This window comes from Marasmius oreades, chromosome 3 (assembly GCF_018924745.1).
Source record: "Marasmius oreades isolate 03SP1 chromosome 3, whole genome shotgun sequence".
Classification (NCBI taxonomy): Eukaryota; Fungi; Basidiomycota; class Agaricomycetes; order Agaricales; family Marasmiaceae; genus Marasmius; species Marasmius oreades.
Genome location: NC_057325.1, coordinates 4593193 through 4664417, shown reverse-complemented (window position 1 = coordinate 4664417; position 71225 = coordinate 4593193). Strand labels below are relative to the sequence as shown.

Genomic DNA, 71225 nt, shown 5'->3' with positions numbered 1-71225 from the left:
TGGTATTCAGGGCTTTAGCATTCCTGCCTCTTATCGGATCTCGAGCGGACCCATTCAATTCTTCGAACCGCGCACGCGGCGACTTTTATCGTTTACCTTTCTTCAGCCTAACTGATACTGAACTGTTCACTATTTATCGAGCCACTTTCATATATTTTCGGCAAGGGCAACACTCTCTGCTAGGACCGGGTTCCTTCACATTTACACCAAAGTCGACTTCCGTCCTTCAACTCAATCTTTCCTTCGAATTTTTTCAAAATTCCATTTTCCAGCAACTTCGCTCGACAGTCCCTCGCGGTATGCCCTTCTTTGCTACAGAACCAACACTGAAGATCATCCAGCCAGTTGGACTTCGCCGACAGTCTCGTTATTAGATTGCGCGCCGATCTGGTCGATCGCTAGGTCGCTGGTACTGGTTTCCACTACTTTGGTTACCGTTATTTTGCACCCAACTTTTCACTAACTTCATGACTTGCGAGAAGTAACGCGATTGGTATTTTCGGTTGCTTTACTCTGCTCGGAAAACTTGGTGTCCAAGTTCGCGAAGTTTCACATTGTAGGTATCCATTGATACTGATACTTTGTGTTCCCATTCATCTTTTATCTTTCTATCCTGTGGTTCTGGCATCGGAGGACGAACGTACTGATCCGGCAGTCTGTTTTCACACCATGAAGTCTATTTAGGCCTTCCGGGGAGACACTGAATAAGTATCTCTACTCAAACCTCCAAGTCCTGGTGCATAAACACTTTGAACCATGGTAGCTGACATTGTAATTGCAGCTTCCTGGACTTTCATCGATTGTCCAAGGCGTCCTGACGCTTCTTGAGCTTTTCGTAATGTCAGTGTCCCTTCAAGATTTCAGACATTAGCTTTCGCTACTAAATGCTTTCTAATCTCGGTCCCAAATTCTTTGGTTCCAACGATTCAAATAATACGAGACTAAGTCAATATTTCGTAATCAGCGGGGCATAGTATTCTATCAACTTTTTAAGCTTCTAAGTTGAATTCTTCTATTAAATGCCGCTAATCTTCGACGTATGACTGAACGTGGATGCTACTTTGCTCGTTCACAGACAGCAAGAAGACGCTCCCTTGAGCCGATTCTTCCTATCCTGCGCTTCAGGAAATTCCTGAAGCAACTCATCCTGAAAAGCTCCCAGTCGTAACCTCTTGCAGAGGCAATAACATCTTCGAGCAACTCTCGGGTGTTCAGATCCATCTGGTTGTCATTACGCAATGTTGATCTTCGCTCATCATTCTCGATATTATTCCATCGAAAATAATCTTCTAGCGCAGTCAACCAAGCTTCAAGCGTTTCGGACGGTCTTTACTAAAGACCTGTAATCTCATCTTATGTTTGTCTTTTCAAGACCTCCCTAGCTTCCGCCAGAGTCCATCCATGACTGTTTCACTGGTCGAACCACATTTTCCTGTGGTTCTGGTCCTTCTGTATTTACTGAGTTTGCCATATTAGCTCTACTCAATAATTCAATATTAAAATCTAAGTCTCTCTCTCAAAAGATTGGGTCCGAAATATCTTCCGGTTCTGAAACTAGTAGCTGGAGGTACCGTGGTTCGTGTTCTTCTAACTTGTGACGAAGAGTTTTCTGGATCTTCGGTTTTCAAAGTTCCTTATTCTTTCAAAAATAGATACAGCCAAAGTAGTTGCTAAGGCTCTATCCCTAATGAGGCAAGTCTGAGACTTTAATCTCTTGTTGCAATTGTATATTTTCCTTTAGAGAGCAACTTGCTTTTCTAATTTTTCCTGATTGGAATTCGATGTTCGGTTAATTCTAAATTTCCTGCACGCCGAGTCTGCATTGATCTCGCTCGCAGTGCTAACTGCTTTTCCCTTATCTATTTTCTTAGATCTGGGTGCAATTTTGACAAGTACTTCGGGTTTGATCTCAACCAAATGAACAATTGTATTCTTAGAAGCTAACTTCAAGTGTAACGGTTTCAAGAATTCTTTCTTTCCTAGTAATACCACCCCCGCGTGGTCACCAGATAATAACCGTGTAACACCACTAAATATGGCTAGTAAACACACCTCAAGCACGAAGTGCATGAAACCAAAACCACACCAAGAAGAGTATACACAAGTAAAGGGTGGAGGTCGATTCTTAAGGCTTTAGTTTTCACTAAGAGGCACCAAGAAAGATAGAATATGTGGGGTCTTCGGTTTTATAGTTGTTTCAATTCAAGGTCCTGAAAAGGTCCCTCCAACATACTTCATGCGCTGAACTATCCGATTTACATTCTGAAAATGTTCCCATACAAATCTTCTTATTCCTTTATTTTCTTGGATGGTTTCAAATGAACCATCTGAAGTTTCATATCTTGTGGCTGGTCCTCTGATAGGAACATCATCGATATATGGTCTTGTTACATGAGGTATTTCATCTCTAAAGATATATGAAACATCTTCATGAAAGATAGGTACAGAATTAGTCCAACCCATTGGCAATTTAACCAATCGATAGGGACCAAAAGGAGTCTGGAATGTAGTATAGTCCCTAGACTTCTCATCTATTAACCTTTCATCATATCCAACCCAAATATCCAACATGCCTAAACATGCCCTTCCTGAAAAGCTAGAAGCAATTTCTGCAGTTCCAGGCGGAATACCTGAGTGTTGAATTGTAACTCGGTTCAAAGCCTCCAGACTATGAACTAAGCGAAGGCTTTTTCCATCTTTCTTTAAAACCATAAACCATCTGGACCGATAAGAGGAAGTAGTGGGTTCGTAAACACCAGCTGCTATCTTATCTTTCAAAATGTTACACACTTCTTCATAAATGCCAGGAGGTATAGGAATATTCCTTTCTACCCAAGGAGTATGAGGCAATACTGGAAACTTTACAGGAGGGAAGAAATCAGTTCTGAAATTTCCTCCTTCTTCTGCTGTCCAAGCAAAACCCTTCTCTTGAGTGAGCATAAAATGATGCAACAATTTTCTTTCTTCTGGCCACAAGAAATCTTCTGAATGATTCTTGTCTATGCCATCTTTTCTTTCCTTTGTATATCTTTCGCCTGGTGAATATTCAGGTGGATGTTTCGACAATTCAGGTAATTCCGCAAGCGGATCGCCTGTAATATTCCTTTGAACCCGAAATTCTTCTGGCATTGATGCAAGTTGAGGTCTAACCTTCAAATGCACTGGTTTATACTTTCCATAGACTGAGACTTTTCCAAATTTAAATTAGGGACCGTTTTATCAACGCCTTTTTCTTTAACTTCAAGTTCGCTGAAGTCTTCGGAACTGTGAGAATCTAGATTTCCACAGTCAAAGTCTATGTTATCTCGCCATACACTAAATACGGCATATCCTTTTTCTTCCTTTGATCTCTGAAAATCCTGGACTTTCTGAGATGCAATCTGATCTTCGAAATTAGCTGCATTAGCCAATACGAAAGCTTCCGCCAACTCTTCTTCTCCGAAGTGGTGAGAGTCTGGCAATTTATATCCTTCTATTTTTATGTTTTTATCCTCGGAAAATATAAAACTAACAGCAACCTCTCCTTGATCATCTAGCAATTCCTCAAGGCTAACTGAAAATTTAATGTTTCCGACTTTTCGTCATTTTCGTATTCTTTTCTGGACTTCGCGGAAACCGCATCTTCGGATTTCAGTGCCGGTTCCCTTACTTTCGGACAGATTCGTTTTCCACCACCTCTCGGGTAAGTAGGGATTGTACATTTCACGCCAGTATTAGGACAAGTGGCAATAATATGTTGATCTCCATCCGGGAAATTCTGAATACTCGAATTGGTCAAGGCATCAAACGGTCTACCCAATAATACTTGATACGGCGCTTCCTCAACAACGTGAAGTTGGAGATAGACCGTAATTTCTCCGAACCAGAAGGGCACATTTCTAGCTAACCCTTTAGTTCTTTGAAGTTGGCCATTAGCTGATTGCATCAAAATATTGGATTCTGGATCCCATGTCAGACCAAGTCCAACAGCCACAACCATATCAATCGCAACTATCTGTGATCCACCGTCAGTGATGGCTTCAACCTCTTCCTTAGAACCATTTATCTCAGGGAAAATGCATCGGAGGTATCCATAACCCTTGCGACGATTATCACTTTCTTTCTATCTTCCGGAGGTAGGTCGCTGATATATTGTTCTACCGCGTCTTTGTGTACCACCGAGCCTTCTTCAAGATGGCCTCGGGGCTCCTCCAAAATTTCGAAAGTCTGTGCGACTTCAACGTCTTCGATATCGACAAATTCGGTATCTTCGCTGAAGCCTGACAAAATGTCTCGTCCGAGCTTTTCTTCTGTTCCGGCTTCTTTAAAGAACACATTCGCATTTCTTCTAGGAAGCCTTCGGTTCCTAATCTTCCACATCAAAGCTTTTTGTAATTCCGGAGAGGCTTTAATAGCATGCTCTGCCGAAATTTCAACTTCTTTCCGCAAAATCTTTTCTGCAATACTATCGACTGCTTTCTGTTTTACCGACTTCCAATCCGTGTCGGATAATGATTCCTTCGGCCTTACAGCCTTTCTGATCTCTTCAGCACGAGTATAAACTACCCTTTCCTTAGAAGAACTATTTTCTTTAAGTTCTTCTTTCCTTGGGCGAGCATAGTCTCTTGGCTGAAATATTCTTTCGACCGGTTTTACACGATCAAACGGTCTTTCCTGAGGAACATCTTCTTCCTCGATTTCTTCAATTCGCGCATTATCTGGGGACTTCACTGAAGTCTCCGTTTTCTCTCCATTTTCTTCTTCCTCCTCTCTCATCTGAGGAATTATATATCTGGATCTATCGAAATTCTTAGGTGTATTTATTACAACCTGCGGTATCAATTTTCTAGGTTCCTCTAGGGTCTTTTTGGTATTCAGGGCTTTAGCATTCCTGCCCTCTCTATCCTGCCCTTTCATCGGATCTCCTAGTTTTTTGACCCATTCAATTTCTTCATAAGAACCGCTAACGCGTGCGACTCATCGCTTCCAATTTCTTTCAATGTTTCTTCTAACGCATACTGAAAACTGTTCACTACGGTCGGTTCTTCTTCTACTTCATACAACATACTTTGAGCTGCTGCAGAGCTTGCGGCCAGCCATCCTCTTTCTTTGGCAATTGCCAACACTCTCTCTGCATGAGTAGGACCAGGTTCCTTCACATTTACAACTGGAAGTCGACTTCCGTCCTTCAACTCAATCTTTCCTTCGGAATTTCTTTTCAAAATTCCATTTTCCAGCAACTTCGCTTGCTCTGGACAGTCCCTCGCGGTATGCCCTTCTTTGCTACAGAACCAACACTGAAGATCATCCAGCCAGTTGGACTTCGCCGAAGTCTCGTTATTATTGCGCGGCCGATCTGGTCGATCGCTAGGTCGCTGGTACTGGTTTCCACTACTTTGGTTACCGTTATTTGCACCAACTTTCACTAACTTCATGACTTCGAGAAGTAACCGATTGGTATTTTCGGTTGCTTTACTCTGCTCGGAAACTTGGTGTCCAAGTTCGCGAAGTTTCACATTGTAGGTATCCATTGATACTGATACTTTGTGTTCCCATTCATCTTTTATCTTTCTATCCTGTGTCTCTGGCATCGGAGGACGAACGTACTGATCCGCAGTCTGTTTTACACCATGAAGTCTATTTAGGCCTTCCGGGGAGACACCTGAATAAGTATCTCTACTCGAAACTCCAAGTCCTGGTGCATAAACACTTTGAACCATGGTAGCTGACATTGTAATTGCAGCTTCCTGGACTTCATCGATTGTCCAAGGGTCCTGACGCTTCTTGAGCTTTTCTCGAATGTCAGTGTCCCTTCGCATTTCAGACATAGCTTTCGCTACTAAATGCTTTCTAATCTCGTCCGCAAATCTTGGTTCCAACGTATTCAAATAATACGAGACTAAGTCAATATTCGTAATCAGCGGGGGCATAGTATTCTTCAACTTTTTAGCTTCTAAGTTGAATTCTCTATTAAATGCCGCTAACTTCGACGTATGACTGAACGGAATGTACTTTGCTCGTTCACAGACAGCAAGAAGACGCTCCCTTGAGCCGATCTTCCTATCCTGCGCTTCAGGAAATTCCTGAAGCAACTCATCCTTGAAAAGCTCCCAGTCGTAACCTCTTGCAGAGGCAATAACATCTTCGAGCAACTCTCGGGTGGTCAGATCCATCTGTGTCATTGCAATGTTGATCTTCGCCTCATCATTCTCGATATTATTCCATCGAAAATAATCTTCTAGCGCAGTCAACCAAGCTTCAAACGTTTCCGGACGGTCTTTACTAAAGACCTGTAATCTCATCTTATGTTTGTCTCCTTTCAAGACCTCCCTAGCTTCCGCTGTGAGGTCCATCCATGACTGTTTCACTGGTCGAACCACATTTTCCTGTGGTTCTGGTCCTTCTGTATTTACTGAGTTTGCCATATTAGCTCTACTCAATAATTGAATATTAAAATCTAAGTCTCTCTCAAAAGATTGAAAAGGGTCCGAAATATCTTCCGGTTCTGAAACTGGAGTATTCGCTGGAGGTACCGGTGGTTCCGGTGTTCCTTCTCTAACTTGTGACGAAGAGTTTTCTGGATTTTCGGTTTCTTCGCCGAAGTTCCTTATTCTTTCAAAAATAGATACAGCCAAAGTAGTTGCTAAGGCTCTATCCCTTAATGAGGCAAGTCTGAGACTATTAATCTCTTGTTGCAATTGTATATTTTCCTTTAGAAGAGCAACTTGCTTTTCTAATTCTTTTTCCTGTTGGATCTTAGAAATTCGATGTTCGGTTAATTCTAAATTTCCTGCAGCGCTCGAAGTCTGCATTGATCTCGTTCGCAAAGTGCTAACTGCTTTTCCCTTATCTATTTTCTTAGATCTGGGTGCAATTTTGACAAGTACTTCGGTTTGATCTCAACCAAATGAACAATTGTACTCCTTAGAAGCTAACTTCTGCGAAGTGTACGGTTTCAAGAATTCTTTCTTTCCTAGTAATACCACCCCCTGCGGTGGTCACCAGATAATAACACTGTGTAACACCACTAAATATGGCTAGTAAACACACCTCAAGCACGAAGTGCGCAAACCAAAACCACACCAAGAAGAGTATACACAAGTGTAAAGGGTGGAGGTCGGAATTCTTAAGGCTTTAGTTTTCACTAAGAGGCACCAAGAAAGATAGAATATGAGGGGTCTTCGGTTTTATAGTTGTTTCAATCAAGGTTCTTTCACTACAAGAGTGACAATATGATTCACAAATCCCAAAATTCGATATCTGACTTTTCAACAAAGCTTTTACAAGTCTTCGCCGAAGTTCGGTTTCAAGTTCAATATCCAAACTAGACAATAGCAATCCAAATTCAATATAAGTCCAAATTGACTTCAATATCCAGAGTTCAATTCCAAGACAATATGCCAATACCAAATTCAATTGCAATAATCTAATCTATCCTTCCAAACACAGAACACCAACTTCAGTGAAGACTGGGGCAAAGGTCAAATCTCGAGCGAATCCTAGTAGGTGAACTGCGTCTCCTCTCGTAGGTTGCTGGGGAAAATCCCTCTTTCCTGCCCTCCTTATATACGGTTTCTCTAATAAATAATAGTAAAAGTCCAAAATGTGTGTGAAACTAGTAAATAATAATGAAATCCCTTTCAGTCAAACAGAAACTCGCTTAATCAGGTATAATCCAAGAGTTTTATGTGCTGAAGTGCCCAATCGAATATTAAACTGAATATCTATTCCTTGTTTCCTGGTTGCGATGTAGGGACTTGACTTCGCCGAAGTACCCGACATATCCACATTCTCCTGTTTTTCCTAGGGAACGAGTCCCTGTTTCAGGCGTATCCATTCTTCCTGTTCCTGTTCTATTCCTTTTTGGAGAAGATCTAGCCTCAATCCTAGGCCCTGTCCCCAAGGTTTCCCTCTTGCAATCAAATAACACGTGCACTTCGCTGAAGTCCGTGTTTCCTTGGTTTTCCGAGAAATTCCTATTCTTTCCATTTTCCGTTCGTGAGAATCGGATGTTCCTTCCTTTATCCTTGTTTGGATTTCTATATCCGAGAATTCCAATATCCGAGCAGTCCAACCAGACTTCATTGAAGTTTCAATAAATTGTATAATAAAATCCCTATGTTTGCTATGAGCATTCCAGGAGTAAGAGGAGGCCTTCCAATACAAGAACGAAGGTTTTTAAACGGCTGCTTCCTGAAGTTCATACAGTTTTCTGAACTTCAGTGAAGTCTCTCATCTTTCCTAATTTTGTACATTTCGTACGGATAAAGTCTCTTGTAGAGGCTCATGCTTTAACTAGAAGTGCGGGCTCACTCTAGTCCTATTAAGCCCATAATTTATAACTCATAAGTGTTAAAATTGTATAAATATGCATCTTTAAGGTCTTTTCCGATTTATATCGCGATATCTCCCCCTAACAAAAGAAAGGACTGTCCCCAGTCCGTCTTAGCTGCATTGAAGTCAATCCGCAATCTTTCTGCCTTAATCCGCAATGTTCCTTCTGGTTGGTATGCAATTCTATGAAGTTCACGCATATTTTGCGGGTACTGGACCCTTTAATCTATCCTTTTTCTTATCTATCACATCTTATCAAGATGGTCTGTTCCTGCTATTGATTTGACATCTAAGCCATCAAGGGTCCGATGTATTAAACAGCAAGAAGTCTTCCTTTTTGGGAAATTCCCACTCCACTTGGTTCCGCGAGAGGGAACTCGCACTTTTTCTAAGTCATCCAGCGTATGCCGAACCCCCTTTTTATGTATGTCCCCCTTTTCGCAAGTTTTGTTTAACTTCCTTCCTTACTTTTTCCTTCCCTTCTAACGCGTCGTCTCTTTCTTAGCCATGTCTCTGCTTCCCGGGCTTACGGAGTTCAATAATCACGGTATCGAAGTGTTCAACAACGATCTCTACCGCGTCCACCGCTGCTTTCAAGATGCAGTAACGCGTCCTGTCAAGAACGAAGACGAGCGCAAGGCTCTTATCAAGGCAGCCTTCCAGTTTGAAGAACGCGGCCTCGTAAGTCAATCTTCTTCCATCCTTTTAATCTATCTGATGTTTCTTCTATAGAATCGCATTGCGGATGAGTTCCGCGCAAAACATACACATCGACTATTCCCTACCGCTGTCGGCAGTCTTTGCGCTGCGGTTTCCCGCCTTGCACCTCCGGAGATCCAACCTGATGCTTGGATTCTATCCGCAGATGAGCTTGCTCTCTGGGATAGTTACAATTTGGTGCATATATAATCCATTCTTTTCCTTTTCCTTTCTAACCAACTTCTCAGCCGGCCTGCAATCTTCGTCTTTCTCCCAACCAAAACTACTTAAGTGAAGTAGCCCCTCTTGCGGTATTCAGTCCTCCAGCTTGGACTCCCGAATATCGACGTTCCTTGGATCTCGCCCAACGGCGTTCACTTTCCGCAAAGAAAGCTCGGCCTCCACCTTCTGAAAGTTCCGAAGTCGAAATCGAAGCGGTTCCGCCAATCAAGAAGCCTCGACTTTCTTCTTCCGCGAAGAGGGTAAGTTTCCTTCTTTCTTTCTTTTATCTTTCCTTATATCTTATTTCAATCTTCCCTTTGTTTCAGACATCGACAACTGAGCCAGAAACGGCTTCCGAAGACGGTGTTGACAATGCCGCTGAAGATGATGAAGAAGAGGACGATTCCGGCGAATCCGAAGTGGATGAGCTAAGGTCGTCTCCCCCTGTCGCACGTATCCTTTTCCATATGTTCTCCTAATCTTGATGCTAACCTTTTCGGTAGCCCATGACTAGGCCAACGCGAGGACGGGCTCGAGGATCCGGGCAGGGCAGAGGCAGAGGCAGGGTAGAGGTGATCATTCTGAACTGGCCTCACCCAAAACCTCTTCCAAAACCTGCTCCTTCTCGTCGATCCACTGTAAGTCCTTCCTCTATCTATTCGTTCCTTTCCTTATTCTATTTTACAGACCATCCGCGAAGACGATGAAAGGCCATCTCCTTCAGTTCCTCTGACCGTCGAAGGTCGTCCGACCACGCGCAGTACCACGGTAAGTCATCCTTTAGTCTGTTTAAATCCTTTCTTCAGTCTAAATTTCTTTCTTAGGCTGGCTCGTCCAAGGCTCCTCCCGCTTCATCCAAGAATACTGTCAGCGAGAAGGGAAAAGGCCGGGCGGTTTCAATAAGCCCTCCGCCTGCCAAAAAGAACATCCAACGTCGGCGTATGGACATGGTAAGTCCTTGCCTATTCCTTTTTTTTTTTTATTCTTTCCTACTTAACCAACTTTCTTAGGAGTCGCATGATGTCAAGCATCTGTTAGCGCAGTCCTCCGTTGGTAAGTTTTATTTATCCTATCTCGTTTCTGAATTTCTAATTTAATTTTTTTTTTTTTATTTTTATTTTTTTTAGAAGTTCCTTATCGCTTCGATGTTCCTCGCGGGGAAGCCTTCTCCCTCCGTGATATTTTGGAGTCTGGGCGATCTATGAAAGCGGTAAGCTTCCTTTTGTGTTCCTTTATTCCTTTGTTAACTTATTCTTTTCCTAGGAGATGTGGATTTCATGCTTGACTTGCATTATTGCCCGCGTGGAGTGCAATTATGTAGGCCGGTCCGACAAATGTGCCCGATGCAAAACTTATCGGTACCTTTGCGACTGGATCCTCCCTCAAGACGAGGCCTTTTCTCAGATGGATCAGGTTCGAGCTTGGGGTGCACCCACTCCTGGTCGTAAGTCTTTAATCTTTCTTTCCTTATTCCTTCTAAGTTTTGTTTCTTTCTAGACTTCCACGAGCGCATGGTCGAGTTGACCCGGCTTCTCAAGACTCAAGACCGACTCTCTGTGACTATCTGTTCTCTTGCCGACACCCTTTCCCTTACTCGAAAGAGTATTATAACTTCGCCGAAGTCTCCAGGCGAGGTTACCATGATCAAATCCTTTCTTTACACTATCTTTCCTTCTATCATGAGGTTGGCTATTGAACAATTATACGCCATGCTAGCTCATTGTGAGTTTTCTTATCTTATATCCAAGATTTCACTAACTTCGCTGAAGACGCATATCCTGCCAATTTTATTCCTCCAATTGGGGGTCCTTATTTCCAGGATGACAATCGCATTGTGCTACGGATTCCTCTTTCTACTGAGCGAGAAGCTGAGTTGGCTATACAACTTCAGTTCTTAGTAGCTATCCGCCACAACGGACCATACCTCCAATTTATCCTTTTATTCGATCCTGCTCAAGGCCGTATCTATCACGGTCCACTCAATAATCATCGATTCCATCCGACTTCACGCAAGGTGTTTAATCGACTTGGCAACGCGATGGCTAGAGTTGGATTCCTTAAGCTCAAAGTTGCTTCTATCCCCGGAGCCATTGAAGCTTGGGCGTATGAAGTTAACTTCTTTCTTCCTTTAGTCCCCGATTCCGCTCTCTATTTACCTGAACATGGGTACTATGGGTTCTATTCCTTCGAGCCTAACACTGCTAGGTACTCTTTTCCAGGAAGTATAAATTATACTCCCGAAGAGGTGAGTTTTCCAAGACTTCTCTGAAGTCTCCGAAAATTTACTCTGATCTTTCCGTAGGGGATGATAGACGGATTTCAATGTAATATTTCCAATTACCAGCTCGCTCTAGAACTGTAGACCCTATCTATCATATCCCAATTCCTTTGTTAAAGTGTAGCAAGTGTCTGAAATTTGAAAATGCGTAAAGCAACCAACATTCCATTCCTGTTCCCTACACAGTATTTCCATTACATTCTTAGGTCGCTGAGGCAACTTCCCTAATGTCAGCGTAGTTCCATTCCATTCTTAGGTTGTTGAGGCAACTTCACGAATTTATCCGCATTCAAAATTTAAAATTTCACGGAAAAATCGGAGTCCTCTCCCCCTAACAAAAGAAATGTCAACCCCTGTTGACTCCAAGAACGTATAAAAGGTTCCTCAAATTCTGGACATTCTTATCAAACAATCTTTCCTTCTTTCCATCGTTTAACATGTCAAACAAGATTCCAAACTGGAGTGGACGCGCGGAGTTCCTTCACGACCAGCCAGGGTTCCTCAAACAAATGGAGGACCTTCTCAATAGCAAGAGTCACTTCCTGGCCGAAGCCGGAGCTCACTCTATCGCCAGCTGCTTGGTATGTTCTCGACCTTTCCATTTCCCGCGATAATCGCTAACTTCGCTGCAGTCTACTTCCATGTCGCACCATCACATTGGCAAGGATCCCGAAGCATTAGAGTTCGTTCAGAAGTGCTTTGCCTTACTCGAGAAACTTCAGGCTGTGCCTGGAGTTCCGACTATTCCATCTTATGCTGCTCATGAAGCTTTTATCGCCGAAGCCATTGTTTCTCACGACCAGCACGAAGAGAAACTCCGCCAGAAGGCTGAGGAGAAACTCCACAACAAGGCGAAGCCCACCAAATGTCCCGTGGTAAGTCTTTTATGGACTTCACTGCAGACTATGTTATTCCTTTCTCTTAGAAGTCCAATGCTTTCGTCGAGTCCGACGACAACATGGAGATCATTGTCGATGCTCCTGTCCGTGCCAAAGTACGTTCTTTAATCTTTCATTATATTCCCTTTCTTATTGACAAGTCCAAGTCCAAAGGCGTCAGCGCCTCTATCCATGCACCACCCAAGGCCAAGCAAGCGAAGGTGTCTGGCAAATACAAGCCCCTTCAGCAAATGACTATCACCAAGAGCAAGAAAGTAAGTATCGACTTCGTGACATTCTTTTATTAATTTCTGCTATAGTCTGGGCCTAATGGAATTTCCGTCCCACCGGTCTCTAACCACAAGAGGGCTCGTTTGCTCACTCCCATTGTTGACACGACCGAGGAAACCCCTGGTACGCCACTAATCTTGTCAAGTTTTCTTTTCCATCTTTCTAACTTCAGCGAAGAACAACTTCGCGTCCGCGAGGAGGGTCATGCTCGAGTCCTTCACGTTGCAGGGTTGTTGCCCTTCGCCAACATGTCCAAATACGATCCTGAACAGCTCCTTTCCGTCGCCAACTTCTTGAGGACTGAGATCATCACCCTTCAGCACACCATTTTGCATGCTCATAGCCAGTACAAGTCTAGCCTTGCTCAGCTCGAAGAGATCAACAATCATCGTCTTGGGAAGTTAGGTATTGACGATTCTATGGATACTGAGTCCATTGTAGAGGACCTCACCAACAAAGGCAAGGCTAAAGAGTCTGTAGCTTCCACTTCCAAGGGAGGATATGTTTCTGCCTAGATCTCTTCACAATATTCCTTTCTTTTCCTTATAAAATACAAAACTTCCATACATTTAGTCGGACACTTTTGTACTCGTGTTAGTAGCGCTTGATGCGCCCATAAATCCGATCCTTTTGTCGATCCAACTAAAACCGTTTGATTTCTCAGACTTCAGCGAAGTCTAATTGTTCTTCGTTTATTCGTAAGTTGGGGACTCTTTCAAAGATATAATCCTTATCAGGTCCATAATCGACTTCATCTTCTTCTTCTACCAGCTGATCCAACTTGTCTTTCGACATATGAATAAGTCTGTCTATATTTTCTGGTAATTCAATGGGTTGATAGCGTGTAACATGTGGGAGCACTCTGAAAGCGCCATATTTTCCCCTCATGAGTGTACCATCCATCTCAGCCAAGATATATGATCCTCCCTTGGTTCTTCTTATGACTATGCATGGTCCAAAGTACCTTGGGAACATCTTTCTATCTAAGTTCTTTTCTATTTGAGTATTTCGAACTTGTACAAGCGTACCCGGTTTAAAATCATATGGCTTAATGGTATGCATATAATCTCGTTCGAATTTCCTCAAGTTCTTCCTTTTATTTTCTGTTATCCTTTCTACCATTTCTTGAACATGAGTACGGTGCTTAGCGAGCGCTTGCGCACGATACCCAATGAGTTCTTCTCTGGTCCACACTCTTTCCGGCGTTTTTACAAGCCAGGTAGCTTCTACAATATCAAGCGGCAATATAGGTTCCGCCCCCAATACAAAGAAGTATGGTGAACATCCTAACGTTTTTCTAGTAGTTATTCTATCTGCCCACAAAATGTGCTTCAAGAAGTAATACCAATGGTTCAAATTTCCGCTTGTTGCTTTCGCTAAAGCCTGTCTCAGGTCAAAGTGTGCTCTTTCAATCTTTCCATTGGCTTGTGAGTTGTAAGGCGAAATTCGAATTCCACGAACACCATACTTATCACGCAACCAGTTGGTTAGGGCAATCATCTGAGGAGCGTTATCGGTAACGATTTCCTCCGGTGTTCCCCATCTGCATAAGATATCATCAAAGAACCATTCCGCAAGTTGTCTTGTATTCTCGCTAGCAATGGCCCTTGCTTCTGACCAATTTGATAAGGCGCAACGTCCGTGGACGATGTTTTTGCAACCTCTACTAGCTGGTGTCATTTTAATGACATCAATATGAATCTTCTGGAATAGTGAAGGGGTGTGAGTGAGGACAGGAGGGATCCTTAAGAGGTCCAATCTTCTATCCTGACAAGGCTGACATGATTTTATGAACCAATCAACATCTTCTTCGAAGTGTGGCCACCAAAAGCGTTTTTCGATAAGCGCTTTAGTAGCAAACATTCCTTTATGTCCAAGGTTATCATGAGCTGCTATCAACATCCACATTCTCTTTTCCTTTGGTACAAACAACCGATGGTTACTTGAATCATCTAAGGGCTTATGGTATAATCTGCCTTCATCATCTAAAAAGAACTTTAAAGCTCTTCTTATAAAATTTGTCTTTTCTGAGCTACTCATTTGTGATGTTACATCTGAGTTAGAGTCTCTCAACCAATGAATAATCTTTGGTATTTCTTCATCCTGTTTCAATCCTTCTGAACTTCGGTGAAGTTCATCATATGGGTGGTCTCTTGACCAATCCGCATCAATATCCGGTGGAATAACTAACACTTCGTTAAGCGAAAAGCTATTCACTACTTTTCCTTTCTTGAAGAGCGCAGACTCAAAATAATATTTCCATAGTCTGTCTTCATCACGAACTTCTTGAAGCTCTTCTTCAAAATCCTCTACATCCTTTGCTAATCCAGAGGTATTAACAACCTCAGTCAAATATCCTGATCTAGGATCAATAGCATCTCTGAAAATTTCAAAGTCCAAAGGAGACTCAGTCTGTCCTTCTCCCATTCGAAATTTAACAGGTTTTCCATCATCCTCTACTAAGAAGTCTTCCCAGCCTTCTGGTCTCTCAGTAGATCCACCACCCGGAGGCGGTCTTGACAATCCATCTGGTCCATGAACCAGACCTTTAATATGTACTAAGGTAAATTTCCAAAGTCTTATTTCTTCTATCCAACGGTTGATACTAGCATTTGGGCCACTGCTGGGATTGTCCAACATTCCCTTAATGTAACTAGCATCAGTTTCAACCGTTAAATTCCTGCAACCAAAGGTCTGATATTTGGTAGCTCTAAGTGCCATCATCAAACCATACAGTTCTCTCTTTGGTTGGGAAAACCTAGCTTCCCTCTCATTGAGAGTAATTGAACCGAAATAATTGAAGAACTTCCTCTTAGGATTTTCTTCATCTACTTGATACAAATAAAATCCCACAGCATGCCATGAAGTATCCACTGCTAGTGTGATTCCACTTGGGTTCAGATGGTCAATTGGTCTAAGAGCAGGAGCGTTCTTAATACCTTCTTGTATTTTGCGAACTGCAACAATCTGTTCTTCACCAATGACAAATGGTACATTCGCCGCTGTCAATCTAGTCAACGGCCTAGTGATCTTTGCATAGTCTTTAATGAACATCCGCATCTGTCCAGCAGTGCCCAAGAAAGACTTGATATGCGTTTTATTCTCAAAGTTAGCTGGGTCCCAAGACAGGATCACTTCCGCTAACTTTTCTACTGGTTTTTCTCCTTCATAGGACACTCTGTGTTCTACTACTAAACCCTCTGATACACATAAGTACGCTTTTGGTCCTGAAAAGGTCCCTCCAACATACTTCATGCGCTGAACTATCCGATTTACATTCTGAAAATGTTCCCATACAAATCTTCTTATTCCTTTATTTTCTTGGATGGTTTCAAATGAACCATCTGAAGTTTCATATCTTGTGGCTGGTCCTCTGATAGGAACATCATCGATATATGGTCTTGTTACATGAGGTATTTCATCTCTAAAGATATATGAAACATCTTCATGAAAGATAGGTACAGAATTAGTCCAACCCATTGGCAATTTAACCAATCGATAGGGACCAAAAGGAGTCTGGAATGTAGTATAGTCCCTAGACTTCTCATCTATTAACCTTTCATCATATCCAACCCAAATATCCAACATGCCTAAACATGCCCTTCCTGAAAAGCTAGAAGCAATTTCTGCAGTTCCAGGCGGAATACCTGAGTGTTGAATTGTAACTCGGTTCAAAGCCTCCAGACTATGAACTAAGCGAAGGCTTTTTCCATCTTTCTTTAAAACCATAAACCATCTGGACCGATAAGAGGAAGTAGTGGGTTCGTAAACACCAGCTGCTATCTTATCTTTCAAAATGTTACACACTTCTTCATAAATGCCAGGAGGTATAGGAATATTCCTTTCTACCCAAGGAGTATGAGGCAATACTGGAAACTTTACAGGAGGGAAGAAATCAGTTCTGAAATTTCCTCCTTCTTCTGCTGTCCAAGCAAAACCCTTCTCTTGAGTGAGCATAAAATGATGCAACAATTTTCTTTCTTCTGGCCACAAGAAATCTTCTGAATGATTCTTGTCTATGCCATCTTTTCTTTCCTTTGTATATCTTTCGCCTGGTGAATATTCAGGTGGATGTTTCGACAATTCAGGTAATTCCGCAAGCGGATCGCCTGTAATATTCCTTTGAACCCGAAATTCTTCTGGCATTGATGCAAGTTGAGGTCTAACCTTCAAATGCACTGGTTTATACTTTCCATAGACTGAGACCTTTTCCAAATTTAAATTAGGGACCGTTTTATCAACGCCTTTTTCTTTAACTTCAAGTTCGCTGAAGTCTTCGGAACTGTGAGAATCTAGATTTCCACAGTCAAAGTCTATGTTATCTCGCCATACACTAAATACGGCATATCCTTTTTCTTCCTTTGATCTCTGAAAATCCTGGACTTTCTGAGATGCAATCTGATCTTCGAAATTAGCTGCATTAGCCAATACGAAAGCTTCCGCCAACTCTTCTTCTCCGAAGTGGTGAGAGTCTGGCAATTTATATCCTTCTATTTTTATGTTTTTATCCTCGGAAAATATAAAACTAACAGCAACCTCTCCTTGATCATCTAGCAATTCCTCAAGGCTAACTGAAAATTTAATGTTTCCGACTTTTCGTCATTTTCGTATTCTTTTCTGGACTTCGCGGAAACCGCATCTTCGGATTTCAGTGCCGGTTCCCTTACTTTCGGACAGATTCGTTTTCCACCACCTCTCGGGTAAGTAGGGATTGTACATTTCACGCCAGTATTAGGACAAGTGGCAATAATATGTTGATCTCCATCCGGGAAATTCTGAATACTCGAATTGGTCAAGGCATCAAACGGTCTACCCAATAATACTTGATACGGCGCTTCCTCAACAACGTGAAGTTGGAGATAGACCGTAATTTCTCCGAACCAGAAGGGCACATTTCTAGCTAACCCTTTAGTTCTTTGAAGTTGGCCATTAGCTGATTGCATCAAAATATTGGATTCTGGATCCCATGTCAGACCAAGTCCAACAGCCACAACCATATCAATCGCAACTATCTGTGATCCACCGTCAGTGATGGCTTCAACCTCTTCCTTAGAACCATTTATCTCAGGGAAAATGCATCGGAGGGTATCCATAACCCTTGCGACGATTATCACTTTCTTTCTATCTTCCGGAGGTAGGTCGCTGATATATTGTTCTACCGCGTCTTTGTGTACCACCGAGCCTTCTTCAAGATGGCCTCGGGGCTCCTCCAAAATTTCGAAAGTCTGTGCGACTTCAACGTCTTCGATATCGACAAATTCGGTATCTTCGCTGAAGCCTGACAAAATGTCTCGTCCGAGCTTTTCTTCTGTTCCGGCTTCTTTAAAGAACACATTCGCATTTCTTCTAGGAAGCCTTCGGTTCCTAATCTTCCACATCAAAGCTTTTTGTAATTCCGGAGAGGCTTTAATAGCATGCTCTGCCGAAATTTCAACTTCTTTCCGCAAAATCTTTTCTGCAATACTATCGACTGCTTTCTGTTTTACCGACTTCCAATCCGTGTCGGATAATGATTCCTTCGGCCTTACAGCCTTTCTGATCTCTTCAGCACGAGTATAAACTACCCTTTCCTTAGAAGAACTATTTTCTTTAAGTTCTTCTTTCCTTGGGCGAGCATAGTCTCTTGGCTGAAATATTCTTTCGACCGGTTTTACACGATCAAACGGTCTTTCCTGAGGAACATCTTCTTCCTCGATTTCTTCAATTCGCGCATTATCTGGGGACTTCACTGAAGTCTCCGTTTTCTCTCCATTTTCTTCTTCCTCCTCTCTCATCTGAGGAATTATATATCTGGATCTATCGAAATTCTTAGGTGTATTTATTACAACCTGCGGTATCAATTTTCTAGGTTCCTCTAGGGTCTTTTTGGTATTCAGGGCTTTAGCATTCCTGCCCTCTCTATCCTGCCCTTTCATCGGATCTCCTAGTTTTTTGACCCATTCAATTTCTTCATAAGAACCGCTAACGCGTGCGACTCATCGCTTCCAATTTCTTTCAATGTTTCTTCTAACGCATACTGAAAACTGTTCACTACGGTCGGTTCTTCTTCTACTTCATACAACATACTTTGAGCTGCTGCAGAGCTTGCGGCCAGCCATCCTCTTTCTTTGGCAATTGCCAACACTCTCTCTGCATGAGTAGGACCAGGTTCCTTCACATTTACAACTGGAAGTCGACTTCCGTCCTTCAACTCAATCTTTCCTTCGGAATTTCTTTTCAAAATTCCATTTTCCAGCAACTTCGCTTGCTCTGGACAGTCCCTCGCGGTATGCCCTTCTTTGCTACAGAACCAACACTGAAGATCATCCAGCCAGTTGGACTTCGCCGAAGTCTCGTTATTATTGCGCGGCCGATCTGGTCGATCGCTAGGTCGCTGGTACTGGTTTCCACTACTTTGGTTACCGTTATTTGCACCAACTTTCACTAACTTCATGACTTCGAGAAGTAACCGATTGGTATTTTCGGTTGCTTTACTCTGCTCGGAAACTTGGTGTCCAAGTTCGCGAAGTTTCACATTGTAGGTATCCATTGATACTGATACTTTGTGTTCCCATTCATCTTTTATCTTTCTATCCTGTGTCTCTGGCATCGGAGGACGAACGTACTGATCCGCAGTCTGTTTTACACCATGAAGTCTATTTAGGCCTTCCGGGGAGACACCTGAATAAGTATCTCTACTCGAAACTCCAAGTCCTGGTGCATAAACACTTTGAACCATGGTAGCTGACATTGTAATTGCAGCTTCCTGGACTTCATCGATTGTCCAAGGGTCCTGACGCTTCTTGAGCTTTTCTCGAATGTCAGTGTCCCTTCGCATTTCAGACATAGCTTTCGCTACTAAATGCTTTCTAATCTCGTCCGCAAATCTTGGTTCCAACGTATTCAAATAATACGAGACTAAGTCAATATTCGTAATCAGCGGGGGCATAGTATTCTTCAACTTTTTAGCTTCTAAGTTGAATTCTCTATTAAATGCCGCTAACTTCGACGTATGACTGAACGGAATGTACTTTGCTCGTTCACAGACAGCAAGAAGACGCTCCCTTGAGCCGATCTTCCTATCCTGCGCTTCAGGAAATTCCTGAAGCAACTCATCCTTGAAAAGCTCCCAGTCGTAACCTCTTGCAGAGGCAATAACATCTTCGAGCAACTCTCGGGTGGTCAGATCCATCTGTGTCATTGCAATGTTGATCTTCGCCTCATCATTCTCGATATTATTCCATCGAAAATAATCTTCTAGCGCAGTCAACCAAGCTTCAAACGTTTCCGGACGGTCTTTACTAAAGACCTGTAATCTCATCTTATGTTTGTCTCCTTTCAAGACCTCCCTAGCTTCCGCTGTGAGGTCCATCCATGACTGTTTCACTGGTCGAACCACATTTTCCTGTGGTTCTGGTCCTTCTGTATTTACTGAGTTTGCCATATTAGCTCTACTCAATAATTGAATATTAAAATCTAAGTCTCTCTCAAAAGATTGAAAAGGGTCCGAAATATCTTCCGGTTCTGAAACTGGAGTATTCGCTGGAGGTACCGGTGGTTCCGGTGTTCCTTCTCTAACTTGTGACGAAGAGTTTTCTGGATTTTCGGTTTCTTCGCCGAAGTTCCTTATTCTTTCAAAAATAGATACAGCCAAAGTAGTTGCTAAGGCTCTATCCCTTAATGAGGCAAGTCTGAGACTATTAATCTCTTGTTGCAATTGTATATTTTCCTTTAGAAGAGCAACTTGCTTTTCTAATTCTTTTTCCTGTTGGATCTTAGAAATTCGATGTTCGGTTAATTCTAAATTTCCTGCAGCGCTCGAAGTCTGCATTGATCTCGTTCGCAAAGTGCTAACTGCTTTTCCCTTATCTATTTTCTTAGATCTGGGTGCAATTTTGACAAGTACTTCGGTTTGATCTCAACCAAATGAACAATTGTACTCCTTAGAAGCTAACTTCTGCGAAGTGTACGGTTTCAAGAATTCTTTCTTTCCTAGTAATACCACCCCCTGCGGTGGTCACCAGATAATAACACTGTGTAACACCACTAAATATGGCTAGTAAACACACCTCAAGCACGAAGTGCGCAAACCAAAACCACACCAAGAAGAGTATACACAAGTGTAAAGGGTGGAGGTCAGTATTCTTAAGGCTTTAGTTTTCACTAAGAGGCACCAAGAAAGATAGAATATGAGGGGTCTTCGGTTTTATAGTTGTTTCAATCAAGGTTCTTTCACTACAAGAGTGACAATATGATTCACAAATCCCAAAATTCGATATCTGACTTTTCAACAAAGCTTTTACAAGTCTTCGCCGAAGTTCGGTTTCAAGTTCAATATCCAAACTAGACAATAGCAATCCAAATTCAATATAAGTCCAAATTGACTTCAATATCCAGAGTTCAATTCCAAGACAATATGCCAATACCAAATTCAATTGCAATAATCTAATCTATCCTTCCAAACACAGAACACCAACTTCAGTGAAGACTGGGGCAAAGGTCAAATCTCGAGCGAATCCTAGTAGGTGAACTGCGTCTCCTCTCGTAGGTTGCTGGGGAAAATCCCTCTTTCCTGCCCTCCTTATATACGGTTTCTCTAATAAATAATAGTAAAAGTCCAAAATGTGTGTGAAACTAGTAAATAATAATGAAATCCCTTTCAGTCAAACAGAAACTCGCTTAATCAGGTATAATCCAAGAGTTTTATGTGCTGAAGTGCCCAATCGAATATTAAACTGAATATCTATTCCTTGTTTCCTGGTTGCGATGTAGGGACTTGACTTCGCCGAAGTACCCGACATATCCACATTCTCCTGTTTTTCCTAGGGAACGAGTCCCTGTTTCAGGCGTATCCATTCTTCCTGTTCCTGTTCTATTCCTTTTTGGAGAAGATCTAGCCTCAATCCTAGGCCCTGTCCCCAAGGTTTCCCTCTTGCAATCAAATAACACGTGCACTTCGCTGAAGTCCGTGTTTCCTTGGTTTTCCGAGAAATTCCTATTCTTTCCATTTTCCGTTCGTGAGAATCGGATGTTCCTTCCTTTATCCTTGTTTGGATTTCTATATCCGAGAATTCCAATATCCGAGCAGTCCAACCAGACTTCATTGAAGTTTCAATAAATTGTATAATAAAATCCCTATGTTTGCTATGAGCATTCCAGGAGTAAGAGGAGGCCTTCCAATACAAGAACGAAGGTTTTTAAACGGCTGCTTCCTGAAGTTCATACAGTTTTCTGAACTTCAGTGAAGTCTCTCATCTTTCCTAATTTTGTACATTTCGTACGGATAAAGTCTCTTGTAGAGGCTCATGCTTTAACTAGAAGTGCGGGCTCACTCTAGTCCTATTAAGCCCATAATTTATAACTCATAAGTGTTAAAATTGTATAAATATGCATCTTTAAGGTCTTTTCCGATTTATATCGCGATAACGCGAATGAAGTCTCCGGGCACCGAACAGATAACACCTAACACCTCGGTGATCGGTGATACCGGATAACACCTTATCTTTAATTAAGATAATTATCCTTATCTGTTATCTTTTATCTTATCCACTGGACTGGTTTGAGTCCAGGCGACGAAATCTGCCTGCCACGGCACAACAAGTACCATGACTCGTGTGGGAAACAAGTCATGCAACCCTTCTTCCCCAACCTCCATCATCAAGGTTCGCGTTGGTGAATTTATAGTAAGTGTTCATTTGTTTTCATTTGTTTCTCGTATAGTACATAGAGTAGACAGTATTATAAATGAAATTAACTCTTCTGAATGAGAGAGAGTAAAGAGCAGGAGCAAAAAAGCCCCATAATAAACATTTTTTTGAGTCAAAAAAAAACAAAACTGAATGAACAGTGCTGACAGTCAATTTTACAGGGCAAGCTATCGCTTTTTGCAGTCGTAGATTGACAGACCTCGACGGCCGCTATCCTTCGTTTGTATCTATTGTATTGTGAGCATTCCTTCCGTGTTCTTGGATTCAAAACTAATCGTTTCTAATGTAGAACTAATGCTTAATTGTGCAGATTGCGGAAAGCGCTATAATACAGAACATGCGCTGAGGATACACCAATCACTTTGCAAAGAGAAGGATCAATTACACTATGTTCCGATGAAAAAATGCGTTAAATTGAACCATACAGTCGAAGAACAGCTGGAAGCGGGTCCATCTGGGGAGAATTGGATGGAAATAGAACAGTTAGAGGCGGGGAACTTGGGTCACGAGCAGGAAACGGAACAGCTGGATGGGGGATTTCCTGAAGAGCCGTGGAGGAGGAGGAGAGAGACGAAGGTTCCGGGAAGATTCGAGGACTTCGAAATTTCATCGATGTCTGCAGTTCTCAGGGGAAGACGAGGGAAGTCAACTGTGGTCCTTTCGGCACTTGCTATGCCTGTCGCACTACCTATGCCTCCTGTGCTAGCTTCGCCTCCAGAACTCCCAGCACTCAGAACCCCTTCTCCCCCATCTCTACCTGTCATTGAACGGTTTTATTACAAAACTGAACCAAATGACATCGGTATCTACCGAGTTTACGACTCGAATGACCCAACCCGATGTCCAGATTCCGATGGAGACATATCGCGGTTTGTTGACGCTCCCACCCTTCAACAACCCAAAGCACCGAGCCCAGCTGAACGTATATGTAAGAGCATGGGTCTCCCTAACCAAAACCCGGCCCTGCAACTGCAGGAGGAGGATGCAATGGTTGAAGTAGACCCCAAGAAACTTGGTCCATTCGCCAACGTATCCACCCTTCGGCTCACTCATTGGGCATCCAAGGAGACTAGCATCAGCATAGCTTCCCTTAACAGGCTCTCAAATGAAGTTATCTGCCAGCCAGACTTTGATCCGCGTCATTTTGAAGGTTTTGATGCGCAGCGTGAGTTGAAAAGACTTGATAGGTTCCTAGAAGTGCTCAACAATGAAGATCCAACCCAACCAAAACCGAAAAACGTTCACTTACTACCTTTCGAGGCTAGTGGTGTTTGGCATCGCGGTTCGATTTCCATCCCGATGCCGTGTAAAGGCCATACATTCAATTCTGAGGACTTGGCTCCTCAACTCGTCATCACAGACGTCTGGTACCGGCAGCCGCTAGACATTATCAAGTCCATTGTGAAGGACGAAGAGTTCATGAAACTCCATGTTCGTCCCTTCAAAGAGTTTTGGTATTGGGATGGACACATTCAGAGGCTTTATGGAGAAGTCTACACATCAAATCGCGCATTGAAAATTGATCGCGATAAGATGGAGCGGTTAAAAGAGAAGGGTTTACTTGACGACAACTTGGAAGTCGTAGTCCTCTGGATGATGTTAGCCTCCAACTCCACCCACCTCACTAATTTCGGGACTGCCTCCCTATGGCCGATCTACTTGTATTTCGGTAACCGCAGCAAGTATGAATGCGGACACCCTAAATTCCATGCAGCCCATCATGTTGTGTACATACCCCAGATTTCTGACCTGGCTCGTGATGTTTACCGTGAAGCCTACAACCAACCTCCTTCAGATGCTGTCATGCGACATCTCAAACGAGAGGTCATGCAGGCAATCTGGAAACTGGTCATGGACGATGATTTCGTGGATGCCTACAACAACTCCATCGTCCTGGAATGCTTCAATAAGATCTCGCGACGATTCCTCCCCGAATTCTTTTCCTACAGCTGACTACCCCGAAAAAATCTCTGTTATTTGCATAAGATACCTCGGTAACTGCCTTTGCGTTCGGTGCTTAGTTGAAAAGCATCAGGTCCGAATGCTAGGTTCAAAGCTCGATATGGATCGTCGCCAAAGGTCACTGCACATTGATAGCACAGCTCATCAGAGATTGGTGAAAACTGCCTGTTGGCATGTATTCAGTGGTGGTCGAGGCGTCGAAAGCACAGTAGTGAAGGATTTACTCGACAATAAATCCCTCACACCCATTGTCAATGCCTTTTCAGAGAAGCTTTCGCAGTTCGGCTTCGACATCTACCAACTTCTAACGGTAGACCTTCTTCACAAATTCGAGCTTGGGGTGTGGAAATTGGTCCTAACTCATCTGATTCGCATGCTTTACACTCTCAAAGACAGTTCTGTCAATGTCTTGGATGAATGTTATCGTCGTATTTCCACTTTTGGACAGGATACTATACAGAGGTTTCACAACAACGTCTCGCAAATGAAGAAACTGGCTGCTCGCGACTATGAGGATATCTTGCAGTGCACCATTCCGTGCTTTGAGGGCCTTTTCAAATCCGAGAAGATTAATTCAAGGAAGACAGAAAACCTCATACCGGCTCTCCTCTTCGACCTCGTTACATGGCATGCGTATGCCAAACTCTGTCTACACACCAATTCTACCATAGCATCATTCGAAGAGGTCACCAGAGAGTTGGGAAAGATGCTCAGATCCTTCCAAACAACTGCCAAAAAGTTCAATATGCATGAGACTCCCAAGGAGGTTGCTATGTGCCAGCGTCGTGAGGCAGCATTGCGTCAAAAGTCTCAAGCCAGAGCAGTCAGTAAATCAGAGCCAGAGTCGATGAAGGGGAAGAAGAAGAAGGTTGATACCGCACAGAAGAGACAATTCAACTTGTCTACTGCTAAAACACATTTCCTGGGCAATTATCCGCAATCTATAAAGGAATATGGATCTACTGATTCCTATACTACTCGAAATGTCCGTTTTTTTGCCTATCCATCGTCTGCCAATGACTGAAATCCCTACCCACGTACAGAGTGAATGCCAACACCAGCAGGTGAAGCAGTTCTATCAGCGAACCAACAAACAGAACCACACTGCGCAAGTCGTTCGCCTTGAGCAGCGGGGACAAGCTCTTGAAGCCCTTGCTCACAACATCCCCACTGTACGGAAGCAGAAGAAAAGGAACATAAAGCCCAAAAGGGTGAGATACCTTGCTTCGAGCCAACAACGGTTGCCCAAGACAGACCCCTCTGTCCGTTATCACATCGCCAATGGACAGGAGTTTCGAGTAGATTTGTCAGAACTGGATTGGGTAGATGAAGACGGTGATGAAGATATCGCACTTCTGGTAAGTATCGCCGCGTTATAAACATCCATTACTCGACTAATTCATCGTATGTAGGACTTCATTCCCAAGCTGAAAGACCACCTTATTCATCGCTTACTAGGGCCGGATTCAAAAACAGAATTCATGGATGAGGAGCGAATGCTTCTCTCATTCACCAATGATTGCATCTACGCCCATCGAACCCTCCGCATCAACTACAATACATACGACAGGCTCAGATTCCAAGATTCTATCAATATTTGTAGCCATCCAGATATCATTACTCTGAACTCCAATGCAGCCAAAAACAAAGAAATCCATCCATACAAGTACGCACAAATAGTTGGAATCTTCCATGCCAACGTCCGTCTTTCACCGTCACTGCAAACAAACAAGGTATCAATCACTAGGCGCATGGAGTTTTTTTGGGTTCAGTGGTACGAACTCAATACATCTCACAACACTGGTTTCAAAGCCAAGCGACTGTATCGCGTGTTTTTCCCTCAGCCAGAGGTCCCCAAAGCTTTTGGCTTCTTGAATCCAGCCGACGTTATACGAGGTTCTCATCTCATTCCCTCCTTTCATCATGGGCCTGCAGATACCACCACCTCTCTGGTACCTTACTCATTGGCGCGTCAACTGCAGTCATTGAATACTCGTGGATTGTGGGAACGTGAGGAAGAAGACTGGAAATTGTACTATATCAACATGTAAGATCTCTCAACTTTCTGTGCTACCCGTTGTAAACTGACTTGATATGATGGCAGGTTTGTGGATAGAGACATGGTCATGCGTTACCGGGGAGGTGGGGTAGGCCATGCCCAATTACAGGAGCATCTGAGATACTTTCAGAAGGACGCTGGCCTGCCCGAACAAATATTGCCAACCTACGACTCAGACAGTGAGGAGATAGCAGCAGAAACCGATTACAGCGACGAAGACGAGTGTGAACGGTCTGATCTGCAAGGTTTAGCCCCTTCAGAGTCAGAATCAGATAGCGACTGGGTCTTGAGCGACCGAGAGGGTAGTGCGGACGAGGATAGTGGAGATGATGAGGACGAGGAAGACGATGGAGGGGATGAGTATCAACATGCCACTTTATAATATAACCCTCGCTCGCTTAATTTGCAGGATCTATGTTCAAAATGCGGTGGCACTAGTTCTGACTATTAGATATTTGAAAATTCGAGACCACTTATGCCAAATCCGTTGTGTTCTGAAGGATGCGTTGTAACGAATTTTACCAATAGTAATACAATACAATGGCTCACAATGCCTACAACACAGCACAACGGCCACAACCCGTTACTATGGCCACAACTCCTTATTTCAGTAAATGCATGCATTTTGCTCACGGATCTCAACGTCGCGACGTCTGTCTCAAGTTGAGATATCTTAAGATTTCTTGAGACATTCTTGAGAACATCTCAAGTCTTTGAGAGCAAGGTTAACCCTGTGGGCTGGCTATACTCAACTACTCAATCTCAGTCTCAATGTTTAAGTCTCAGTCTCAGTCTCAACATTTCAGTCTCAATCTCAACATTTCTCATCTCTAATCATATCATATCAATCTCTATCGCATCTCAGTCTCAATGTATCTCAATTATGTCTCATACTCAGATCTACCACAAAATCTCATCATCCTGTATTTAATTGCTCAAAAAAATCACCTTTCATTCCATCACGGCTCATCGAGGTCAATTTCTAACCACCCGGCCCCTTTACAAGTGACCTTGTACCTATTCTCACATGGTGTCAATCCGTGAACATCTTGTTTCGGTTCCTTTCCACGGGAGGAGCGGCGACGGCTACGATTAGATTGTACGTAAGGTGATCGCCAGCTGAATCGATATCAACATTGACCGTAGACGACAACTCAAAGTAGCAATCAAATGTGCCTCAACTGACTCCGAGGTCGCCGCCGTCAAACGGAGCAAAACTATATTGGCGTCGGACCTTCGCCAATGGCGGAAAATTCAGCTTGAAATTATGACCCAAATTGAAAACCTTACCTCAAATCAACATGACGGAGATACAAAGCCAATCGAGGATGAGTGTTTATATCTACCGACTTCAGTGAAGGCGATCGCAAGCGGCTGTCGCTTGATTCACCTGCAAAAATTGAACTCGATCTTCGTGAAGGGGAATGCAATGACGCAATTGTTGACCTCTGTGATAGCATCAATTACAAGTTAGTCATGCGGGACACACAACGCACCGACTCACGGGGGGTTACACAAAACACACGTTCGGTACGATGGATAAATGGTGCCGAGGCCAAGAAACAGGGTTATGCATCCCAATATCGGGCTGCACGGGTTGCCATACTTCGATTACTTGGATTACCGAGTTCGCCGGACTATCCTGTACTGGAAGATGAACACATGTATGCCAAAAGCTCAGTGACTCCTCGAGAACTGGGAGATGGGAGAAAAACGGATGCGTGGATTTGGCGCTACGGGCGATTGAAAGGCTTAGATGATAAAGGGAAAATGGAGTTTGTTCTTGAAGGTCAGTGTCTCGTCTATCTGACAACGCCATGTTACTTACTCTCGTTATGTCTAGCCGAAAGGATTCAGTGGTTTCGAGCGAAAGCGGATATGGAGCGATTAATCGAAGAAATCGAGATACTCGAGGAAGAATTCCGCAGACTAGTGAGATCATGCCAATCGCTCTCGTCATATTGGTCGCAGCTTGCCGATGTTCCACCCTCTCCATTCTTCTCGAGATTCCAGCTCGCCAAAAGTGTTCAAACGTTCATCGAGGGGCCTCAGAATCCGTATTGTGTGTATGCGGCACAAAAAAGTGCACTGTATGACAAAATGGCCAAAGAGACTGAGAAGAAGTTTCGGAAGCTCGGCGGTTGTTGGCCAGGTGAAACGGAGGATTTGAATGCATTTTTCAGGCGACAACGACCAACCGTAACAGTGGATTGGAATAACGTACAGCCGTAATCCATGTGTACATACTTTGTATTTGTTTACATTGAAATGATTCGAGGGCGGTGACGAAAGTAGTTGCTGTTCCTCTTGACCTCTCCCCCCAATATATCCCGCCGCTCTTCTCAGCTCTGATATTTTCCCCCTCTAAATTCCTGTTCTAGATTTTGAATACCGGTAGTTTTCCATTTTCACAGAAGTCAGATGCCGGACCATGAGGCCTTGAGGATCAGACCTTCCAGAGTCGTTCCAGAGGGTACGTGTCTCCTTTAACTTGTATAGCGAGACTGCATTCAGAGGTTTATTCTCCAGATGATTCTAGTTCTCGACGTGCCGAATTCTTTTGACTATAGACTAAGCACTCTCGAGACGGCGGAGACGGTTGAGACTCGGTTCGAGAGGTTCGAGTTGGACGCGAGAGACAAGTGAGATGGACGGGTGAGATGGGTGGGACGGGTGAGACGGGTGAGACGGGGTGAGACACCTGACGTGAGAGACAAGGGAGATGGTTGAGACGAAGACGAGGGCGATGCAGGAGACAATGAGACGGGTGAGACGGGTGAGATGGGTGAGACACTTGAGACCAGATGTAACCTGTATTTGAGATTGAGCTTGCGATCATTGAGACCGTTGAAACGTTGAGACTGAGACTGAAATCTTGAGACTGAGACTGAGACTTCGGCCCACAGGGTTAACCTTGCTCTCAAAGACTTGAGATGTTCTCAAGAATGTCTCAAGAAATCTTAAGATATCTCAACTTGAGACACACGTCGCGACGTTGAGATGGGTGAGCAAAATGCATGCAACGGCAGCTTATTTCGTTATGCTACGCGTTCATGGCATTGCAACGGTTTCGGAACATTGTATCGGCTTTCATTGAGAACTGACACTCTCGTTACAGTATTGCGACATGCTCAAAATCTTGTATATCCCGTGGTGGACATTTTGGCGGGTTACATTAAATTCCATCTCTGTTGTAAGACTATTGTAAGCTGATTACAAGTGTACTGTAATGCTCACTATCCGTAGTACGGTGCTATAACGGCCACTACGCATAGTAACGGCGTCGCACCGTGGCCAGATTTTTGCTGATGCGTGATACAAATTTCGTAGGCATGGGAATATCTCCTTAAATATCTGGGCATAAGTACTAATTTAAAGCTAATGCCCAGCCAATCATTATAACGGGTCTAGCCAGAATATCTTTATAAATAACTTTTGTCAAGTTGTCAGTGATTATAGGTTACATCTGTAGACCAATTTCGGACAACCTATATCGCTTCAAAGACAAATGCCATCCGCTATGCAATGTAGGAGTCAGATGGTCGCTGAGAAGAAAGACGTTCGAATTCGAAGGCACTCACATGTAGCCTCTTTCAAAGGTGAGCCACCATTTCAAGGCTTCTGGATAGTCTGAAAGGACCTTTAAGATACGTTCATGAGAGCGCGTGATCTCGTCGACCATTTCAGAAAGAACACGAAGCGGACGTTTTCCGGTGATTTTGGCTCTGAACGAAACGTAGGTCATTTCGTCGCCGGCGAGGTCCTCTTTGTAGAACCTGTAATCACAATTTTAGGTATTCAATGATTTACTTTTCAGGCAGTGTGGCAAGGAGCTCACGAGAGAATGTCATTGCCAAGGTTAATGAAGTCCTCCATATCGGGCAGAACCTGAACATAAACCGACATGTCGGGATGGGCGGTCCGAGGGAACACAGCATAGGAGTAGGCAGGCGCAATACCTGTCTTTGAGCGAAGGAATTTCGGCCAATTTTCGGCGTAGGGATGAGGCAGCATTGTTTCAATCTCCTTCTTGTCTTCCATAACTGTTCCACTAATGAACTCTAACGCAGCACACACCATCGAGTTAGCGCAGATGGGGTCCCAGTGCAGGTATAGATTGCCGAGTATTCTGGGAAACTGTTCGAGAGCGGGGTCAAGTTGAGGTTTGTGAAGGAGGATACGGTGCTGGAATTCGGTTATTGCATTGGGCATCCGTTTTGAAAGGTCGTCGATAAAGATCATAAACCTATAGCTGAAATCAGCCTTGGAGTTTTTTTAGCACCAAATTGTAGCAATTACCACGAGTAGAGAGCAAACTGCACTTTGGCATCAAACCCATGGTGGAAGTAGGAATACTGCAGAGGTGAATTTGTTCATAAGTTGCGGCGGTCACTGAGAAACGTTGACCTACCTCTACGAGTGCAGCCGCTTGATCAGCAATTCTATCATAGAGCTTGCCGTGGTGCCCGTCGTTGGCATTCCATGTTGCGATCTCTTTCAAGACTGCCTCCTTGAGACCATCTTTGTCAAATTTAACAGAGGGGGTCTCATAGGACACGCTCTGCAGGAAACGCTTAATTTCAGACTTCACATCGAGGCTAGCGCAGGGAAGTTCCTTCACAGAGATGTAAGGGGAAAAGAAATTAAGATTCTAAACGATAAAAAACGTACCGGAGGGGCGATAATGTATCCGAAGGAAGCAGGGGCGATTTGGAAACCTGATATGAGCGAAAAAATCCGGTTGAGGAGCGTCATTTTCGAGGCAAGGTGAGTTTGAAAGGAATACTACTTTCGACCCTTTATCAACAATTTGGCGATGAACTTTCCCGGCTAAGTTTCTGGGCTTTTCGGCCAATTCGACCAGTCCAAAATGAATTGGCCTTACAGTTGGCTCTGTCCAGTTCCGTACGGACCTTTTTGTTCATATTTACAAAAAAATTATATTATATAAGTAGATGCCTAAGTTACTGGTCCGGATAAAAACAAGCCCTGCCAGACGATGCCTGAGGTGGATTCCGGATAGCGATTTCTCTTTTGGGATCCGGATAGAACTCGGGGGGTCCGGACTCAGGCATTTTAGGGTATAGGTCCTATTGAACACCTCTTGATGTCTGATTTCCGGCAAGCTCGGTTTTGCTCGGGTGCCCACGCCAAATTCTGGTCACCTTGACTTTTCGGGACTATGTATCTATAAGGGCTGTTCAATTAATATTCCTACCCTACACTAAAATTAAAAAACCCGTCACGCACGTAACTTACCCCGATTTGTCCGGGCAGTCCGCGTGCTCGCGTCTAGTGGAGTATAAGTAGAATAAGGGCAATAATATTGGCAATAAGTAATTTAATTCTAGTGTAGTGTAGGGTAGGAATTGAACAGCCCTATCATGTTCGGCGTGTATATGGACTGGTCGAACCGGCCGAAAAGCCCAGAAAAGCCGCCGGTAATTTGTGTACCAACCGATGTCGACTTCCCTCACATATACGTAGGGAGTTCACTTCTCACATTCTTTATTATAATAGACCTTAGAGTCTCTGATCTTCCCACTTTCACAATGTCCAACATCCTTTTCCTCATGGAGGTCCCCTGGCTTTCTTGCCTCATTTGTCTGGCTGCAGCGTTGGCTCTTCACGGAGGTTTAAAAGCCAATAAATGGCCATCCTACCCTCCTGGGCCAAAGCCTTTACCCATCCTCGGCAATCTACTCCAGCTTCCCATTGCAAGACCCTGGCTTCGATTCACGGAGTGGGCGAGGCGCTATGGTACGTCCTGCAAAGCATCCGGTAACAGTCCGCTAAAAGATACTACATATTGATCTACTGTAGGAGATGTCGTTCATATCAATGCTTTCGGCTACCATATCGTTATTCTCAATTCCATAAGTGCAGCAAACGCTATTTTGGACAAGCACTCTCGCATCTTTTCTGAAAGGCCAAACCTTCGCCTCGTAAATTTGTGCGTACTGTTATTCCATATCTGTCTTCAGATATGATATTCACGTATCGATACAACTGCAGCCTGGGCGGTGACTTTGCCATTCCAATGATGCCTTATGGCGAGACTTGGCGCTCAAGTCGTGCGGCTCTCCAGCAGAAGCTCCGATCTGTTGATTTGCCAACATATCGACCGATGGTGAACGAGAAGGCTCATGAAATGGTCCAAGAGTTCATGAAGACGCCTGACGACTTTTTTGCTCATATCAAAAGGTACGTTGTTCACGTTCATAATGGACTTACTCCCATAAACGAAACTCTAGTTATGCCGGAGGCGTTACAATGCATCTCGCGTATGGATACCATCCATCCGGAGGTCACGACCATATCCTTGAAATGGCCGATGATATGACACACCTGTTCACGGATAATCTGATCAAAGCGACTATTTTGCAAGCCTTCCCTCCCCGTGCGTACTCAAAGTTGATGAAGTGATGAGGTGACTCCTGTGCTCTAATATCGCTTTGATAGTGTATCACATTCTTGAATGGTTTCCTAGGCACAATGAGTGGGGAGTACAAGCGCGGAAGATGGTTGATAAAGTTCTCGATCTTCCGTTCCAATTTGTCCAGAGAGAAATTGTAAGGTTTCCGGCCCAGTATCCACTTCGTTCACATACTGAGCATCCCGCAGAGCAAAGGAACTGCTCAACCGTCGTTCACATCGGATCAGTTGGACGAGATTGGTAATTTGAGCGGCCCCGAGCTCGAAGATAAGCACAGGTGGATCAAGCAGATCGCAGGAAATATCTACATCGGTCAGTGTTTCTCATGCTCCCATGTCGTGTCATGTCTCTTAACTCTAAATCCGTTAGCTGGTACCGATACGGTGATACATCCGCTCAGTCTCTTCTCTTCGGAAGATCTCAACTCATTCTCAGATGTATGCCGCTCTACTCTCCTTTATCCAATCCATGGTTCTTCATCAAGACGCCCAGAAGAAAGCTCAGGCCGAAATAGACCGAGTCATTGGGCACCAACGTCTCCCTGAATTCAGCGACCGCGAGTCCCTCCCTTACGTCGAAGCGTTGTATAGGGAGGTCCTGCGATATCGGCCAATTACCCCTTTGAGTAAGCAGCTCTACAAAAGTTCTCAGCTCGCTTTTCTGACGAGTCGTTACTAACATAGGCGTCCCTCACGCTGCAACTGAAGACTTTCTCTATGACGGTTATTGTCTGCCAGCAAAAGCTGTTGTGATTCCAAACGTTTGGTATGAAAAGTTTTTGTATCATCGTATAGGAATAGGCTGACCGCCACTAAAGGGCCATGACGCGCGATGAAAGAGTATATAGCAATCCAGACCATTTCCTCCCTGAACGCTTCTTCACACCGGACGGGAAGTTGAACAAAGATAATATCCCATTAAGTTACGGGTTCGGCAGAAGGTACACTTTTAGGTGTTCTCGCTTTCAGATATGGCGGCTTATCACCCTTAAAAGGATATGCGTGGGCCGCCTTCTCGCCGAGGACACCCTTTGGATCGCGATTGCTCTAACACTCGCTACCTGTGATATCACCATGAAGATTGATGCGGACGGGCGAGTCATAGTTGTTGAAGATAGTATCTTGCCCGATAATTTGGTTAGGTGCGTGAGCGCTCGGCCACTTGGATTTGTCTGACTCTCTCGCAACTTTCAAAAGTACACCTCTACCTTTCGAGTGCAGCATCAAGGCTCGTTCCGCAAAGGCTGAGAGACTGATGGATTCTGTGGATTTGACTCGTTGGTAATTTGGAAATGAAGTAAAGTATTTATTGAGTTTTTCAAGTTTTTTTCAAGTTAGAAAGAGGGACGGGAGAGAATATCTTGAAGTACCGTAGACGGGGAGTCCATGTAAGGACCTTATAAGAATGGACAGTAATACAGGGGGGGCTGGTTATAAGCCAGATTGTTTCAGGGAGACTGTTAGCAGGCTTATAGGACACCCCTCATCAGTGACTTATAAGATAGTGGGCTCCAGCCAGTTTATAGGATGCAGGATAGTCAGCTGTTCGGGTCATATCGTACATCAGCAAAATTATGGAAATGCTGTAACCCCATTACCACGGATAGCAGCCGTTACGATTCAGTACTACAGTTAGAGAGGGTTGAAATAGTCTTATAATAGTATTTTAATAATCTTACAATACTATTACAATCTAAGGCTACTCAATACAACCATCAATACCAGATGTGCCAGTTGAAATACTGTTGTAATATGATTATCACTCATGAAAATCCAATAGAACGATGATAAAACTCAATAAAATTTGATACAAGCGTGTTAAAATTCCATACTATAGAAGGAAGTTGTTTATCCTCTCAACTCGTGAACCCCTCGGCCAAATCCGGATATTGCCGGCCCACACTTGCGACATTTTCAGTGATGACATATTTGATAGAAACCAACTCAGCAGTCAAGACTATTTTCTCATGATTAATTTCCCTCTACACCGTCGTCGTCTCCCAGCATGTCTGTCTTTCTGCCCTCCCCTCCATCTTCCACCTGTTGTATGACTCGACCACGACTTTCGGCACTCCCCGGGTACCCAACTTCCAGAATATAAAACACTGAACAAATCAAACTTGTCCCATTCTTACTTTCCCCCACAACCACCACCATTTCTTCCACTTCCCACCATCTTTCCATGTCGATACATACACTTGGTGTCTCCAGCTCGTTCGAGTTCCCTCAGTAAGTCCATGCCCTCTGTTTACCCTTCGCTGTTCTAATAACATGCTCAGAAACTAGTGTTCTTACTAGGATGAGGTTTGGTTTGAAGTGAGGTGTGTTCCCTGACAATGTGTCCTCCTCTTTAATCTGATTCCTTTGTTGAGTAGTTACATATCCTCTCATCGACACTCCTTCAACCCACATATATTTGTTCTTGTTCCATACAACATACTTCTATGTGAGTGATTGTTGAGTCCCGATAATACGGTGTATATATTACTCATCCTCCTCCTCGTTCTTCCAGAGTCAACTTCCATGTCCATTGGTTTACTTGACTTTCTAAATTGTTGTTCTGTAATAAACGATATATTCTATTACGTTGTTTGTGTATACTTTCCGTGTATGTAGACTATACCTGAATTATAGTCTCTTTAAAATTCTTCGAAATCTTTTTTTTTTGGTCTGGAGGTTACTTAGGGTTGCAACGACATTGCAACTCGTGGGATCTTCTGTAATGGACAAAAGTAATTAGAATGTGTTGCTCTCGTTGGAACCTCAGCTACTCATTAAAGCCCCATACAATCCGCTACAACTCACACAAATGATTGTGACCTTACAGATGCGCTGCAAGTTCCGCAACTTGTTCTATAGTCTGCAACCCGCTTCAAAACACTACAATTTGTTGAAACCTACAGAAAGTGTTGCAACAAAAGAGGTGGTTTGCACCAGTCTCACAACAGTGTCATGACTGTATTGTAAGATTGTCGAGAACCCCCGACATTAGATAACAACGGGCAGCTTGGGCCTGCCCATTATACTGGATTGTGAACACTGTAATGCCATTACAGCATATCGGGAATTTTGCTGATGTAGTTTGGTTTCTGAATCTGATGATTCTTTGACAGGGGTGCAGTCGCACTGTTACAGTGTGACAACTAGAATTTAAAAAATAAAATACCCAATCACCATGAATTTGGTGTTTATCATCTCTCTCGGTCACTAGAACACTATTCTGTGGCTCAGGGAATATCATATATGGTCTGTGGGATCCAGTTGTGTCAAAAATTCAGTTTTACACCCATTTTGGAAATGGATCTCGGCAAATCCTGTTTACGAAAATATTCCGATTGCGGGCCTTCCTGTTTGTGGGAACGTGAGAAGACGAGGCACAATGTCAATTGCTGGGTCCCGGAACATGACGATGTCTAGTGTCTGTTGGACGCTTGGTTTTCGGTATATTCCAGAGGACATGTTTTTTTTTTTGGTGATAACCACAGCCCAATGACCAACCGTAACCATAAAATTCAAATCAGAACACTCGGAATGACCAAATATATTTTTCTCTGATTTTTACTGCACGATTTGAAAAAGTCAGACTCAAGCTACATTGAAATGCGAGTGGTGATTGACTTTACCACTGTATTTTCGACTCCCACCATGCCTTGGGCAAGTCCCAAGTTTACTATTCAATAAAAACATAGAGTATCTTGTTAAGAACATGCTAGTAACTATTTCAGTTAAGTTTGATGGGCAATGGTATTGATATTCAGTTCAAAAAACACCCTTGAACAAAAAACATAGATATCACAAGAAAAAATGTTCACACAGAGGCTCGAACAGTTGACACATCATACGAGACCAAACAAGCAAGACACAGTAGCCCACTACACCAAGTGACCCTTTCTGTAAGGGCCGCCATATTAATAATATATCATAAGCTATTGCTGCTTATAGGAGCGACGGTCCTATAGATTTCAGCTGGCTTATAAGAATTTTATAGTGACAGCAAGTGTGCCTTATGCAGCTGTCTTATTGGATAGTGTGCCAGTAGGCCCTGGCTCACCCCATACATTTCTTATAAGCACATCCGACAGATGATGCTGGAAATCCTATAAGATCAGTACATGGTCTGTTGTGTAGACCTTGAATACAACTTAATATTTTAGCCCAAGATTCACGCCATATCTGGTTCTTGATGAATCGATGTTATCTCAATCAAGACCATATAAGGTACTTAGTTCGACGGTTTTCATAGCAGTTGCCTCATTTGACCTGAATGTATTGATGATGGCAGGTCGTCAGCTTTGTTACTCTCCACTAGTACTATCATCTCTGTCATAATCACCGTGATTCTCCACGTTCTTTCTAGACACCATATCCGACGTCAACCTACTACCATATGGTTTGTCATTTCACTTGACCCACTGTCTCCCATTGCAAGTCTTCCATTTAAACAGTGCACATGGACAGCTTTTTTCTCCATCTTCATAATCGTATGTTGATATCCTAGCCAAGAGCAAGACTTGAACACACAAATGCTTGCTTCACGTGTTTCTCCTTTTAACTCAAACTTCAACGATTTGACAGTGTCTAGTACGTGGTCCTTGATGCGTCTGTAATCCGATTTTACATGCCCAATCTGTTACTTCGTTTTGATGCCTCTCCTGGTCTCCCCCCCATTCACAACCCCCAAGAACACGACTAGGTGGGACATAACCAGCCCACTAACTCGATCACAACTGACTAATGAATTAGAAGCCTTATATTATACAATGATCCCTTATCCGTTCTCCGATTCCAATAGCGTTTCCGAGCTTTCTGAGCTTGCTTCCTCAGCTGGAGGCGCATTAATCAAACTTCCAGTCACACCCAACATCATCGTTTCTTCTTTTCCAATCATCATAGGGGGGAGGTGCTGTGATATGCGAGGAAGAATCGTTCACTGTTGTCGATGGTGGTCTGTCTTGATTCAAGTTATCCTGCGGATTGGGTTCATACGAATCAGTGTTCCATGCTTGATGTTCTTTTTTGGTTTCTTTGTTCAAGGATGTAGTCAAAATGAAGGGTGCCGGTGAGGCTCGGATGAACACCTGGCTCTCCAACAACAGATCCAGAGTAGGAGTAAAACGAGTGACACCAATAACATCATCCCCCCAATAGAGGTGGCCGCTATTACGCCAGGACTAAGCCGCTGGTATCTTTCTTGCATGTTCTGTTCGTAAACAGCTGCAGAAGTTGAAGAAGAAGTGGGCAGTGGATGTGTTGCTGGGCCTCTGTGGAGTGCGAAGGTGATTAGATCCGGGAAAATGGTGATAAGAATTCTGGTAAACTGACAATATTTGAGTGCTAGTTGAAACTAAATTATTAGTGGAACTCGTGGGAACAGTGACATGTACTGTCGAAACCAGGTGGGTGACAGTAAGTAAGGGGGGGGAAACCAGGTGGGTGACAGTAAGTAAGGGGGGGGAAACCTTGGCCTGGTTTCCATAGCAGTACCATTGAATTCCCACCAGCATGATTGCGGGATATTAGTGGCTGAGGTATGTTCAAGGAATGTTCAAAGCCCATACTAGGTGCTGGAACGATACTCTGTCACATTCAAAGCATTGATACAAATGAGGGTATTTTCAAAACAAGTTAAGTATGTACTCACATCACCCATATTAAAATAAGACTTGGATTACGCGTCTTGAGGGCTTGCTTTCAGTACAAGCCAGCGTGAGCTCAGAGTCGGTTAACAACGTTAAAAGACGAAAGATGTGTGGAAAGGGAAGGGTTATGAAAGTATTAGTATTCTCAAGTGCCCTGACTGAGCTGTTTTAGAGTTAGAAATAGTAATAGTTCAATACATTGTTTCAGCATGGGTTGAAGAAACTCACAGCTTCGGATGGGCTTCAATTCTGTTTTTGTGTCCCTGTTTCTACAGCCCATATCCGTAGTCCAGATAATTTCTAATAATGTGCATCAAGTGCCAAAGTTCTTCCTTCCACAGCGAGCTTCTGACTCTTTCTGGTGAGGGAGGGCTTATAAAGGGAAGGTGTTTCCAGTTCTTGAAATGATAGTGGAATAGAAATGAATAACCCTTCCTATAACAGCCCAGGAAGATCTATGAGTGGCATCCAGCTACTTGTACATGACAGATGTGCGATCAAATGTGCTGTACTTGTAGTTGACGTGATCAATGTGACCTTGCTGTTCAAGCGGGCCCAATGAGCAGCACACAGCACATTATGGCCCAAATGCAGCACATTATGGCCCAAATGCAGCACACTTGTCTCAGATACAGCACACTGACTCGGAAGTTAACTTCCGAGTGTGTTGCACCTTATCTGAGTGTGCTGTACATTTTGTTGTAGACTTTAAGTTAAAAATTTAAAAAAATGTATGACTTTAGTTACAAAATGACGTACCAGCAATGTGACATCATCATATGATGACATCAGCAAAAACTGTAGTGAGATATATCCACATTATACCAAAATTATGACCCATAACACTCGTAGTAACATGTAAATACGGTGACAGGAGAATATAATAGAGTTCTACTACCATGTGCAAGACATTACAAATACCAAAACCCAGCAACACTAGTTTTGATATTGACATCAAGTGACTGATGTAACATCTTATTATGGGTGTTATAGCAAGTTACAAGGGTTATGATGAGTTGTGAAGGTTATTCCAAGTTTTCAGTCATACAGCAGGTACTGTGGATTATGCCCAGTAGCCTGAGCCAGGCTATTAAAAAAGAAATTACTATATGCTTTTGTATCTATTTCATATATTGCAGCTTTATTATTATTATTATTCTTTCTTAGAAGTATATATTGTATCTATTTCATAGATTGCAATTTTATTGCTATTGTTACAAGTATATATATATGTGCACACATCTCAAGTTTGCTTTCATAAGTCAACTATGTATATAACTATATCTATGTAACAAATAACTATATTTTATGATTTGTTTATAATAAGAGGGGACTTTTACTTACAACTTCTTTAAGGGTGAAATTGAACCTGAAGCTAACTGTTATGATTGTGTTACACTCATGAGTAGCTGTACCTTATGCTCTATTTGTTTCTATCTTATCTTATCTATAAGCTGTGCCTCACAGCTTCTGGTCCTCTTATAGTTATGAAGGGTTATGATTCCAAGGTAGGGTTATAACCCTGTTATGGCCAAGTTCTGACCATGGTTATATTTGGGTTATAAGGTCCTCTTATGGTTATGAAGGGTTATGATCCCAGGGTACAGTAATGACATATATATACACAGTTACAATTTTGCTGGAACTCATTCTAACTGGATATAAGGTATATTCTGCTGGTAACTAGTTATGATGTTTTATGGTTTTTGCTGATGCATGTACAATATTCTTACAACCATTGCTAGGAGGCGACATCTTAATCACATCTATGTCTATCTTCTGAAACAATGAGGGTGTATGTGTTAACACCGGTGGTATCTCCAACAAGTCTAGGCATCTGTTCTGACACACTTGGCATGACCTAGTGAACCAATTCACATCTTCATCAAAATGCGGCTTCCAGAACCTCTTTTCTAAGACTGCTCTAGTCGCGAACATTCCTTTATGGCCTAAATTATCATGTGCCGAAACCAATATCCACATTCTCTTATCTTTCGGTATGAATAACTTGTGTTGTGCACTATCATCCGTAGCCTTTCTATACAATCTGTCCCTCATCCAAAAAGAACTTCATTGCCGTTCATACAAAATTTGACTTCTGGTTAGAACTCATTGAAGTAGTAACCAAACTCTCGGGATCCTTTAACTACTCAATGATATCTGGTATCTGCTCATCCATCGATCTTGCTTCTGCAAATCTATGTGTTCCATCATAAGGATTGTCTCTTATCCAATCCTCATCCAATTCTGATGGAACTACCAACATTTCTTTAACATTGAAGCTTGCTACAAAGTCCCCTCTCTGAAATCTCACATGTTCCACTAAGAAGTCCACAGTTCTGTAATTATCCAATTCATCATTCAAGTCCTACTTAAAGTCCTTGGTACTTCTCACCAATTGACTCGCAGTCCTTAGTTCTTCAATTAGATATCCTGAACATGGATCTATATCGTAGCGAAAATCCTCAAAGTCTAATGGTTCTTCTGTAATTCCTTCTCCCATCTTGAAATTAGGCATACCATCATCTTCTTCCAAAAACTCTTCCCAACTTTCCGGTCACTCAGTTGTCTCACCTCCTGGAGGTGGTCTTGATAATCCATCAGGTCCATGTACTTCTCCATGAACCAATGTAAAATGTCTAAGTCTAATTTCTTCAATCCATCTATTTATATTTCCATTCGGGGCACAATCTGGATTGTTTAGCATGCCTTTTATACAGCTAACATCTGTTTCCACAGTGAGTCCACGACATCCAAATGTCTGATATTTTGTTGCTTGAAGAGCCATCATCAATCCATACAACTCTCTCTTAGGTTGTGAAAATCTCGCTTCTCTCTCATTCAGTGTAATCGATCCGAAGTACTTGAAGTACTTCCGTTTCTGATTCTCTTCATCCACCTGATAAAGATAGAAACCAACCGCTTGCCATGATGTTTCTACTGCAGGTGATCCCTAGAGGATGATCATACTGAATGGGTCTAAGAGCTGGTACATTCTTTATCGCTTCATGTATCTTCCATACAGCTTCGCATTCTTCTGCACCCATTTCAAAAGGTACATTTATTCCTGTAAGTCTGTTCAACAGTCTAGATATCTTCACGAAGTCTTTAATGAACATCCTCATCTGTGATGCAACTCCCAAGAACGATCTAATATGTGTTCTTTCTAAGAATTTATCTGGAGTCCACGACAAAACTATGCTTCCAAATTTCTCTACCAGTTTTTCTCCTTCATAAGTAACTCTGTGTCCAACCACAATTCCCTCAGCAGTACATATAAATGCTTTTGGTCCCAAGAAAGTACCTCCTGCATATTTCATACGTTGTACAACTCAATTAACGTTCTGCATATGTTCCCACATGAATCTTCTTATTCCTGGATTCTCTGGAATTGTCTCATAACCTCCATCTTTCAATTCATATCTGGTAGGTGGTCCTTTTATTGGAACATCATCAATATAAGGTCTGGTTACATGAGGCATCTCTTCTCGAAGTATATATGTCACATCTTCATGAAACAATGGAACAGAATTTGTCCATCCCATTGGAAGCTTGACCAATCTATAAGGTCCAAACGGTGTCTGAAAAGTTGTATATTCTCTCGAGTTTATATCAATCAATCATTCGTCATATCCCACCCATATATCTAACATTCCTAGACATGCCCTTCCTGAGAAACCCACTGCTACTTCTGCAGTCCCTGGTGGTACACCCGAATGTTGTATCATAACTGCATTTAGTCTTTCTAGACTATGCACCAATCTAAGAGTCTTTCCGTCTTTCTTCAGCACCATAAACCATCTCGATCGATATGACAATGTCGAGGGTTCATAGACGCCTGCTGCTATCTTATCCTTTAAAATCGTATACACTTCCTTGAAGATACCCGGTGGAATAGGAATATTCCTTTCAACCCACAGAGTATGTGGTAGAAGTGGAAATTTAATAGGTGGGAAGAAATCTGTTCTGAAATTCCCTCCTTCCTCTGCATTCCAAGCAAACCCTAACTCTTGAATCTTCATAAAATGATGTAACAATTTTCTTTCTTCTGGCCACAAGAAATCTTCCTTATGGTTTTTATCTATTATCTATTTTCTTTCTTGAGTATATCTCTCTCCTGGAGTAAACTCTGGCAGATTCAGTGAGAGAACTGGCATATCTCTCAATGGGTCTCCATTTATATTTCTCTCGACTCGAAACTCTTCTGGCATAGTTGCTAATTGCAGCTTCACTTTCAGTGCTACAGGTTTATATTTTCCGTACACTGCTTTTTCTGTGTTTAGAAGTCTCTAAGGACTCTCCTGGGGTAATTGATTTATAGAGTTCTAACGTGGAACTCTTTATACTCGAAACTCCTCGAAGACTCTTGTCTTTTATCAATTCGTTCCTCACAGAGCCATTAGGTAAAATTCCACATGTAGAAACTGATTTTATATCACCTCTACTTCCATATAATATATTTTCTAAAATTTCTGTAGAACTCATGTCGGTGGAACAACTTCTCACATCATCTGAAACAGTTGTTTTCTCTGTGGGAATTGAATTCTCACACCACCTCTGAAGAATATTGTTTCCGTGAAGTTGTCTACCCCCTCTATCGGACATGTTAGAGTTAGTTTGAGAACTTCTTTCCCAAAATTCCAGTAACGCTTGAATATACGCTTCTGCTAACTCTATCTGATTAAAAGTTTTATTTGTTGCTATTTTATATGCCTCTATTTCTATCTGAACCTTTCCTTGAAAAGAAAATGTTAAGGCAACCTCTCCTTGTTCTTTCAACATGTTACCAAGGCTTCTTGAAAATTTAGATCTCCAATATGTTCCCTATCTCTCTTTGCATTTTCTGCCGTTTCTGGCTTCAATGACGGTGGGACTCTCTTTATCATTCTCTTTCCCATACCCCTCAGGTAAGTAGGAATCATACATTTTAGTCTCGAATTCGGATTGGTAACCGTAATCAACTGATCTCCATTGTCAGAATTCTCAATTGTCGCCTGTGTCAACACATCAAAAGGTCTTCCTAGAAGTACCTGATAGGGAGCGCAGTCTACAACATGTAGTTGCAGATACACTGTAATTTCCCCAAACGTAAAAGGTATGTTTCTAGCAAGTCCTTTTGTCTTATTCAACTGTCCATTTGCTGATTGCATATGAATGACGGTCTCAGGATCCCAAGTAAGATCCACACCAACTGCAATGAGCATATCAATCGCTACAATTTGCGAACCTCCATCCACCACAACCTCTACTTCTTCCTTCGAATTATTAATCTCCGGAAAAATACATCTTAAACTGTCTGACACTCGTGCAACCACAACAATATTATCACACTTGTGCAGTGGCAAATCATTTTTGAATTGCTCAGAAATATCTTGTTGTATGACTGACCCTTCTGGCAATCCTTCTTCTGGCGATTTCAACACTTCAAAGACAGAATCCATCTCTAGATCTTCTACGTCAACATTCAAGCATACCATTCTTCAATTCCTAAGTCTTTTCATAAGCTGTCTTCTTAGTTCAGGTGAAGCATTAGCTGCATCTTCTGTTGAAATTTCTACTGGAGTCTGCATAATCTTTCTTATAATATTATCAATACTCTGATCTTTAGAAATCTTAGAAAAGTCCAATCTCTCAAAGTCTCTCTTCGAAACATTAGCTTTTCGGATTTCTTCTGCTCTATTGTACACATTTCTTCCTTTAATTTCTGTAACTTTCTTTCTCGGTAATGCATCATTCTTCGGTTGGGGTATCCTTTCAATCAGTTTCAAACTATCAAAGGTTCGGCGCACAGTTTCTTCTTCTTTATTTGAAGTTGAAGCTGTCACACTATTATCATTATCTGAGTCTTCCAATTCTCTGATTTGTGGGATTATATATTTATCTTTATCAAAATTTTTCGGTCTTGTTATCTCAACAATCAGTCGCAATCTTCTAGGTTCCTCTGGGGTTTGAGGGTGATCTCTTGCCTTTTCTTTGACATTTTTCCCCTTCCTCAGATCTTCTAGTTTTTTGAGTGATGATCGACACACTTTCATAATTTAACTTCTAGCGATGCCAATCTTTCCATAATTCCATTCATATCTGCTGGTGGTGCTTCAGAAAGCTGATAGATTTCATATGGATCCAACTCTTCATACATGAGCTGTTCTCTCTCTTGATCCATCCATCCTCTCACTTTAACCATCTCAAGAATTTGTTCAAGTCGGGTAGGACCTGGATCTCCTGGTCTCCAAAAAGGTAGGCATTCGCCATCTTTCAATTCTCAGACCCTCGAAGTCTCATTAAATCTAACCCAACCCTTATCCTGAAGGTTTTTCTGATGTAAACAGTCACGAACATTATGTCCTGACTCGCCACAACAATAACATTTTCTATCCTCTGGTTTTAGTGCCGTAACAGGTGCTCCTCTCTTAACTTGCGTAGATTGTGAGGGTTGTCCCTTATTTATCGACCAAGGACTATCTCTGTTACTTCCTTGAGCAATCTGTTGCTGCGGAGGTTTCTTTATATAATCAGAAAAAATTCTTCCTATATTCTGCATCTGATCGTAACTCTTAGTCATCTGTTGAGAGATTTCTCGCAATCTCGTTTCGTGCGCATCTACTGCTGATGCTAATTGCATTGTCCATTCATCTTTTGAAGGTTCTTTCTTTATACCCTTCTCTTCCAATACTGCTGGAAAAGGTGGATTCCTTTCAGGAGAAAATCTGTACTGCATTCCATTGTTTCAAGCAAACGGATCCACATTAGTTGAGGGTACTATAGCACCCTTCGCTGATGGCTGAATATTACCCAAAAGCTCTATTTGTTATGACTTGGTAACTGATCAACAGAAGGAGTTTCAAGTTTCACAAGTTTATGATGATTCAAACTAAGGTTGATTAATGAGAAAAATGTGAGTGGTTAGTTTCTATTCAATGGTCACTATACTATGTACAATATAGGGGTGCAAAATGTAGTAGTGTTAGTAGTAGACAAGGTTAGGATTCTTAGTTTCAAAGGGTGAAAGGATCTTACAAGTTATTCAAGTAGTCAGTTTGGTTCAGCTTAGTTGGTATTCACACAGGTGTAGTTTTGTAGACTCAAATGATATTGTTTAGTATCTAATGAGTTACGGGAGAGAGAGAGAGAAAAATAGTAGAGGACAGTAATTGAAGGTAAGAAAAGAGGTTACAAGCCGGAAAATGAGGCGTCCCATCGGCTTTATGCTGCAGCGTGCTGTGTTAAGGTACTGGAATGTGGCACATGGTCCACAATCACGGATAGATGGCAATTGTGATCATCTTAGATATACGGTGATATGATTACTTTCGATAATCAATATTCGGGGTTGTCAGTGTGATATAGATGGAAGCTTGGTCTTGGCAGGACAGTTTCGGAGCATCCGGTGTCTGGTTTGGGCATTTGGGTCGCAATAACCTAATAGGTCAAAGCGTTTGGCGTCTAGTCTGGGCGTTTGGAAGACTCAGGTCATAACACTATTCCCGGACTATAGACATTAACCACTGCTGTAGCACTCATGCCCATTGCTGCATTCTGTACTTCTTGAAGCATCCAAGGATCATTCCTTCGGACTTCTTCTTCAATTTCTCCCTTATGATATTTATCTAGGGTCTTATTTCATAGATATTTAGGGCCTGTTCGGGTGAACGGCTTAGCTTAGCTTAGCTTAGCTTCCCGCGCCAGATCATGTATGTTAGCGTATGTTAGCATCAATACGGAGCTGTCACTCTTTGTCACGCACCTCAAACTGCCGCGTCGTCGCGTCGTCGTGTCTTGCCCTACTCCAGACATTCTCTATTCTGGTATACTCTGCTATTCAATCTCTCAATGGCTGGTGTGAAGGCCCAACGAGCTGTCTGGACCCCAACAGATGACGAAATCCTCATCCAAGGACTTGTGCAAGCCAAAACTCAAGGTCATGGCAAAAAACCGGTGGTTGGCCCCCAAAAATCTGGTCACCCATTCTGGAGAAGCTGGCCAAGGCAGATGGTAGAAAGGGACCAGCAAAATCAGTCAAAATGGCAGATGATCATTGGCATCATGTAAGTTGAATCCATTGATCTTGTGCCAATGTCATCAGTCTAATTCATTGCCATCGTGTCACTAGCTGAAAAAATTACAGCAAGAGGTCCAATTTGTGCGCAGCTTTTCAGGGTTTGGGTGGGATGATGCAAAAAAGCTGCCAACTGCTTCGGATGAAGTTTGGGATAAGTTGGAGGAAAGTACAACGGGAGTATGACAGCAAGGGAGAGGTACGTCATGTCTTTTTCAAAGTTCAATTGAATTACTCATATGGTAATTTATATACATGGCATATAGAAAAAGAAGAACAAATACCTTCGTTGGCGCACAACCCCATTCCCTCTTTATGACGACATCTTGTACATTGTCACCAGAAAGCGAGCCACCAGAGAAGGTCACTTTGTTGGTGGTGGTGACAATACTCAATCTAGCTTTGTTGGTGGTGGTGACAATACTCAATCTACGATTCCAGATGGTTCTCGTGCTGCATCTGTACCTCTGACTCAGAGTTGGAGTCCTTCACCCCCTTGTACTATTGCTCATGAGGATGAGGACCCTTTCAATACATCTCAGGAAGTGAGTACATTGTCACCTGTTTTTTTTCTTTCTTGTATTTACCAATGTTTATAGACTATTGTTGTACCCGATCCTCTGTCAGATCTCACACCTTCTTCGCCTGTCCAATGAATCGCCTACTCCGAAGCGTGGTGGGAAGCGCCGTGCGGATGCTACATTTGAACTTGCCAAAGCTATGAACAACATTGCCAGCGCCATGACCTCTGACAGTCCATTGGCAAAGAGACAGGCTATGCGCATGTTGAACGAGGATGGTTTCGAAGATGACGTACTTCCCTTGGTCCAGCGTCTTATTACTCGTGACTCGGATGTGGCAAGAATTTACTGTGCAACCAGCCCCACTGCTGCTCGTGTCAGGTATGCTAAGAACATGCTACTCTAGCTTTGTTCTACATGTACCTATATATATAGAAAGAGCTCCATATATATATGAATTATCCATAGATTGACAAATATTGCATTGACCGTAATTTTTTATTCGCACGTTCAGCTGTCACTCCTAAGGGAAGATACTTGGTATTTACCTTGCACTATATTCATAAACCCCTGCTGAAATTTCCCTGTGATTCAATTTGAGTTGTCCTTCCGTAAATCAACAAACATTGTGGATTAATCTAATTATTTTCCACCTCATTTCCACGAGCTCTCAAAACCTCAACATAATCATTCCACATTGCCTTTGCGATCCGCTCTCTTCTATCATCAGCCTGTGCACATTCCTCTGGAGACACAACCAATGATGTAGCTGGGGAACTTCTTTCTTGGCAACGTTGTATGGAATCGGTGGCATCATTGTTCTCAGCAGCATCATTGGCAGTATAGTCATGAATCTGAATGAAGTTATGAAGGGCAGAAAGGGCAGAAACAAGGCGTGTTTGGAAATGAATGGGATACTCAGGAGCTCTAGAAAAAATTGGAAAGCGGCGTTTTAGAACTCCAAAAATCCGTTCAATTATATTGCGAGCTTGTGCATGGCAGAGATTGAATAACTCTTTATAGTTTCAAGGACTGCAAAGAATTTGGAAATCAATAACATATACAAACCATCAGGCTATTGGAAAGTACCGTTCACCAGCATTCCCCCACTCCTGTAGATGATAGCGGACAGCACGATAGGGAACCATCAAGATGTCACATGAGGGGAAACCAGCATCTGCTAGAAGGTATCTTCCAGGAGGTATCGTAAAATACTTCTGATGACGAGCGAACTTGAAGATATCTGAATCTGCACCACTTCCTTCCCAACCACTCATTACAAATGTGAACTTCAAGCTGAAGTCACACATGGCCAAAATGTTCTGCCCCAAAAATCCTTTTCTATTTCGGTATCTGGGCATATCTTCAGCAGATACATGTGTATGGAAATGGGAACCGTCAACTGCCCCTCGGCAATTTCTGAAATAGGGATAGAGTTTTGGGTTATTCTTGATTTCCTCTAGTGTCTTGTCCTCTGGTAGATGAACATACTTGCTGTAAAATGCACCCACAAAAATGTTCAGAATACGGTGAATATAGCTGCCACACAGAGTCCATACTTATCATCAAAAATGGACAAATGTGAGCAAAGAAAAATGAACGTTGAAATCTCTCACAAATCAATCGGAAAGTTGATCCTGTACTGGCAAAGTAGAGGAACATGGCTAGTTGCTCATCTGCAGTCACGTATTTTGAGTCAGTCAGACCGTAGAATAACTGCAGTTCCAGCAACAGCTGGCAAAAAACTTCCTTGGTCACTCCAAGTTGCTGCGAAACCGTAATGGATGACCTTTCAAGAGCTCGTCAAGCCAGCACTGTCCTGTGAGAATAGATGTGTACATCGGAACAGGTTCTTTGGCAGGGTGGCCCGTAATGGCAACATAGGCAGCAGAGGCACAGATAAGAGCAAGAGCACCGAGTTTCTTCCGCTTCTGTTTTTTATCCTGCTGCCTTTGCTCCCAAGACACCATAACTCGAGGTGCATGGCAAGGTTGGAGACATAAACGAGCCATTTTTACAACGCCAGAGGCAAAACGGTGTTGTACGTGGCAGGTGTGACAAAATGTTACAAATGTTACAATATGTGACATAACACGTTAAGCTAAGCTAAGCTAACGCTAAGCCGTTCACCCGAACAGGCCCTTAACCACTTCTTCACAAAATCTCGGTTTGAGTACACTAAGGTACATCATTACTGCTTCTTGGTTGGAGATGAGGTTTCATCAACTTATCAAGTTCATAATCAAACTCTCAATGAAATCCCTTCAATTTCTGTGAAGATCCCAATGGAATTTATCTCCAATTTGCACAAATCTGATTCAACCTTTTGTGCGAACCAATTTCAGCATCCCTTGACTCCGGAAATTCTCTAAGTAGTTCTTTCTTGAACTGTTCCCAAGAATACCCTTTTGACGAATCTAATCTCGCACCCAAATACTTTCTGGTCTTATATGTCATCTGTGCCATCGCTATGCTAATCTTTGATTCTCCCTTCTTAATTCCTTTAATTGCACAGAAATTATCGATGTCCGCTAGCCATTCAATAATATCATCTGCCATAGTCGCTGAATCAAAAAGTGGAATCCTCTTTTTCAAAACATCTCCTTTTAATTCGGCTTGTGCCTCATCGCTAAATTCCATCCATGTCGCGCAAGGTATATCATTTTCAGTCTGATTCTAATTATTTCCTTGATTCTGACCTGTTCCAGCTGTTCCAGGCATTGCTTGCATTCCTGATCCTGAAGCTCCTTGATCAGACATCATTCTTAAATCTTCTGTATTTGTTCTTTGAATATTTTCTAAAATATGTCTATTTCTAGATATCTGTTTTAATCCTGCTCTGGTCCCAAAACTAGGACTATTTGGTCTTCTTTCTCTTGGAGATCCACCAAATGAAAAGCCGTGAGTCTCTGTAGAACTAACTAGTCTCTGTATTACTGATTGTGAAACTGATCTCGCAACTATCGGAATTCTCGAAGGTCTTCCTCTTGAAAGTCCACTTCCTCTAGTATTGCTCTCTGGAATAATACTTTCGTCGTGATTCAGGTTTCTTTCTTCTTTATTTAGATGCTTCTTGATTTCTTCCAAGAACGCCTAGTCTATGTTCTCTTAATGGTTCTAATAATGGATCAGTACTCGCTTCTCGAGTACTTCTGGTAGTTCTTATTAAATTAGATCTTGCTGCACTTGTTGTCACAACACTATCTGTTGTTCTTAATAACTTCTTTTTAGGTGATCTCGTAGACTTTTGCTTTGAAGGAGCAATTGTCGTCCACGAACTTTTTCAATCTGTCGAGTCCCTAGTTCTCTTGAGCACGCGTAATAAACTGCTTACACACGAACCACAAGCAATAAAGGATCTGACAACTAATAGCAAACACAATTATTAGAATTCTCATTCACTAGCACTTCGAACTCCAACAAATATCTTATTTTTGAAGTAAAACTTCAAAATCTTATCTAATTCTGCATCTTCTCGGAATCAAATAACTTTCCACCCCCTGCGGTGGTCCCCAAAGATAAAGCAAGAAAAACACACCAAGCAAATAGATCAACAAATCTATTGCTCTTAGTATTCTCTAAAAGTGGGGGTTCGAAAGTTCGGCTTGTCAAAGGTTACGCCTTCTTTGATCTCTCGAGATGTAGACAAAACTAACTCTGATTGTGAAGTCTGGTTTGAGATAGTAGAATTCTCTACTACCGATCTGTTTTTATTTATATATATGAATCTAACAGTCTGAAGCCTACTTCGGCAAACTTGAACAATCTGCTGTAGCCCAAGTGCCTAGAGTTCCCAAGTGAACTATTCCAAATTCCAAATCTGTCAAAAGCCCCCAAGTGGACTTAACCAAATACCAATTCTGACGAAAGTCCCCAAGTGGACTTAACCAAATTCCAAATCCAAATCTGTGTTCTGATAAAACCAATACACACTGACGGAGTCAGGGCAAAATCACTACTGCTTCGAGAGTTCCTGCTTGATCATACAATTTGGGCAGTACTAACTAAAGAATCCTAGCTTTTACAGGGCTCCTTATATACTGGCTCGAGAACTAGAAAATATGAAAAGTAAATAATAAATGGACTTGCTACAGAATCTCTGATTTTAGATGAGAAACGAATTGGAATAGACGTCGAATTTCCTTCTTTGGCCATTTCTTCGTCGCTTTTGAGTATAATCTTCTTCTTCCCTCTCTCTTCTCAGTCTTCTCGGTTTCTACCATGTGCAATCCTTGTAGGTCCAAGCCCCTCTTTCTTCTGGTCTGAAATCGGACACATGGTCTGCATATTTGATCACTCCTTTCCATTCCACATCTTTCCGCTGCTATGATCGAATGAATCTCATATCTCTTGTTCTCCTAATCTGCTCGATGTCCGAAAACACTTTCCCTCAGACTATTTCTAATCTCCTCTTATCTAACTTCTCTTATCCTATCTCTGAGTAATCTAATCTTATTCAGAAGTTTTCAATCCCAGATCTCTAACTTCACTCTAATATCTGTCAATGTCTTAACAATCTGTCTGTAATTTGTTTTCCTCGATGTCTAATAGAAGTAAAACAAAATAGTTTAATATCCCTTGATTATCCAAAACATGTTACCAAAGGGAGAGAGGCCAATGAACATAGAAAGTTTGGAAATAGCTGTCTTCTCGAAGTCCTACAGGTTTCAGATTATTCTTCTCGAAGATCTCTCTCTATTCAATTTCCTTCAAACAGAGGTCTAGGGTTTTGACTAGCAGATCAGGCTATCTCTAGTCCTCTTATTTCCACTAATTATTATCTGTTCTTCTTTCTTAAAAGCAAAAATTGAAGTCTTTTATAGTATTGCGCAAAACAGGCACAACAGCAAGCTGACAATCGAAGGGGAAAAGAATGACTCCTAGGTAGGATTGACCAGACAAGAGTGAAGTTCTACAGTACACTTGGAGTACTTCTATACTACACTACTTAAGGAGTAAGGGGTCAAGGAGGCAGGGGCTTCCCTATCTACAATGGTCTATGGCAATCGCGAGTCAGACAAAATGGTGGGCAGTGAGGAGCCAAAGGAATAGAAGGGGTGGCAATCACAGAGATTGAGAAGATCAAGTGTGATAATAACTCTGTGTAACACCACTAAATATGGCTAGCAAACACACCTCAAGCACGAAGTGCGCAAACCAAAACCACACCAAGAAGAGTATACACAAGTCTAAGGGGTGGAGGTCAGTATTCTTAAGGCTTTAGTTTTCACTAAGAGCCACCAAGAAAGATAGAATATGGGGGGTCTTCAGTTTTATAGAAGTTTCAATCAAGGTTCTTCCACTACAAGAGTGACAATATGATTCACAAATCCCAAAATTTGATATCTGACTTTTCAACAAAGTTTTACAAGTCTTCGCCGAAGTTCGGTTCCAAGTTCAACATCCAAACTAGACAATAGCAATCCAAATTCAATATAAGTCCAAATTGACTTCAATATCCAGAGTTCAATTCCAAGACAATATGCCAATACCAAATTCAATTGCAATAATCTAATCTATCTTTCCAAACACAGAACACCAACTTCAGTGAAGAGTGGGGCAAAGGTCAAATCTCGAGCGAATCCTAGTAGGTGAACTGCATCTCCACTCGTAGGTTGCTGTGGAAAATCCCTCTTTCCTGCCCTCCTTATATACGGTTTTTATAATAAATAATAGTAAAAGTCCAAAATGTGTGTGAAACTGGTAAATAATAATGAAACCCCTTTCAGTTGAACAGAAACTCGCTTAATCGGATATAATACAAGAGTTTTATGTGCTGAAGTGCCAAATTGAATATTAAACTGAATATCTGTTCTTTGTTTCCTGGTTGTGATGTGGGGACTTGACTTTGCCGAAGTACCCGATGTATCCGCATTCTCCTGTTTTTCCTAGGGAACGAGTCCAGGTTTCAGGTGTATCCATTCTTCCTATTCCTGTTCTATTCCTTTTTGGAGAAGATCTAGCCTCGATCCTAGGCCCTATCTCCAAGGTTTCTCTCTTGAAATCAAATGCCACATGCACTTCGCTGAAGTCCGTGTTTCCTTGGTTTTCTGAGAAATTCCTATCCTTTCCGTTTTCTATTCGTGTGAATCGGATGTTCCTTCCTTTATCCTTATTTGGATTTCTATATTAGAGAATTCCATATATCTGAGCAGTCCAACCAGACTTCGTTGAAGTTTCAATAAAGTGTATACTAAAATCCCTATGTTTGCTATGAGCATTCCAGGAGTAAGATGAGGCCTTCCAACAAAAGAACAAAGTTTTTAAACAGCTGCTTCCTGAAGTTCGTACAGTTTTCTGAACTTCAACGAAGTCTCTCATCTTTCCTAATTTTGTACAGTTTGTACGGATAAAGTCTCTTGTAGAGGCTCATGCTTTAACCAGAAGTGCAGGCTCACTCTAGTCCTATCAATCCCATAATTTATAACTCATAAGTGTTAAAATTGTACAAATATGCATCTTTAAGGTCTTTTCCGATTTATATCGCGATACTGATGTGAAAGGACCATTAAATAATTTTCAAGTGGTCCTCACGAGGCTTTCACTTCAAGCAGTTAAAGGTCTGATCAATTATTTCTGTCATGTGTATAATGATATTGGCCGCAAACGAATCCAACTTGGAGACTGTTCTTGAACGCGTCTACCATCACCTGAAACTTTCACAATCTCATCATAGTCTCTCCAACCCAACGCTGCTCAAGGAGGTCAGAGTGTGGCTGGATATATAGTATATGCCACCGTGTTAGAACTCGGTAACTTAACCTGTAGTCTCTACTTACAAGGGGTGATTAGGAAGTAAAATGTATGTAGTTAGAGGTAGGGTTGGGTTGTTGTCTAGCTTTGAAAGCTGGCTGTTGAGGGTGTCTAGCCTGAAGGCTGGCTGTTGGGTGATGGCTAGCTTAAAAGCTGGCTGGGATAATAGTTTCACACTAGGTGGCTGTTTGTAGAGACAGAATATAATTCAGCACTACTAAGAGAGGTTAGGTTACAGAGAGAATGGTTAGAAACAGTTAAAAATATCGAGGTTGAGGTTTTGGTGCCAAAACCTGAGGGTTTATATACTCTACTGTTATCTATGTATGAGTCAGTTTACTTATCTATGTATGACTAGGTTTATTATGTAAATGAATGGAAAGATAAAGGATTGAGCCAGAACGACTGCATATGAGTGAAATATATACTTAGTGAAGAGATAACATGGGAAATATTGATAAGGAGTGACTGTAGAGTGAGTCATAAGGCTGTAATGACTGTGTTGTATCTCAGATAAGCCTGCGGAGGGGATATCACATGTGGATTGAGTGGGGGTTGCTGATAAGGAGGAGTTATGATAAGATTAGGACTTTGGAAAATTGCTGGGGGTCCTGTGTGCTGGTTAGCAGGGTATGTGGGCCTGAAAAGTGAAGGGTTTGTAACACACTGGCACCTTGCGACTCGACCCGTAGTGTTACCTTTGAAGTACTTAGGACTAGAGGTCGCAATAAGTGCTGGGCAGCCAAAAGCCTGTTCTGTGATCTTCTGCCAAAGCTGGGGCTGTGTATCACCAGTCAGCTTTTCCCTATCGTATCTCGTAAGCAGTCCGTAAGTCTGTAACGCAACTTGGTTCTCTTGAGTCATCAATGTCGACAGCAAATACAGATTTTCTTCTAAGCTCCTTTATACCTCCTTCAGATTATGTGCTCGTTCTGAATTTTTATCTATCGGCCGTCTTACAGAAGATGCGATGCTACATCACTAACTGCCAGAAATGCTGTATAAGGGCTCGAAGGAGGTGTAGTGCATCAGTGATCAAAGGTGTGCTTCACGAAATATTGCTAAACTTTGTTAGGAAGCTGATACATCGGTTGAAGGAAAACAACAGGCCATGGATCTTATTCTCATAAAATCCAAGCAGTTCTGAGTGCTCGTTCAATATACACATCACCCGTCTGGAACTATGGATCCCTCGTCGCAATATCGCTCAAATCACATCAGTTTATGTAAAACATCATAACTAATTACCAGCAGAATATACCTTATATCCAGTTAGAATGAGTTCCAGCAAAATTGTAACTGTGTATATATATGTCATTACTGTACCCTGGGATCATAACCCTTCATAACCATAAGAGGACCTTATAACCCAAATATAACCATGGTCAGAACTTGGCCATAACAGGGTTATAATCCTACCTTGGAATCATAACCCTTCATAACTATAAGAGGACCAGAAGCTGTGAGGCACAGCTTATAGATAAGATAAGATAGAAACAAATAGAGCATAAGGTACAGCTACTCATGAGTGTAACACAATCATAACAGTTAGCATCAGGTTCAATTTCACCCTTAAAGAAGTTGTAAGTAAAAGTCCCCTCTTATTATAAACAAATCATAAAATATAGTTATTTGATACATAGATATAGTTATATACATAGTTGACTTATGAAAGCAAACTTGAGATGTGTGCACATATATATATACTTGTAACAATAGCAATAAAATTGCAATCTATGAAATAGATATAATATATACTTCTAAGAAAGAATAATAATAATAATAAAGCTGCAATATATGAAATAGATACAAAAGCATATAGTAATTTCTTTTTTAATAGCCTGGCTCAGGCTACACAGGCAACCCTTCAATGATGCTTTCTACCAAAAACGTGCATGATACAATGTACAAACCCAGATTTGATACAATATAAACAATAAATGCAAATTTTGTGTATGTTGATCTATGACCCACAATGTATCAAATTTTGTTCAAATATTGTGTAAGTTTCAGCAGAATACAGAAAGTATATAGATCGAAATTCAGCTTTTATTTACCTTGATGTTAAAAATAGGATGTATCAAATGTTTCCCCAAATATTGTGTATATTTACGGAAAATACATTTAACATGTAAATAAAGTTTACACGATGTGCAAAGCTGGCAGAATCATGGTGTCAAACGTCACGCATCCGCTGCCCCCGCCGGTGGTCGGATTGAGCATAAGGCGCACGATTTGAACTTGAACTTGGATGTTGGATGAAGCGGCATTAATCATATAGTCGTAAAGTCAATGTTTTCTGAGATTTAATCTTCTTTAATTTATCGTACTGTATGTTTGCAATGAATCGTGATTGAACTTACCGTTTTCTGAATGCGTCTCCGAGATGGCCTACATAATTTGATATCAGGTGGGCGTGTTGCTTATGTTAGGTTCAACTTTTCTGTTCTCACTATGTCGTTCCAAGACAACCTTCCGCAATTACGCGCCCGTCTACAAGAAGAAACATAGCCGACTCGTCAAGTCGCAAAATGTCGCTCAATCCTCAATCAAGTCACCTCTTCAAGGCCGGCAAGTGCCTGCTCCGTGCATCCAAACATTCAAGATACACCTTCATCTCAACGCCTCAAACTTCAAGCTCTCAAGCAAATCTCAAGTGACAAGCTTCAAAGACCATCTATTTCAAGTCTTCAAAACTTCAACGCCTCAACCCCCCGAGTCTTCCAAAGTCGGGCCAGGCTCAAACAGCTCAAGACCTCAACGTTCAATGATTCAACCATCCGCGGTTTCTCATTTTGGGGCATCGGGCAATCAGAGAGATCGGTTACAGCAGCTGTATCTCGATGTGAGTCACCTACTGTCTTTATTCTAACAACCGTTGCTGATACGTCGTCTTTTCATCTATAGGCATCCGCTACTTTCAATGTGTTCGTGTCTGCTTGACGAGAGGTAAACAAAGGGGGTTTGAAGTTCATAGTTCATCACTTCTTACACACATCTGTATTCTTTCCTGCTACGGCAATATAAGAGTTCTTTATTATCTACTGTACTGGAACCCCAGCAGCGAGAACAATTGGTATAGGGTAAAGGGTATGGACCGGCAAACTGGGAACCGGATGCTGAACGGCAAACGCGGTGCCCACAGGAGTGGTAGTACATGGTATATAATATTTGATATAATATACTAAATTTTCTTGTTTGGACCTCGTTCATTTTTCAAGAAAGTTCCACAAAATTTTAATTCATTGACACATTGTGACTATGTAAAATACATGGATAGAATTTCATAGAATGGCTAGCTGTGTACTGGGCATAATCCACAGTACCTGCTGTATGACTGAAAACTTGGAATAACCTTCACAACTCATCATAACCCTTGTAACTTGCTATAACACCCATAATAAGATGTTACATCAGTCACTTGATGTCAACATCAAAACTAGTGTTGCTGGGTTTTGGTATTTGTAATGTCTTGCACATGGTAGTAGAACTCTATTATATTCTCCTGTCACCGTATTTACATGTTACTATGAGTGTTATAGGTCATAATTTTGGTATAATGTGAATATATCTCACTATGGTTTTTGCTGATATGGAAGGTGTGCACTTTCAAATTGGTCTGAGAGACGTGTGATTGCACATGAAACAGCTAGACAGTTGGCTGAGTGGTTCTTTGATAATATATTGTGCAGATGGGGTTGCCCAGAAGAGATAGTTACAGACAACATGCCTCAGATGTTAGCAATGGCAAATTGGTTGAAAGATAAATATGGAATCCGAGGAATTAGGATTTCTACTTACAATTTGCAAGCTAACGGGAAGATTGAACGTGCGCACTTTGATATCAGAAATGCATTGGCTAAAGCTACCAGTGGAGACCTAAATAAATGGTACTAGTTCTTAAAACACATTTTGTGGGCCAATAGGGTGTCTTCGAGGAAAAGTATTGGGTGCTCTCCTTACTTCTTTGTGACAGGTGCAGATCCGATTCTTCCTCTAGATTTGATAGAATCAACTTGGTTAGTTAGATTTCTGGGTTGAATATTGCACTTCAGGCAACCATTGATTTGTACCATCTTAGGTGTATCTGTTACACTAAAAAGATCTACCTTAGAGGTGGCTCATACCAAGGGGATGTACCACATGTATGGTACGTACCATTTCAAGTGGTCCATACCACTTTTCTGGACTTCTGACACCCTTTCTTAAGATATGTACCACTCTACAAAATATGTTTTTGAAACGCCTCCATGGCTGCACAAGTATGCAGACTACTTCTTCTCCACTTGCAAATACTCAAAGTAAGGTCTAGAGTCCATCAAGTAGCCTACATCAGCAACTTGACAATTTACTGGTGAGAACTTTTTGGCGACTTTTTGGACTTGCACAAACCAACAAGTCGACCAGTCACCAGCTATGTCTGATTTCCGGCAAGCTCAGTTTTGCTCAGGTCTGCCTGCCAAAATTTTCCAGTCACCTCAACTTTTCACAAAAACCTCCACTGTTGGAGGCTTTCTGAGACCAGCTATCATGTTATGGAACATATGCCAGCTATTAGGACCTCATTGGCTGGTGTGTGGTTGCGATATGTGAAGAAGCTGGTGAACTTGCGAGGGGGTGGACTGGTCGAACCGGCCGAAAAGCCCAGAAAAGCCAGGAAAGTTCACTGGCAAATTGTGTGAGTTGCTGATGTAGGATGCTAGAATAAAAAGAATTAGGTTTATAGTAGACACTACAGTTTTTGTCTGTTATTAGATATGATGCATATGATAGATAATATGTACATGTACCACTCCTCTGTATGATGGTACATACCAGTGGCCCACACAGTTGTTTGTCTGTCAGTGGTATGTCAGTGGACTATATAAAAAATACTACTGAAACTACTCAAATAACCACTCAAAAACTTTGTATATGCCTTAGATTTAACATTTGTGATTGTCAAGGTTAATTAATTAGACTTACAGAAAATTTCCAATGGCCTCACTTGGAGGAATTAAACTAGGATTGTTGGAATGATACAAGGCACCAAACCACTATCCCTGTCTTTAACACCACACAGAACACAAGTAGGCTCTAAATCTTAAAATGCATCCATTATACAACTGAGATCAATTTACATTTTTAAGTTACTTTTAGATGGGAATACCCTTTATGTCGTCATCCAAGGCATTGTCCATCAACTCCAAGGTCTGTAGATGCTCAATTAGCCCAGGTTCCAAGCCATCATCCTCCAAGTTGTCCTCATCACCACTTTTGTCAGACTCAGAGTAAATCCCATCCATTGACTCCCTTGTCATCTCCTGTTGCACTTCTTGCATCTCATCCAGAGCTGGGCCCCATGGTGGGACATCATTTGAATAAGGGAATGCAGTACCAAGGTTTCCTTGCCATGTTGCCAACAGCTGCAAGAGTCTTCGTTTCCGCAGCTGAAGTTGAAATTGAATATCAGCATCATCTAGCTTTGTGTAAGTCAATCTGAATGATCTTGATAATGGACAAACATACTCTGCTGGAGTTCAATTGCCAATCCCAGTATCTCCTATTCCTCCACAAACCACTGTTGCATTGCATCATGCTCATGAGACAACCTCACAATCTCCTCCTTGCTCCTGTCACAGACAAGAAGACCTCAAATTCCATCACGTATATTGTCGTCTGCAAGCCACGCTGGTGGAATGGTCCCATCATAGTCATCGGTGAGGCCTACATCCTGCCATATAGTTTCGTCGACATCCAAATCAAATACACGGTCCATTGGGATCTCTTGGAGTGCTACAGCATTGTGTGGTGCCTTCTTTGACTTGATTAGTTTCTGCATCCTGCGACATAAACGATTATATTGTCGTGCAAGTTGTTGGATACCTGGGTCTCTGTGCTTGACATTATCTGCTATTTGTGAATGAATTTTCTGTTCTGTGATAGTGGTAAGTTAAACGTAAATGATGTACTGTTGTCACTCACGTTTTCTGCCGCTTTCTGAATGAACGTTCAAGCCTGTCCCGCTCGAACTTCCATGCATGTAACTTATTCGTCAGCCTTGTCTTCAACGCAAGGGGATTCATTCTATGCTGAATGAACGGGCTATTCACAAGGTGCTACACCTGCTGTTGGGTGTTCACACTGAGCTGCCATTCCTTTCTTCTCAAGGTTTCTTCAGTAGCCTTCAACTTTGCTTGAACTTCAGGTAGTTTGGCACTGGCAATGGTAAACTGATAGCTGGGAGTGTCAAGATTGCAAAGAAAATTGGAGTGTTGTTCAATTTACGATGTCAAAACCTCCACCACTGTGCGCAAATGTACAACGTCTTCCACAGCTTTCTTTCCTTTGTTCTTGGAACATTCTATAGCATGGATTAGTCAGATTAGTATTTTTTATGTCAAGAACTCACTGGGTAATGGCTTTGTCTGAGTTTCCACCTGCTCCTTCCATTGCTCTCTGAGATACCCCTTGTCTTTTCCTGACCTTGCTACCTCCTCTTTTCCACAGAACTGCCATCCGAAGGCCATCCCCCTTTTTCTCACAACCCAAGCCGCCAATCCAAAAAGTCTTCCTTCATCATCATGTCGGACTTAAGTATCAAGGACATAGAGCCTCTGGTAATACTAAATGGCTGTTAGTACTCATCAAGAATAAGAAACCTTTTCACATACATGTAGATACAGGATCAAACAACTGATAGAGTGCCAAAATCTCTCGCACCCTTTGCCGTCACTGAAACTGAAACCTTCAGCTTTCCTAGGATGGTATACCAATTGGTATGCCCAACAATGACTGAAGGCATGGAAAACTGATATCACAAACCCCAGCTGATCATGAAACTCCTCCAGGAAATTCCACCTGATACAGCTGTGATGCAACTGACAGCTGATGTTATAGAGTATGCCTACACGATACTCTGCTGGTAGGTGTTCAAAAGGCTTCTGAAGCAACACTATAACATAGAACTGCTTCTCGCCAGCAGAGGTCATATTTGCCAGCCATATAACACGATCATGGTGGTATAGCAAGCCCATGATCCCAGTGCAGTTGAAGAACTGCATGCTGGCCTTCTCCCGTCGTTCATCTGCAGCAACAAAGCTGGCCTCACATCCATTGAGCACAGAAGTCGGGACCTTGAGGCCCCCCTCAAAACCGTCAACAGTATCTGCATCTCCAGATGTTGGTGCCTGTGCCTTTGACTTTGACTTTGACTTTGACTTTGACTTAGTGGGGCGGAGACAAGTAGCCTGGTAGGAAGGGGTCCTCTGGTAGTGTACTCTCGCCTGGCTGAAGTGACCTGTTAGTTGCTAATTGAGCAACCTCTTCATGAACTATGTTGTATCTGGCGGATTTAAGTGGTGGATCCCGCAATCCTACTTGACCTGCTCAAAGTGGAGCCCTGGGGTCTTGCGTGTAAATGTGGCCATTGGCAATTAGCACCAGTGGTTGATCCAATTGTTTCTTCTTCCTGTGATGAGATCGTTTGGTAGGTACCAGGGTGTGTGACGGAAGTGGGGAGTTAGATGTAGGCTCAATAAGTTTTGCCTTTGGTGGAATACATATCTGTGCCATTCACTGAGTTCAATGGGTAAGTATCAACAACAATATCCTCAGGAAGAGTATTGTTGAACATACCAAATCGGCTGGAGGCTAAACGCCTCACCAGCCACAATCTATTGTTACATCTGAACCTGTAAAGTCATTGTGAGTTCATATCAACTGATCCTGAGAGATCAGTATCCCCAAAAGATGAACAAGGGCCAGCATGGGAATGTACTGGAAATGTACTACATGCCCAGCCTATAAAGATCCCATACAGTACACCGAAGTCTACTTCTCTGTGTCCCCTAAACATATCCTTGCAGTGAGCTGCCATTATCTTTTGACTACATGTTGTCTCACTCTCTTCCTTGTAGCACCATACAACGCCCGATCCAACCACTCTCCAATGGCAGATTGCATGAGTTGTGTAGCCACCACTGCTTTGATGAATTTGGCCAAAACATGAATACTTACATTCTGCTGTGGGATTTGGGGCTCTACGGTGTGTCTGCATCACATTTCAAGTTCAGTAAGTATGGAGACCTTGACCAAGAAGGTCCTCTTCATGTTGCTTTTACTTGTGTGCCAGAAATCATCCAGACATATCCTTGCATCAACAGGAACGGTGCACATGAAGTATATTTGATGCAAGACTCTGGAAAACTGCTTGTTGCCAATTATGACTACCTTTCTGTAAGTATTTGTTGTTTTTTAAAGCACAGGACACTCACACTATAATTCAGTCTGAGTGTTCCTGTGATTTTGTGCTGTACACAGTCCCAAATAACACATTCATTTGTATTTATCAAGGCTGGCTTGCTTGGGTTAGGGAGAGGTGTCGGAAGGATGATGAAGGTGTGTTTGACTCTGTGAATCATCGGACCTGTACTAAACCCGTGATTGACTTGTAGAGGCTGACCGGGAGAGAGTGAAAAGAGCCCGAGAGAGAGTGCAAAGAGCTCGCTCAGGACTTGGGGAGCCCGAACTGAGTGCTGCAGTCAGGACCATGGAAGCTCTACAGCAACTGAGGAAGCACTTTGGTGCAGGCAGCTCCACCACTTGCACTCGAGTCTCGAAGAAACCTGGAAGGAAACATGGTCACATGAGCACTGTCAGTAAATCTCCCAAGCATCATCAGCGCCATTCCCAAATCTGTGAGGTGGTTGCCGATGTTGGACCAGATGTGAATGATAGCTTCAAGGACAGCATTAGATATAGCCAATGTTCTCTTTCCACCACACTTACCACTTGTATATAGCTTTTGTTGTTAGTCTTCTTGTCTTGTACTGTAGTCTGAGATAATGTGTTAGATCACTGAAGACTGGAACAGGAGAGTCTTACCCTAAGACTTAAAGTCCAAGATCTTGTGTCAGTTAGCTTCATTGTTATACAGCTACTAGTCCCTCGAGCCACAGAGAGGCCTGACGCTTCCAAGAGGTTGCATATGCCCTGCCTTTGAGATATACCCAAGAAATCACTACATACAAGAATCAGCTTTTACAAAAATAGGTAAAGTTAGATTTAGATTGAGGACTATGTGCTCCCAGAAGAAATGATGGCTCTCAGTACTTTCAAGTCCACTCCACCTGGTTTCCTTTGACCTGGAGGCATCCGAGCTGAAGCCTCTGTTTGCAATTGCTGTAAGAGGTTCTTGCCAGCCCACCAGGAGTCCGAGGGAGTCTCCTCTACTAATGACAGGTCCATGAACTGAACTTCTATGACCTTGCCTGTTAGTCATTCCTCCCATCCAATTCCTTCGACGACTGCGACAGTCATGTAACGATTGGGAACAGTGTCCCTTTCGCAATAGAAGTATGTGATTCATCACACACACTTCCTGAAGTGAGGGTTCCTTATATCGATGACAACAAGCAGCTGATTTTCATTGACCTTGACCCGCTTCATCGCTCTCTCCACTAAGTCCAACAATACATCACGGACAGTTTTCTTCTGCTTCAACCTTGCAACGACACTTCCATCTCCCAACAATGTAGGCTTCACATAGACATTTTTACCTTTGAACTCCCCCATAGTGATGTCCATAATGATGGGAATATCGCATAACACGGGCTGGGAAAGCCAATGACTCAACTGTGAGTTGACTTGGCGACTGGAAGAGGACACCGGGGACTCCTGGGAAGGTTCAGGTGTACCAGGCGATTCCACGTTATAGCCCTCATACATCCAGGAACCATTGTACATCGGGAGCTCACTATTGAAATCAGGATTCCAAACATCTGTGACATCGTTGCCCCTATAAGGTGAAGGTTCCAGTGTCGATCGTGTCAATGTGGGAGAGGGGTCACTGTGCAGCATCGGGTTGAGAGATTAGGATTTGATCCAAGATGGAGAATAATAGACTTGAGCATGTATTGTTTATCATGAGTCAGACGCTAGCAGTCTGTATGAATGTTTACTAACTGCAGTTTTTTTTTCGCTTGTCAGTCATCTGCTATGGTAACACTTCAGTCATCGAAGAGAGTCCTATGCTTGGACACCAAACCACAGCCCAAGACTACACCAGCTTGCAAGAATACTGGTATTAAAACTCGAGGCAGTAAAACCAAGGTATGTTCTCTATATTTTTGGCATAACAACCTCTGAACAAAGAGTTAGAATGCTGGCCATGGTAAACGCACACATGAACATGATGAATGCAAAGAACATATCGGCCAGCCAAAAAGACATCAAGCCGATGAGGCTAGTTTCAGCGTTATTGGGGAAGTGGAGGGTCAGAAAGGTGGAGGTGCTCAAGATATTGCTCAAGATATTATTCAGGTTATTCATGACAAGGTACACATTCATCACTACTACCTATTCCCCAGGGCTTTTTGAATTACATCATGGCAGGCTGTCGCTGCCACAAGTCAACTGAAGGCCACCTCGGTTCCAACTGAAGGAGAAATTGATGAGCTGTTGACAATGAAGAGAAAGCGTAGCTCAGTGGGATGCTCAACACATCCAATGGTATCTATCTCTGGTATGGCGCTCTCTGTGTCAGCTCAAATGTGCCTTACATTTTCATTTTACCAGGCTCTACTCCAGCTCTCCCAGAGCTCTAACCTATGCGGAAGGTCAAAAGGCAAGCTGTGGTCAAGGTTCCACCCATGCCATGTCTCCAGCACACTCCAAAGCATCGAGAATCCAGATCTAATCCCTCTACACCCAGTGCTCTCGATCTTTCACCCAAATTGATAACCATCAATGCCAACGACCCCCTGTCTGCCACTCTACTCTGTCAATTGAGTGCCCTATTCATTCATGTTCCCACTACACCTGGAGATTCTCAAGGGGTAGAGGTAGGAGGACAACATCAGGTAGCAGGAGGCAGAGATGTTGCGATTGAGGTCGCTGCAGATGACAAGGCAAGTGAGGATGACCATGTGGAATGGGAGTCAGGTGATGAAAAGGAGGATCACGTTGAATATCATGTGAGGGAACGTGAAGTCGGGGACAACGTGACTTCAAACAATGCTGCACGGCCTCGTTGTAAGGGTTTGTTCATGCGCTTGGAGACAATAGAGGAGGAACGGGAATGGTCAGAAGAGGAGGTTGCATTAGAGCATTATCTCGAAGCATACAAACCAGACTCTGACTCGGAAGACAACTACGAGAAAAGGACCAGATTGCAGAAACAGAAGAGGGTGAAAAAGGGCTATGAGCCTGATTCAACCTCTTCAGCTGAGGAAGCTGAGGAAGCCAGTGTGAAACACCTATGTCAAACGGGTACAAAGAGAGCTATGAAGAAGACAAAAATGGCAAGGCCGGTGCAAGGTCTCAAAGGCAGGAAAGCCAAAGGAAAGTTGAGAGCAATCAATTCAGGGAACGAGTCGAGTGATGATGACCAGGTTGATAGAGAGTCAGGAGGAGAAGATCTGGATGGGGAGAATGGTCCGTACAAACCAGGACCTCTTTCTGAGGAACACAAAGCCGAAGCAGAGAAGATACACCAAAATTACCTGGACAAGATCTACAACCTTGCAAGGTGGAGCAGTAAAACGCCTTCGATGATCTTCAATCACCTCTGAGTCAATAATGAAGAGCCCCATGTCCATGGAATTAATCCATGGAACGCGTTTACAGCGTGGTACAGTGTTCATGGAGAATGCAAGAAGCCTGACAACTGTGTGTTGTTTTACCTTGACTCTGACCTTATTTACTCATGATACTCTCAAGGCTTGGCTCAAGATTGGAACACCTTCCTTGCAGAGGAGTACTTGCATCACATCGAGAAGCGCAAGGCTGAGCTTCATGTAGTGTTATGACTCGGTAAATGTTCAACAAGATAAATGTTCGAGTTGAGTAAGTTAGACAGGTTTACACTTTAAGCTAGGGTTGATTAATGAGCAAGATGTGAGTAGTTAGTTTGATTCAACAAGTATTTTATTATGCACAAGTTGAGATTTATGAAAGATAATGGTTGATAGTTAGTTATGATTGTTGAAAGGGTTAATATTCAGAGTATTTGTGGAATGAGGAGAGGCTTACGGTTTGTTTGGTTGATATATTGGTTCACTTAAATGGTATTCACACGAGATGGGGTTTGTAGATTCAGATAGATATGATTCTATGTCTTAATGAATTTACAAGAGAGAGAAGTAAGAGGAGAAATAGTAGTTAAAGGTAAGAAAAAAGGTTACAGAGGTTGCAAAATAACTAGGTTGAGATTCTCGTGTTCGAAGGCCCAGTTCTTATATAGTTCTAATGTTTGTATATATTTGTAAGTCCTGAGTCAGTATCGTTCAGCTACGGATTGACTACGGATTAGAAAATAAAAAGAATAACTACGGAAATATAGCACAGTTGTCCAATCGGTGAGTTTCGCTAAAGTGCGCAGTTCGGAAGGATGAGGTGTAGACTCGGCATATTAGAATGAGATGTAAATTCGGCAGTACAGGCCGGAAAGTGAGGCGTCCCCTCGGCTTTATGCTGCGTCGTGCTGCGTTAAGGTACTGAGAATGCGGCACATGGTTACAAATCACAAATAGATAGTGATTGTGACCATCTTGGAGATAAGGTGATATGATTAGTCTCGATAATCAACGTTCGGGGTTGTCGGTGTGATATATTCAGAGTTTTGGTCTTGGCAGGACGGTTTCAAAACATCCGGCGTCTGGTTTGGGCGTTTGGGTCGCAATAACCTAATAGGTCAAAGCGTTTGGCGTCTAGTCTGGGCGTTCGGAATACTCGGGTCATAACATTATCCCTTCCCGAGGCACCAATCCATCGATTTTTTGGTTAGTTTTGCCTTATGGGTATAGTTGTGAATTTGCTTCATCCGGACGGTTATGTGGCTGCAGTTAGACGAGGTGCTTTTCTCGTAGAACAGCGGCTATAGTATGTGGGACGTGTAATGTGATAAGAAATTTCGACGAGAAGGCATGCGTAAACGGTATGAGGAGTACCGAGAGTGAGTTGAGCAATGGGTATGTGAGAGGGTCCCAAAGTCCTATAAAAGCTGAGGTTGTACTTCAGTTAACGGTCAGAATCGAACCCTCAATCGAATCTAACCAACATGAACACTACCACTTCCAATGTCAATCCTTCTCTTCTCTTTGCCCCTGTTTCCAATATTTCCGAGACAATTATTACACCCGTAATGTTGTCTAACCCATATACTCCTGCCAGGTACGCCGTTCCTCATGTTTTCATCGGAGGCGAATGTCGATTTTTACTCTTCTAGCCTTCGTGAGGAAGCTTTGGCAATAATTCAAGGCCGTGGACCGCTTGATAAAGAGTCACTGGCGTTAATGATGGCGATCAACGACTCCGTTAATAACCTTCAAACGATCCTGGACGAAAAAAACAAGTAAGCCCCAAAAATTGCTCGGGAATAGGCCAAGACTGACTAGTCGTATTGTCCAGTGACATCGAACGATTTAAACTAGACGTTAAGATTAAGGATGCGCGGATTGAAATTCATAAAAAGTAAGTCTATTACCAGAATCCGTGATCATAGTATAATAACATTGTTTTCGAGGATCGGAGAGGTTCATAAGGGTGCGGCGGAGGAGCTTCGAGGGAAAATAGCAGCCATAGAGAAAGAGACGGACTTGTTGAAACGGAAGAATAAGGACCTGGAGTCCAAAGCCCGTATGTATTTTTTACAGTCTTCAGATATACTGTATCATTTTCAGGCTAATTTATTGTGTAGGGGAGCTTCAACAGATGGTATCCGGCCTGGTGCGTAAAGTTAATGCGATGGGTAGGGAGGCATTGAAGGGTCGGCGAGGGAATGCTGTCCATTTGTTCCCGGAGATTCGTCGAAGTATACGCGGAATCCGTTTCGAACTTATTAGTAACACTACTCATTCCAGCGTTACTAGTGGGACTTCGGGTTTCAGCAGTTCGAGTAATACGAGTCCTCGGGTTATTGGGCTGGTCGATAATGCTGCAAAATTATTGGACCAGATCGAACGCGCTTCAAAGGAGGTCGTGGGGGATATTAACGAATCTTCTGCCTTGGACCAGAAAATTCGGAAGGCTGCTAGGGGCCCTCGGGTTGAGTCCGTCAAAGAGGCCTTCGATCGGATTCGGTGAGTATTCTTCTTTGAGTCGAATACCAGGGGTGCTCATGAACCTACTAGCTCATTTAATCCTTCAGTTCGGCGTCCCTTTTCGGTTGATGCATCCCCCGTTTGGTCTTTTCTTGGGGTTGACGCAGAGGGATCTTTGAAGTCGACTTCTGATGTGCCGGGGTTGTCTATGTCCGATATTCGCAGTTGGCGCGACAATGTTATGACTGGGAAGTGATTCTTTTTTAGTGATTTCTTAACTTCTGTTCTAACTTCTACTTTAGACTAAAGGAAAGGGGGTTTCGACAATTTTTAGTGCTTGTTTTTCAATCAAACTTCTGTGTATTTTGTACTAGACGTATCCACCACTCAATGTAACGGTCTTGCGAGTATCCCCATTATTTGCGTGTGATTGGTGTTAATCGTGATGACCGCCGCTGAGGGAATGAAGACGATGGGTCATTCGACAATTTTGTTACTGGTGGTACGGATGGGTTATTGGGTTTGTTGTGCGAGCGACTTGGCATTTTTGATTGGGATGGGGAGTCATTATCAGGTTCAGAGTCAGACTCCTCAGGATTTTGTGGATGAGTCTTTTCTAGAGCTTCTAATTCGACATCGGTAGGTGCATGTTTATTCGGGTGCCTTTGATGAAACTTCTTGACAGTGTCGATGGCTCCAGCGAGGTTCCGAAGTGGTTCCCAAGTATCGTCGTCAGGATCATATCCTTTCCAACGTACGTGATACTTTAGGTTCCTTCCAGATCCTCGGGAGTTCAAAATGGTCTCGACATGGTATTCTTCGATGCCTTCTTCTACTTCAATGGGGAGGGGTGGAGGCTGTCGACGTTGAGGAAAGGGGTCTGGTGTGTATTTGGAGAGTAAGTTAGCGTGGAACACATTGTGTATCCCTCGCAATGTTTCAGGTAGTTTGAGTTTATATGCGTGGGTCGATACGCGCTGGATTATTTCGTATGGTCCTACCCGCTTGAAATCGAACTTTTTAATGGGTCTTTTTGTTTTCAAATTCCGGGTATCTAACCATACCTTCGTTCCTACTTTGAAGTCGTCGGGAGTACAATCTCGCTTTAGATTATAATAACCTTTTGCAGTCTCGTTGGCGAGAGTGATTTGTTCCTGTAGGTATATTTGCATGTCCTGTAAGTCCTCGGCAGCTTGTAGTGCAGAATGGTTTGATACTCCCTCATACGAGAACGTGAGGCGAGGATGATAACCTTTATTTGCAAAAAATGGAGTCATATTGATAGCTGCATGAGGGGTGTTGTTGTAAGTGAATTCGGCCAATGGGAGGTACTGTTCCCAGTCATCTTGGTCATAGTTTACGAATAAGCGAATATATTGTTCAAGTGTTTGATTAGTCCTCTCAGTCTGTCCATCGGTTTGGGGATGATAAGCCGTGGATAGATTGGTACGGACTTCCAAGATTTTGCACATTGCTTGCCAGAACTTAGAGACGAACGTAGATCCTCGGTCGGAAACAATATTCGCTGGAAGTCCATGTTTTGAGAATACATGTCGTACAAATTGTCCGGCAAGGTCAGTTGCGGTGTCGGTAGTGTGACAGGCTATAAAAATCGCCTGTTTGGTGAGTCGACATACGACCACCAGAATAGCATTATATCCGGAGGATCCAGGCAGCTCGCCAATGTGATCTACTGAGATTGATAACCATGGTCGTTGAGCAATCGGTAACGGTTTAAGGTATCCATAGGGTTTCCGGCGAGTGGATTTCGCTCGTATACAAGGTTGACACGAGAGAACATAAGCCTTTACATCTTTACGAATTTTTGGCCAATAAAAGGTTCGGAGGATGAGTTTGAGGGTGAAAGTGATACCTGGGTGTCCTCGCAATTTGTGGTCGTGATGAGCCTTCATCACATCCACTCGTAAATCATGGTAATCGGGGACATATATGACTCCCGAACGAAGTAAGAGTCCATCCTGGAAGGTGTAAGGCCCGTCCGGATTCTCGGTCATCCAATTTCGGGCGTGCTTCCAGTGGTCATCTTCGGGAGCCTCTCGAATTCGTTTGACAAGAAGATCCTCGTTCAAGATGTAGTTTGCCGCGAGGGTTACCATTAGCTGTTCGGGTTTAATGAGTACCCTGTTGTTGGCAGCGTTGACTACGTCTCGGAAGGTTTTCTTGGGGTAAACGTCGGGTCGGCGAGTTAAAGCGTCGGGTTTTAATCCTAATCGACCCGGGCGGTAGTTAATGACGAAATCGAACCCCGATAAGAATTCGGACCATCGGGCTTGTCTGCGGCTCAGTTTCTTTGTAGTGGTAAAGTGCTGAAGATTATTATGGTCGGTATACACTTGTATTGGGAATTTGGAACCTTCAAGATATGCACGCCATTGACGAAATGATTCTACAATGGCTAACAGTTCTTTATCGTAGATATCGTAATTAAGTTCCGCTGGGTTCATACTTCGTGCGTAGAACGCGACGGGGAGCAATTCTTGAGTGTCTAAGTGGGGCTGAGAAAGAATGGCGGCGATAGCGTAATCGGATGAATCAGATTCCACCACAATGGGGAGAAGAGGGTCAAAGTGTCGTAGGATGGGGGCCTCAGTGAACGCTTGCTTAAGGAGTTCAAATACCTTTTGACACTCCGGCGTCCAATCCCAGGGCTTCTTCTTTGACGTGAGAGAGGTGAGCGGCTTTACTATTCCGGAGTAGTTATCAATAAATCGGCGATAGAAATTACTAAAACCCAAAAAGGACTGTACCTCTTTAACATTCGTCGGTGCAGGCCACTTTTGGATAGTATCAACTTTTCGTGGATCCATATGTACGCCGGTTGGTGTCACTATAACTCCCAGATATTCAACTGAAGTAGTGTGGAACTCGCATTTTTCGGGTTTAAGATGTAAGTCATTCTTTTCGAGTCGCCGTAATACTTCGCGCACGTCTTCGACGTGTTGTTCCTCTGTCTCCGAATAGATTAGGATATCATCTAGGTAGACAATAACATTTATATCTACCATGTCATGAAATATCTCATTCATGAACTGCTGGAAGACGGAAGGAGCGTTGGTAAGTCCCATTGGCATTACCAGATATTCAAAGGCTCCATAACGAGTTCGGAAGGCCGTTTTCCACTCATGGCCCTCTGCAACGCGTACGTTGTGGTATCCGGCTCGTAAGTCCAATTTTGTGTAGATTGTTGATTTGCGAAGTCGGTCGATAAGATTTCCGATTAAAGGAATAGGGTAATTGTTTCGTTTTGTAAGGCGGTTCAACGCCCGGTAATCGATACATAAGCGTAAAGTGCCGTCTTTCTTCTTAGCAAAAAGGACGGGAGCCCCAATAGGAGAGTTTGAGGGCCGGATAAACCCTTTATTCAGCATGTCATCGATATGAGACTTGAGAG

At 42.6% G+C, this 71225-nt stretch overlaps 10 protein-coding genes across 10 annotated transcripts; 7 read left to right on the top strand and 3 right to left on the bottom strand.

Moving 5' to 3' along the window:
* Nucleotides 1-8820: 8820 nt before the first annotated feature.
* Nucleotides 8821-11596, top strand: E1B28_006821 (uncharacterized protein; the record flags this gene model as incomplete). The annotated part of the gene is made up of 13 exons (XM_043151522.1): nucleotides 8821-8994; nucleotides 9046-9210; nucleotides 9261-9494; nucleotides 9561-9680; nucleotides 9738-9872; nucleotides 9922-10002; nucleotides 10059-10184; nucleotides 10245-10287; nucleotides 10362-10444; nucleotides 10498-10678; nucleotides 10732-10956; nucleotides 11004-11479; nucleotides 11537-11596. 13 exons carry the CDS (start codon nucleotides 8821-8823, stop codon nucleotides 11594-11596), a joined length of 2103 nt encoding a protein of 700 aa, XP_043012618.1.
* Nucleotides 11597-27864: 16268 nt separating this feature from the next.
* Nucleotides 27865-28620, top strand: E1B28_006820 (uncharacterized protein; the record flags this gene model as incomplete). The annotated part of the gene is made up of 2 exons (XM_043151521.1): nucleotides 27865-28177; nucleotides 28232-28620. The coding sequence occupies 2 exons, from the start codon at nucleotides 27865-27867 to the stop codon at nucleotides 28618-28620; spliced, it is 702 nt and encodes a 233-aa protein (XP_043012617.1).
* A 1228-nt stretch (nucleotides 28621-29848) lies between these two features.
* Nucleotides 29849-31143, bottom strand: E1B28_006819 (uncharacterized protein; the record flags this gene model as incomplete). Its single annotated transcript, XM_043151520.1, has 6 exons — nucleotides 29849-29906; nucleotides 29970-30164; nucleotides 30227-30634; nucleotides 30688-30743; nucleotides 30800-31003; nucleotides 31060-31143. The coding sequence occupies 6 exons, from the start codon at nucleotides 31141-31143 to the stop codon at nucleotides 29849-29851; spliced, it is 1005 nt and encodes a 334-aa protein (XP_043012616.1).
* Nucleotides 31144-31940: 797 nt separating this feature from the next.
* E1B28_006818 (uncharacterized protein) lies at nucleotides 31941-34108 on the top strand (the record flags this gene model as incomplete). Its single annotated transcript, XM_043151519.1, has 12 exons — nucleotides 31941-32148; nucleotides 32212-32341; nucleotides 32404-32592; nucleotides 32643-32788; nucleotides 32851-32960; nucleotides 33013-33136; nucleotides 33194-33207; nucleotides 33260-33449; nucleotides 33508-33589; nucleotides 33642-33764; nucleotides 33819-33965; nucleotides 34021-34108. The coding sequence occupies 12 exons, from the start codon at nucleotides 31941-31943 to the stop codon at nucleotides 34106-34108; spliced, it is 1551 nt and encodes a 516-aa protein (XP_043012615.1).
* Nucleotides 34109-46292: 12184 nt separating this feature from the next.
* Nucleotides 46293-47445, top strand: E1B28_006817 (uncharacterized protein; the record flags this gene model as incomplete). The annotated part of the gene is made up of 4 exons (XM_043151518.1): nucleotides 46293-46507; nucleotides 46588-46717; nucleotides 46785-47063; nucleotides 47146-47445. 4 exons carry the CDS (start codon nucleotides 46293-46295, stop codon nucleotides 47443-47445), a joined length of 924 nt encoding a protein of 307 aa, XP_043012614.1.
* Nucleotides 47446-56217: 8772 nt separating this feature from the next.
* Nucleotides 56218-56735, top strand: E1B28_006816 (uncharacterized protein; the record flags this gene model as incomplete). The annotated part of the gene is made up of 2 exons (XM_043151517.1): nucleotides 56218-56637; nucleotides 56700-56735. 2 exons carry the CDS (start codon nucleotides 56218-56220, stop codon nucleotides 56733-56735), a joined length of 456 nt encoding a protein of 151 aa, XP_043012613.1.
* A 2192-nt stretch (nucleotides 56736-58927) lies between these two features.
* E1B28_006815 (uncharacterized protein) lies at nucleotides 58928-59375 on the bottom strand (the record flags this gene model as incomplete). The annotated part of the gene is made up of 2 exons (XM_043151516.1): nucleotides 58928-59254; nucleotides 59301-59375. The coding sequence occupies 2 exons, from the start codon at nucleotides 59373-59375 to the stop codon at nucleotides 58928-58930; spliced, it is 402 nt and encodes a 133-aa protein (XP_043012612.1).
* Nucleotides 59376-63140: 3765 nt separating this feature from the next.
* E1B28_006814 (uncharacterized protein) lies at nucleotides 63141-63632 on the bottom strand (the record flags this gene model as incomplete). The annotated part of the gene is made up of 1 exon (XM_043151515.1): nucleotides 63141-63632. The coding sequence occupies one exon, from the start codon at nucleotides 63630-63632 to the stop codon at nucleotides 63141-63143; it is 492 nt and encodes a 163-aa protein (XP_043012611.1).
* A 138-nt stretch (nucleotides 63633-63770) lies between these two features.
* On the top strand, nucleotides 63771-64378 carry E1B28_006813 (uncharacterized protein; the record flags this gene model as incomplete). The annotated part of the gene is made up of 4 exons (XM_043151514.1): nucleotides 63771-63884; nucleotides 63933-64109; nucleotides 64167-64296; nucleotides 64350-64378. The coding sequence occupies 4 exons, from the start codon at nucleotides 63771-63773 to the stop codon at nucleotides 64376-64378; spliced, it is 450 nt and encodes a 149-aa protein (XP_043012610.1).
* A 45-nt stretch (nucleotides 64379-64423) lies between these two features.
* On the top strand, nucleotides 64424-65344 carry E1B28_006812 (uncharacterized protein; the record flags this gene model as incomplete). The annotated part of the gene is made up of 1 exon (XM_043151513.1): nucleotides 64424-65344. One exon carries the CDS (start codon nucleotides 64424-64426, stop codon nucleotides 65342-65344), a length of 921 nt encoding a protein of 306 aa, XP_043012609.1.
* Nucleotides 65345-71225: the final 5881 nt, after the last annotated feature.